Here is a 72,089-nt window from a genome sequence, read left to right on the forward strand (position 1 = left end):
CAGCATATATATTACAATATAGAAGTCACTGTATGACTTCACAGATAATAGCCGACTTGCATTCTGCTTCTTTGTAGCACTCCATACAGCTCCGGGCAGTGCCGACAGGATGCCTTTTGGGACCAAGCAACCCCACGTTTGCTTGGAGGAGCTCTTATGCCCCCGCTATGCTGTGCCCACCATCACCTCCAGCAGCAGAGCAGGTTCTCACGTAACCTGCACCATGGTGCTCCCACAGAGCCCCAGCAGTTTCAGTGGCATTGAGGAGAATTGCTCTCATTTGGTTTTCTCTTTTTGTCCTTTGGTATGTTTGTGTAGTTGTTATTTACTGTCCTGTGGCCTACTGCTTGGATTTAAAATACCGGGAAAATGATCAAGAAACAGGCCCAAGAATTTATGCATGGTGCAGGCTGCTGGTGACATCCCACAAGTTTAAAAAACTTATAGCACATGCATTGTCGCAGAGCATCAGATGACTGATATGGCTGGCTTCCGTACTGCGCTTTGGGATGAAAGCCTCGGCATTATTTTGGAAAAGCTCGGCAGGGTTATTCACAAGTGACTGCTGCTTCTTAAAGGCAGGACATCTTCTCTTTGTTTTCTAACACCATGGACAAGTGGCCCGACCAGCTGAGGCAGTGCCACTGAGCATAGCTAAGAAATTGTTCCCAACCGACCCTTGAGACTGACCCAGCGGTCAACGGCTGGTCATGAAGGCACTGCTGGGCATCCTACAGCAAACTGCCTTTGCTGACACCCTGCACGCACACAAATGTATTAAGACGGTTTTGCCTCTAGGATCTGGCTTATTTTTTAAGAGTAAAGCTCAACTTTCAGAGCAGCAGAAAGCAGGAATCAAGAAAAACTAAGGGAAAGAGTCAGTTTAAACATGCGTTTCTGGATATCCTCTTTCTCACGCGCAAATGCAGTCAGCGCATGACACCATTCAAACATTTCATGCGCTGGTGCACAAGTTTCAGGGCCGTTTCAGAAACACGCTGGGCTTGGCGTATCGACAGCCTTCCCAAATGCGAGACCCGATGTATTTTGGAGTTGACGACGCAAACATTTACGCCGTTTTCCTGACGAGCACGCCGGCCCTGTGATGCGCAGGGAGGACAGGGCTGCTGCCAGCGGACCGGACCTGACCCATCCTCGACACAACGGTGCCGATTTGACCGTCTTTGCCGTGTTTGGGTGCCGGTGCTTTCCGGAGCGGCAGAAGGGTGTTTGGCGTCGTGGGCACCCCTGCCCCGGCCGCCCTCACGGCAGCGCTCCCGGCCCTCAGGCGAGCCGCCCCGCGCCCCAAGGCCTCTGCGACGGCCACAGGGAAAGCGCAAGCCCGTAGATACGCTAGAGGCCAGGAGGGAGTTTTTCATGGGCTCCAACCTCCACTGGCAACTTACGAGGAGCAGTCCGCGCACCAAGGAAGGTGGAAACACCGGTGCGAGGCCGGGAGAGGCCTTGCGGTGCCCGGGCGGCCACCGGGGAGCGACACCGCCGCCGCGGGGAGGCCGGGCCGGGGCGGGCCGGGGGCCGGGACCGCGGAGAAACGCGAGGCGGCCGCCGAGGAGGACGCCGGCGAGGCGGCGGCTCCACGCCCAGGAGCGCCGCTTAAAACGGCCGCCGAAAGGTGTGGCTTCTCCTTTCCTCTGCCGGCGGGGAGGGGAGAGGACGGGACGGGACCTCCGCTCTTGCCGCCGCCGCCAGCAGCCTCCGCCACCGCGCACCGCTTCGCGGCGTCCCTGCCCTCCCCTCACCTGCGGGCCGCGCCGACCCCCGGCGCTCGGCCCTTCCCCGGCCCTCGGTGGGCTGCGAGGGAGAGGCGGCACCGCGGCGGGCCCTCCCGGGGGTGAATGCCTTTCCCCCCGTCGCGTCTGGGTCAGTCTCCCCGTCGCTTCCCCGCTCGTCCCCTCTCCCCCCGGGCGGCGGCCCCCCGCGCTCCCCCGCCGCCATGAGCATCAACGGCGGCTCGCACCCGCGGATCAACACCCTGGGCCGGATGGCGCGGGCCGAGTCCGGCACCGACCTGCGCTACGAGATGAGCTCCCATGTGGTGGGGGGCGGCGGCGGCGGCACCCACACCCACAAGACCTACTACTACCAGAAGACCTACGGGGGGGACTACGCCTCCGACGGATACGGGTACGTGCGGGCCGGGATCGGGGGGCTGGGGGGGAGCGGGCCCCGCCGGCCCCCGGCCCCGCCGCCTCGGGCCCGCCTCGGGAGAGCTGCCGTGAGCCGCTCGCGGCTCGCTTTCCTAGGCGTTCGAGCTTGCAAGTCTTCCTTCTCCTCCCCGAGGAGACCAGCCTCTAAAAGGCTTTTGAAAATGCGAGTAAAGAGCTGGCTTAATTTACTTGAAAGAAAAAAAAAAACCGAAACAACTTTTGGCGGGGACTCTCTGTGGAGAGAGCAGCGGGATGAAAGGCAGAGCGGTAACCTCAGCGTCCCCGCTTCGCACTCTGGGGCGACCGTGCCTCTGTGCCGGCTGTACTGACCCAGCAGTCTCTGCTGATAAAACCCCGCTTTGCTTGGTCGTGGAAAACAAGCTGTACTGAGGTAAATTGCTTTATAGCTCGTGCAGCCAGGCGCAGCTCTCGCTGTCCTCACCAGCAGTTGCATAACTAGGGCTATAGAACGATTCCAACTGGTGGGAATCGTTCTCTTAGTCATTTTTGAGTTTGTTTCTAGCTTGTGCAAGGCCCACGAGTTTAAGGCGGTGGTCTTTTATGCAGCGATCCCTGGTATTTGGCGGCTGGGGAGCAAAGATACAGCCTGCTTCCCCCCCTCTGCCTTCTTAACTGTTTGCCGTGTTGCCGCGAGCGCCATGAAGATCTTGCGGGCAGGGTACTGGCTGTGGATCCTGGCTTGAAGAACACCTGCTTTCATGGATGCAGCTGTACCGGCAATCCACGCAGATCGATTCTGACAAAATAAGTGCAGTGGCCGTGAAGACCTCTCCATTAATCTCTTCGGCTAGGAGTTCACGGGACTGAAAAGCAGGCAGCAGTTAGAGTCGCTGAAGGAAACAGCACTGGTGTATGATAAGGCGACTATACAAAACACTGCTGGTGATTACTCTTTTTTACATGTGGAATGGCTCCATTAAACCTGTTGGCCTAATTATTCATGCCACTGACTTAGGGATTGATTTGGAAGTGCTGTCGTGTAATTTGTGTTAGAATTTAAGCCCTAATTTTACGGATAGTACATCGTGATTAGATTGCAGAAGGATGAGAATTACACATATATATTAAATAAACAGCAGATGAGAACAGGTGGGCTTTATTCTATCAAGCAGATCTATAAATGGGTGTAGAGAATTAGGATTACCCTAGAGAGCACTGAGAGCTCTGTTTAGGTACATCAGACCTGAGGAGCTGAACAAAAGACAAAACTTGCATTCTACCTATTTTTTTGTCTGTTACTCTGCCCAGTTCTTAGTTTTAGTTCTTCATTTGGCTTTCAGTTTGGTATGTGCACAGGTAAGTTAGTTATGATGAATCGCAGCTATAACATGTCTACTTACTATTACGGTAGTATAAGAATACCTATTTATTGCTATATAATTAGAAAGGTTCAGTACTTTACCATGGGAGAGTGCACATACTAGGACTCCAAAATGCCATCGCTGTGTTGTGTTTGTGAGGATCTGTTTTGCTAGTGGTGCTCCACTGCAAATACCTTTACTGTTTGCAAGAGACAGACATGAAAAGTTAATGACAGAACATGTTACTTCCTGGGCTGTTCTCTTTTTCCAGACTTTACTCTGGTGCAACTATATTGGATTCACTAGAGTGACTTCCCTATTATTCCTGACTTTCACTAGAGGAGAAATACCTTCCTTTAATTTAGCATTCCTGGGGTTTCTTACATATTTTAAACAGTCTATAGTTTGTTAGGCTCTTTCTTTAGTATTCTGGGGTGGTGTAGCCAGAGTGCAAAGGACGTGCCTGATCAAGAGGTTAAAAACATATCAACATCCTTTCATTTGCTCTCTATAACATAATATTCATATCTCCTTTTTCAGAAGGCATATCTGGCAATGAGACTGCAATTAAAGTTCACTTTATTGCGAGGCTTCTGCATGGAACTAAAGACCCCTGTTAATGAGATCAAAGTACATATATATACATATTTACATACAGGTTTTTTGTATGAGAAAAGATCTGACCATTCAAAGCACTTTAAATAATTATTTGCAAAACAATATACATGTTTGCACCTTACTGAGTTGCATAGGTTTATTTTTAATCAGTGCTGATTTGAATTAAGATGTCCCCCGCAATATAAAATGAGGGTTTTTGCCAGTTAATGAAAAAAAGCAATCGCCCGATTTTGCACATTCACTGCATGCAGAAAGTCCACTAAATCCTGTGCATGTTGTGCTTGCAGAATCAGGGCCATCATCTATGGAATTGGCTTTAATAATTGCTTTCAGCCTGACATCTTCAGTGCCAAAGTATAGTGGCAGTTACCAAACTCATAAAACTGAGGCTTCTTTTTCCATTGGGGAAGATTACTGTACCTTAATACTAAATGGAGTGGGATTCAACTTAGGGTCTAGTCTTGTAAGTTTTGGGGCGTATTCTGCCAAACAAGTCCGTGCTGAGTATTACATTACTCACAGAGCAATATAAGACGCTCCCTACCCTTAGGGCTCAGTAAGGTGCTTTTACAACATTCCCGGTTTCTTCTGGCTTGGGAACTCAGGATGAGCTTGGCCCCAGTACAGATACTCAGCTTGACGGTGAGTCACACGCTCCTAAACTGCCAATTCATCAGTCAAATATTTATCAATGTTTTTGCTACAGAGAGATAAAATCTGATATGCTGTGAGAGAAAGGAAAGAAGTGGCAAGTTGTGCAGTTTTATTTGTCATTGCTGAGATTAGGGAAAAAAATAGCCTAGGATTCATGATCACTGTGTGATGTGAAAATAAATTAATTTACACCATTCTGCTTAAGAGTTAATGTAACTTCTGTGCTTTAAGTTAGAAAAGGAGTTAGAAATTCACATCCTGTGCCCTGACATTACTTTCAGGGACTGACAGACAAAGTAAACTTGGAGAAAACAGATTCAAAGCCGTGTTTTTGCCCTTCTCATCAATCTCGCAGGGATCTGCAGGGTCCTGGCCAAGCTAAGTGGTGGTAGGGCTGGCGTGGTAAGGTCCCCTTTAAGCTCCTCTGCCACAGTATTGCATGGAGTGGGTAAAAACTGCCCCATGACGAACAAAAACATGGGCAGATGGAGAGGGAGGAATGTGTCTGAATTGCTGCTGAATACCTGCCACACCAGCAGAGCCTGCGCTGTGCTTGAGCTGGCTGAGAAATGGGTTTCAGCAACAGCTGGTGACGCTGCCACGCCATGAGACGAAAACCAGGTTGTACCTATCCCAGCTCACCTTTTCATAGGTACATGCATGAGATTTCAAGCTAGATACCTTTGCAAGTGTGAAAGCCTCTGTCAGGCGAGGGATTTGCTGGCATGTCGAGTGGCTGCTCTCCGGCACAGGTATATTTCCATGGTCCAGGCTGGACCCCGTGTTTGGCACCTCCCTCTCCCAGAGCCAGAGGTGGGAGAGGCAGCGTGTCTGCAGCCTGCAGCACAGGGCAGGTATGGCCTTTAGAAACAGTGCTGTTGCTCCTGGTGATTAATACCAGTGGGAAAAAGTGCGAGGATTTTCTGCAAATAGGTGTGGCGGGATCCCTTGTGAAACCCTGCTTGCTCTGAAGGCACTTGGCCTCAGGGGTCTTATGATTTCACCCACGACTCTTAAGTTTTTGCACATTTCTAATGGTATTTAGAGCCTGGTCGTGCAAGATGCAGGCATCTTTTGAGGTTTCCTGTCATCGTGCCTTAGCCTGTGTGCATACTCCGCAGATGGGACTCGTTTGGCGAGGCCATGGTGTGCCAAAACTGATCCTAGTAAGAGCAGAGACGTATGGGGAGAACCCAGTTACAAAACTTTCGATGATTTCTGACACCGGCATTCACCTTCTTTGAGGCGGGGGGGGAAAGCTGTGTTGAAGTATTTTAATTTCTGGTTATATTCTTACGGATATTGTGATTTGCCACCTTTTGCCAGTGTATGCCTGTGCAGGGGTTTTCAGGGGCACACACGCACAGCTGGCAGGCGGTGGCGGATGGGTGGTGGTTTAGTTGGTGTGTGCAGGCTGTGTGCTGGGAATGGCCGTTCCAGGTCAGGTTTTTCTTCTAACTTGCCTACCCTGGGCATACCAGGTAATCCCTTGATGAATCTATTGCTTGTTCAAACAAGTTTGTGTGGATGGGGTGGGGGGTGGAGGCAGGCAGGGAAGAAAAAGAAGTGCTATTGTTTTGCTCCATCGTTGAGTTATGGGAGTCGCTCAATACTTCGGACCTGCAAAAAGACCTTTTTTTAAAGCTTCCTTTACTTTTTGAATGAAAAAAAAATGCTTCGAATTTTTAAAAGGCTAAATGTTTTGTGGAGGAATCAGAAAATTTAACAAGGATTATTCTAATTTGGTTTAAATTGGTTCTTTGGGCCAAGAGTGTCCCCTTTGTGCTTCAAAAGCTTTAAGGAGCTGTCAGGCTGCTGGAAGGCTCCGCAGAGCTGCTGGAGGTGCTCCTGTGTCTCCTTTGCCCTGCTTCTCTAGACGCTAATCGCCCCCCGGATAACTCAGCGGCTGTATACTAACAAAGGCAGAAACCAGAGCAGCCTCCACGTTGCAGGCGTTTATGCTAGGGGTGTGCAGGTCTTCAGCAGCAGGAGCCAAATGAGAAAGCAGAAGGTAGCTGGCTTTCTTCCTTGCCCCTCAGGTTCTGCAGTAATGACAACTCGGTTGGGCCTGTAAGGGTGCAAGCTGAGTGTTTACAGAGGATATATCATTTATTCAAAACTTATCACTTAGGAAATCTTGCGACTGCTTGAATAAGTCAGTGGCAGCAGTAGTCAGCCCTGCTGTGTTCCTGGGACGTGGGCACTGCTGGGTTTGCCATGTCTGTCTCAACTCTTGTAACTCATCGCATGACCTCAAGTGCATTTCTCAGTCCCGTTTACGAAAAACAGGAGTAGTTATTTCTTGTTTCTGTAGAGCTGGGGGTCTCGTGAGGATCACTGGTACTACTTAACAGTTAAGTACAATCCTAGTTCAGAAATTGAGGATTCGCTGGGAAGGTAACGGCTGAGTTTAGCTCAGGTGGGGTATATTGCAGCAGGGAGATGTTGTCTGAGCTACCGTCCTGCCCAAATCCCAGTGGCAGCAGGGGTTGGGCTGTCCTCTCATCTCTCTGGGAGAGCAAGAGTGCAGTATAGCAAGGGAGAAATGTGTTCTGCCTTGACATGCAGCAAGCAGGGTGGCTCCTGTACAGAATGACGACAGTGTGAAGATGCTGTGCCTTTCCTAGGGTTCTTCTGGCAGTAGAGAGATATAGGGCTACATTTTCAGATCCCAAATAAAAGTGATTCTTCTGTGTTTTGAAGTGTTCTCATAATTTTAAAGCAAAGACGCTACCCCCCTTTGTTTTCCTTTGTTCCTATTAAACTATGTAACTATTAAAGTTAATGACTATTAAAACTAAGTCATTTTAATAAAGAACTCGGCTTAACAGTATCTTTTTGAAATTCATGAATTGCCTTCAAAATAAATGTCATGGTCTAAAATTTTGAATTGTAGGGACAAATAGGTAGTTAAGGTCTGAAGCAGTCCAGGCAGTTTTGCTCAGTGCTGTTCTGCAGGGTTTACAAAACCAAAGTAGTACAGCAAATAGATTATTGCAAATGTGTGTATTTATTAGTAGGAGTCCATGCACTCTCATGTTACAAGTCCTGCTAAAAGACCAAGCTCCAGTTCTTTCCCTTTCTGCTGGAGTGGTTGAAAATGTACGCTTTGTTTACAGGGGTGCAGTAAAACAAGTGAAAAACCTGTCCATATTTTCACTGTGTGGTGTGCCTACAGTGTTTGGTGCAGCAGGATCCTATTCACAGGTTCAAGCTTTAGATGCTGCCAGAGTTAAAATCAAATCAAATTGTTTTCATAGCAGCAGTAGTTGTTACAATGACCAAACATTACTTTAAACTCATTCAGTTTCATGTAAACAAAATCAGAGGAAGCAAGAGAGACATTGACAAAATACCATCTATAGTAATCTGCTTACTCTGTGTCCTGTGAGGATTGTTGGGGTCGTATATCTTTCTGAGGGACAAAAATGTATTTTTATATAGGATCTAGGTTACATGGTTGTACTTTGAAAATCCAGCTTCATTCTTGCCTCCACTTTGTGATGCCATCTAGCACGTTCAGGGGTTAGGGTTTGCCTCAGTTTCTTTGGGCTAGTATTTTTTGTGTTGGATATGATTTTCCTTTGGCTGGCTCTTTCCTTCTGCTTCAAGGTTGGACGTCTGCTTACTCTGCATTGGGGTTTCCGCTTTGATCTACTCATTCCCATTAAAGGCCTGTTGGCTTCAGTAAGAGGAATATTATACTGAGGGCCTTTGAAACTGCTTATGAAATACTCTCCTGTCACATGAGTGAAAAGTACTGAAGATGTGTCCATGTGAGACTGTGCTAGTGCCATCTGATGTATCAAGCAATATATGTTGAGGTATTGTCTTGCTAAGTATTTTTATTTTTTAAGTTCAGAAATTGATTTATGCCCTTCTTGTGTATATTTGTGCAGCTAAATCCTCTTCAGATTTGAAGTCTTTTGAGTCCTGTTGACTTGGTGGAGCTATGCCATCAAACATCAGCTCCTGTATTGGCATCTGTAGTCTCTGGGTATGCCCCATGTAGCTCTATTTGGTCGGCTGACAGATTTGAAAGCTGTTGGCTCGGCTAGTGTCATCAGCTGCCTTTAACAGGCCACTACCTTTTCACCTGTTATCCTAGTATGGATCTTGGTATTTTGACTAGCAAAACAGTTACTTGTTTAAAAACAAAACTGACATCCAAGTTGTTAAAAACAGCATTGATGAAATATTGTGCTCTTTTTTGGTTTCAGTTTGTATTGCTCCAACTTCTGCCATTATTTTGGTTACGTCTTTATCGACTAGATTGGAGAGCCTTAAACACTTGCTGCTTTCTTCTTGTGAAGGTGCCCATGAACTGTAAACAAGTAACTTGTAGAGCTTTATTTTAAGATCTAAATAGGGTGCGTTTAAGCCTCCCACTTTAAGGCATCTGCTCCTGCCTTTGAAACAGTTTTGTGCATGTGTATTAAACCATCTTCAGTTTTCCAACTTTTTTATTATTTGGACAATAATTCTGGATGTGGTATTCAAACATTATTGGGATGAACATAAAATACTTGTAATTCTACTTGTCCTATCTTTTAAATTGTTTTAGTAGTTTGATTTATTTGAAAATAGCTTTTCTTCACAATTTCTGAGTGTGTTAACTGTGACAGCCATTGTTCAGACCTCCTTTCAGTGTAAAGTGAAGTAATGCCTTTGAGGTCAGTGAAGTTACACTGAAGCCAGTGGAGATACACTAATGTATTACAGTAGAAGTCTGGTCCCCATCTATAGTTCTTTTGGCTTTAATGGATATCCAGCATTTATAGCTGTCAGATGACTGAAAAAGAGCTTGAATAAAAACCCACTCTTCTGATGTTCTAAAAAGAGAAAATTGCTTGGAAGGTTCCTCTCTCTTCTTTATTATGTTTCATTCATGAGAATAATTGTGGGTATAATTAAATGTAAATTTCAGATGCAGTCAGATACTTCTAGATCCAAACACAACAGTGATGCCTAAGGAGAAGGAATGATTTAGAAAAGGAAGCTGATGGGAAGCCTGGCACACAATCAGACCCATATGTTATTCTTCACAATTGTTTTCTTTAAGCTGTTTCCAAGATATACAGGGGTGCATAGCACAGTAGGGCGCAGCATTTGTGCAGCCAAAGGATCACAGGGCAAGCCAGGAGTTACATGTGTACAGCTTGTTTTAAGTTACCCAGTGATTCTCCAGTCCTGTCTCTGACAGTCTATTCCCTGGTATTGGGGGAGGCTGGTGAAAAGTTGCTCAAACTTTTTCCACTTGTTCAAGAAGAGCTGATAGGAGAACGGCAGGCTGCTGAAGCACCAACTGCACGCACTGCAGAAGAGCTCTTAAAAATATACTGTTGAACATTTCTCATCACTGCAGTGATTTTCCCAAGGACAGCTCTGACGAGTTTTTCATGTTGTCACAATTCCTTTTGCAAAGGATGGTCAGAGTCTGTTGAAGTCAGTGGAAAGATTTCCATTGAATCCACATGACTTCCTGGCTCTGAGCTGGACAGGTTTGCACCGATAGTCTTTTTGATGTTAGTGTTGTGTGGAAGGTTTGAACCTTCAGTGATTTGTAATGGAAAAGGTTACCTACCGTGAACACAGGAGTTAGAAAACTAGACAAGGCTCGGAAGCATCTTAATTTCTTACTGTCTGTTAGTAGTGGTTTATTTTAGTTTCACTGGCAAGTGCTTGGGTTTGGGAGCCGCCTGGGCTTGCTTGGGAGCTCTGATTCCATCAGCAAGGAATGGTTCTGCGCTTGAAGCACCTCACCCATGTTCAATCAACTAGCAGTGGCTCGCTTTGGTGGCTGAATCCCAAGTGCTGGAAGAGCAACCTTCTGGTGGTATGGATGCAGTAAATTATGTGCAAGACAAAAATAACGACCCTGTTATCAATCTTGGCTTTTTCCCCCACTAGAGTTCTCAGTTCTGGAGTTTTAATTGGAATCCCTGAACTCCCACTTTATTTATCTGTAAGAAAGCATGTCCTCTAACTCCAGGCCATACATCTGTTTTTGTAGTAGCTTGTGCATCTTGCAATTCCTTCTTAAGACACTGCACTAAGCTTCATGCATTTCTGCTTATAAGAGGGCCCTTCGTACGTTTGTATGGACTTGTGTGCTCTTACGGCTCTGTAGCAGAGGATCCTGCTTTCCTTTTATGCTCTGACATTTGATGGCTGCTGTCATAACACGTACAATAACATCACGCAAAGGCTATGTTCTAATGTATTGACTTTAACAAAAGATTGTGAATAATTAATTCTCACTGTAATACTCCCAAAGTTTTGTCTATCAAAGCTACAAATACTTGTACTGGAAGAAAAACTTTCTCCTTTACGGCATGCCAGTTTCCACCTTCTACTCTATCCTGTGGCAAAGTCGGTCAATGCCTGCTGTTAGAGAGTTATAAAGTGGCTCTGCCATCATGGAATCAGCATTAAAACTTCAGAGTACAGTTATGCAGGAGGGCCAGATAAAGCGTGTGTGTCTCTGAAGCTAAATGAGGTGGATTATTCCATGTAACTTCCCTTAGCTCTTCTGAATTTGTATGTCTCATGTCTCTTCAAAATGTGCCATTACTCTGTCCTTACCTCATCTTCTTCTCCCCCACTACAGTCAGAATGGGACCTGTACAGTGTCCAGACGCCAGAACACCATCCAGGAGCTTTTGCAGAACTGTTCAGATTGCCTGATGCGAGCTGAGCTCATAGTACAACCCGTGAGTGCTTCTTGTTGTTCTTATCAAAAGTGATTATGAATATTACAGGGAGTGAATGCTGCGTTGTTATCTGGACTTACAGGCTCTGCTTCTTCATCTCATTTCTCCCCTCTCAGCTGTTTGTGAGAGGCAACTGGGAGCAGAACAGCATACTTCCTTCCTAGGTCTCCCTCTTCTGTCTCCACTCAGTGTTCAGTAAAACTGACTGAAATGCATCCAATTAAGAAAAGGGGGACTTCTCGATTTAAAATAAACCAACCCACCCTCCAAACAGGTTCTGCTCAGTGTAAACAGCTGTTAATAATGTTATGACCACTTATACTCTCTTAGTGTGTCCTGTAGAATATCATCATCATTTTCTGGGCCGTAATGAACCTGAACCACCATAGGAAAAACCTTCATTACCTTTATATTTTATTTTTCCAGGTGATTCCTAAAGAAGTATATGAAAGTAGATTAAAATCTTCTTGACTGTTTCATCCCAAAAGCATACAGATGATCTTTGCTGTATGTTACACTGATATAAACCCATAGTGCCTGGGGGTGGGTTACTCATTGATGCTAGATTCAGTCCTGGTGAACATGACTCTGCCGAAGTCAGAGGAGGTGCAGGGTGGTGAAGGCATCCTGCTGTTGAGGCCACTGAGATGCAAAACCCGTTCACAGTTCTGTCAGTAGATGTGATATAATGCACACTTTTGGACCCTCTGTGGACAGAAAATTCTTTCAGGAATGAACTCTGGGGTTAGCAGTTCATTTCCTTTTCAGAGATACAGCATGTGTGAACATGTTTATATAAAAATCAATGCCAGAGTAAATACTGCCTCTTGTTAAGGATTAATATTATTCCAGTGAAGTTAAAAGAAAGTGATGTTTAGTTCCAGCTTGGTGCCACAACATGCATTGCTTACTTGGGTTTTTTTCTTTTCTTTCTGAGGGACAAAGTAATGAGGTCCAACATTTTATTTGCAAAATCAAATCACAGCTGGGTTATGTTTTGTTCAGCATGGCTGTGTCAGTGTGGGATGAGATCAAAGAGCCATGTTTTCCTGCTTGAAGCACCATGACCATGCTGGTCCACTGCACTGAGGGTGCACAGAGAATTTGCCTAGACTTTGGGGGATAAGGTGGGATGCAAGTGTGACGGGGCATGGAGCTGGTCCCAGGCAAACAGGGTGCAGTCTGTGTTTTTGCAGGGGAGAAAGGTCTTAGAACCTCAGCGAAACTTCTGAAAAATCAGGAGCAATATCCACAAACTCCCACTAGGACAGTGTTTGCTTCTTGTCCTCTAAACACAAAAGCATAAGGTCTTAAAAACTTAGCACACCATGTGAAGCCTTGGCTCCACTGAAATAAACATCAGTCAGGATGTGCTGTTCTTTATGGAAAGATTTGGTTGGTACTATGTTTTAATAATTTTCTTTCGTATTTTATTTGTAATTAGGACTTTCCAATGACTGTGGATCCTCTGTTAATTGGCCTTCTGCCAGTTAAAATTGGCAGAGACCTAGCGGTTGAAACCTATCATGCTTCTTAAAAATAATCAGTCCTCATAACATATCTTTTAAAACAACCAAGCTGAAGCTTAGGTGGTGAATATTTAATTTAATCTCCCTTTTTTTTTTTTGTTTGTTTGTTTTAGGAATTGAAATATGGGGATGGTGTCCAGATTAGAGGGAACAGAGATCTGGAAGAGTGTTTTGCACAGGCAAATGACCAAATGGATATCCTGGATGGGCTGATCAGAGAGATGAGGCAGATGGGCCAGCCCTGTGAGATGTATCAGAAAAGGTATTGCCAGGGAAGGGTTGGGGGAGGGAATGTGGCTGGTAAAAGTGTGTGGTATCTCAAGTGCTCACCTTCCGTGGTGTTGCAGGATGTGACAGAAATCAATAAAGTGGAACTAAATCTGTTTGGGTCATGCTAACATGGAGAAGGGCCTTGCAGTAATGTATTTCTTACACAATTTCACGCCTTGGTTGTCCCCATGAAATTTTAGTCAGTTTATTTTTTTTTCACAGCCTGTGCTTTCAGCACTTTGTTTTGAATACTTGGTGGTCCAGTAGGAGAGATGAATTGCATTGTTTCCATGTTTTCTGGGTGTTTTCCTCATAGATGCTAAGTGGCTTCTTCCCTTTCAGGCTGCTTCAACTTCAAGAGCAAATGCGTGCCCTGTACAAAGCCATCAGTGTTCCCCGTGCCAGGAGGGCCAGCTCCAAAGGTGGTGGTTGCTACTCCTCTCAGAGTGGCTCAGGTTGGGATGAGTACACGAAACGTGTCACAAGTGAATGTTTAAACTGGATGAGGCAGCAGAAGGTAAATCTGGAAAACCAGAGACACTGCTAAGACCTGGTGTTTGTGAATGTCACCTCACATGTAGTAATGTTTTGGGTGCCAGTAGAAAATTAAAAGTACACGAGTGCTCATATATTATTCCAAGTTCATCTTTTTTTTTTCTTCTTTTTTTTTTTTTTTTTTTTTCCCCCCAGTATTGTACATCTAGTGAGTTTCCACTGAAGTATGAACATGGATTTGGGGTCATCTTTTGCAGAGGAAAAAGTGTGGAAGTTAGATTTGAAAGCTAAATGAGACACAGCTGTTAACATAACAAAAGGCATTGGCATGTTTGCCTTAGAGATTATTATGCTTGATATTTCCTTCCTTCCTTCCACAGGTTTCCTTTATGATTCATATTTATTTAACCCTTTACACCGATAGGACTAGCTTCACAGATTTAACCATTGTGCATATTTTACAGTTGTTCTCCCCCTCTAATCTATCCTTATCACAGTGGGAACCAGAAGGTAGAGCTGATTGCCACAGGACTAGACTTTCGGAAGTCGCTGCCAAAATCCACGTGAAAATGCTGAAGTTGTGATCTGTTGCATTCCCAGAATAAATTTGCCTATGCACAGCCGTTGATGGTGTAACCTGGAGTAGAAAACACATGTTGAGAGCTCATAGTCTGTTTTTGTGCTGCTGAAGTGAAAGTTGGGTGTTTGTGGTTGACAGCCCTTTCTGAGAGGCAGGTAGGGAGGATGGAACAAGGTGGCTGAAGTTATACTTTTCAGACTCCTTGTAAATTGAAATTGCGTTATTTTTATCTCTCTTTATTAGGTGGTTGCTTAGTGATCCTGTCACAGTTATCTGCATATGGTGTTTGCCAGGTGGTTGCTGTGTAAACCAGATGAGGAGGGGAGAGCTCTGTACAGTTCCCATACTTTTATGTGAGTGCTAGTCATAGTCTAGTCTTTCAGTGCCCTCCCATAGCGTGGCATGTTTTAGAGGAAGAAGGGGAAGTGGAGATACACTCCTTTAGTGGTAACGTGTATAAGCATTGTGCCTGGACAGTAACAGCAGATATAATTGCTCTGCACCCACTGTGGGAGAGTAGGCTAATTGTCAGACCTGCCATGGTTTGAGGAGTGATGTTGAACAGACACTGGGCACGCTTCCAGCGATGAAGGACAGTGAACAAGCTGCACCTCCCAAAGACGCCACGTGACACCCTGCTCAGACACCCCTCGCTAAGCACAGGGAGCATAAGCAAGTGCTTTATAGCTGTGTTCCCACACAAAACCTCCTGTGAAAGTAAAAGTCTCTCTCTCTCTCCCTTTTTCAGTCCCTAAGGCAAAGCTGAGGTGGGGCCAGTAAGCACTTAGCTCCCTGTTGGGCTTTTGAGATATTTTTTTTTTAGGGAAAATTTATTTTTAACTTTCCATCATGCCTCTTCTTTCCATTGTGCCTCGCTGTGTCTCATTACCTGCTCACATTGGGACTATGATAATGTTTCCCCTAGTAACATGGTGAGATGTGGGAAGAAGGTCTGAGCAGCTGTGGTTTTCTGCCGGTGTTTTTCTGTTTTCTGTCTGGATGGTTTGCTGACAGGAGAATCAGGTGGTAGGAGGGTTGGTCAAATTTCCAGTACAGAATTAGGGAAAATGCAGTGAAATCCAGACGGCCTTTGTTCGCATACTGGCAGCCAGCCAGGACTGCCACTGTTGCTACAGTCTCTTTAGACTGCTTAAATATAATGAGGAGGGTCAAAGTCCTGTAACTTTTAAATGGCTGAATGCAAAATGGTTTTGTTTCTTGGATCATTTTCAACAGTGCCTTTGAACCCCTACGCTTGAGTGTGGTTCAGGCTTTATTGTCATCTGTTGACTCTTAGAGGTTTAGCTCCAGGCTCGTAATTACTAAATTCAGTCCCAACCCAAGATTAAGATACCTGTTTCTTTACTGTGTGCGTGCGCAGACAGGCATTCAGACAGAAACGGAGTGTGTCTTTAGAGCGTAAAAGAGGATTTGGAGTTTGAGGAGCTGAATTGTGAATTCCGTGGCTTTTAATATTTAAAAATAATGAAACAAAGAACTGCAGTCAGGTAGTTTTTGAGTTAGTAATTATCCAGGTGTATTACTGTTTTTCAAAGGCTGTTTCTAGAGGTTTTCACTTGGCAACCTACAATAAATGTTGCCAAAATGCAAGACAACGTATTCTATAATAATTTCAGTTTATCTTCTGTTTTTTCATTTAGTTTGACTGCATTTAACTGAAGTTATTGGAGTTTATGTGAGCGTAATTAAGATGGAAATGTAGTATACTGGGCTACAGAACTTGGGTCTGGGTATTTTCACATTAATTGCATGAATAGCATTGTTTGGTAAAGTAATAATTTGTTTTCAGAGTGATAAGAATGTAACTATACTGTAGAACATAAATGAACAGTTTGGTCCAAAGAAAACAGATTAAAATACACTACTGAGTGTGCTTCATCTAGTCTAATTTTAAGCAACTTAACTATTTTTCCCTACTTTGTTTCTTCTACTTTGGAAGCCTGTCACACAGTTTAAGTGATGACAATTTTAAGAAATTGTAACCCCCTATTCTGAACTTCCCTTTGTTCAGTTTTACTCTCTACTGCATAGTTGTGTTTCCTTCAGTTCAATTCCTTTATGCTCTGATTTAGATAATAAAGTTGGAAATGAAAGTACAAATACTGTCTCTTTCTCCTAGGCTGAAATGGAGCTAGTGAAATGGGGGTTTGATGCAGCATCCATTGAGCAACAAATTGGTGACCACAGAAGAACTCACAATGCCATTGGAGACTATCGCTGGCACCTGGACAAAGTCAAAACAGATCTGGTAATTACTGTCTTCCCTTACAGGTTGCTTGGTGTAAATTTATATCATTGACTTGCTACTGTTCCACTACAAAAAAGAATGCTGAATAGCTCAGCTTCTTTTCAGAAAGCACTGGTGTCATGACAGCAACCACTTTCAACCCTAATATTTATTATTTCATGATTATTTTGTGTTCCACTTCTTTCCCTAGAATTTTAAAATGAAACTTTAGTAGGTATTTAACACTTTGTTGTAGTGTACCAAGGCTGGCAAATAAATATTGCAACATTCTTTGTGAGAAGAATGGCTAAGAATGATTATTCTCGCTTTCTGTCTAGGTACGTTAAAACAAGAAAGTGAAAGGATAAGGTGGGTGCTTAGTACAGCCTTGAGTAATGAGGCAATTTCTGTGAAAAATGCCCAAATTCTGGGCTAAGCTTAGAGCTTTTCTTAGGTGTGGATTTTTTGTTTTCTTTTTGGTTTTTTTTCCCCTCTGAGGCTTCTGTTTCCCTCTGGATTTTGTGATTGGAATAAAGAAGTTGCTGGAATAAAAAAGTCATTGAAAATGCAGTGGTTAACTTCCTCTCCTATCAGCCCAGCAGCTAGGTATAGGAGAGAGAAGGCTTACTTCATTCCCATTCTTCTTTTCTGTTAGTTGCTCACACAGACAGGAGGAGAGAGAGTTGGATCTAAAGAAAAGGCACTCCGTTCTGGAGCTCTGATCTCTCAGCCAAGCTGAAGAGTAGAAGGGGTGTTACTCTCTTTTTCCTTCTTCAAATAGGAAAGGTGATAGTCTGGCCCTATGGAATACCAGTTCCAAGGTTGTGCAGGTTCCCAGTCATAGGAACAGGAAAAAAAATTGGAGCCTCCTGCTCACATCGTAGCTTATACTACTTCATAATCTCCAAAGCTAGCTCTAGGACTAGCTGGTTCCCCACAGCTGTCTAGGAGTTTGGTACAGAAAGAGATCCAGTTTGGGGAGCTGTGTTGGTATTATGGGGGTTATGTGCAATCTTGCTTATGTACTAAGCATCCCTGAGGGAAGTAAGTTTGTCCAAGCCTTGGTTTTATACTTCTTGTGGTTCTCCAGTGGTGCAGATCTGCTACTCACCTATGTCTCTTGCAGGCATTTGCAGGTTACCACCTGTAGTTACAACGTTATGATACTGACACTGTAAAGGAAATATCAGCAAATAGGCAACTTGTAAAAGGCTCACTAAATATTTGCTGTCTCTGTTTCAGCGGGAGAAGGCTGCAGTTCATCAGCTGGAGGAAGAATATGAAGGACTGCTGGTGAGCATGAGATGTGTTCAGTTCTGATACCCTCTATGATGAATGCTCTTTTTGCTTTATTAACACTGGTGTTACAGTCAAGGGACACTTCAGGTTTCAGCAGAGTGACAGATGCATATTTAAATAATTCTGTTCAGCAGTAAACTGTCAGTGCTTTGTAGTTTCTGTAAGGTTCAGTTTGAGTCATGAACTTGAGATTAATTCATTACCTCGTGTATAATTGACTTACCCTCACGAGGAGGTTTCTAGTTTGCACCTGGTGAAGGGAATTGGTCACTAAGCTGGTGAAGAATAGAGCTCTGCCTCCTTAATGGGAGTAAATGTAGCAATGAAGTTAGTCTATATATGAAGCTTAAAAAGTTACTCAAAGGTGGGATTACAATCAAATTTAGTGTAGGGCTGTGCACCTTCCCTGTTTTGGATCTTCATGTAAAATACAGTGAGAATCTTGTGGAAATGGTAGATTTAACCCTTGGGATTGGAAGCTGATTCCTGTACACATTCAAGCAACAGGATGTGTATTATGATGTGAGGGTGGAGAAGGAATCTTTTCATCAAGTGTCATCTGTGCAAAAGGTGCTACAAACATCAAGGATGTACTATGAGCAGCAAATGCAAGTAGAAATGATGTTAAATGTTCGGGTGTTTTTTGTATTTTCCCTCATGCCTTTTTGCTTGCCTGCCTACATGTCTGCTACACTTGTGTTTGGAATAACTTTCAGAAGCTGCTGACTTCAGGTTCCTATTGTTCTATAAATCCAGATACATTGTCCACTGTCCATTGCCAGCAGGTTTCATGCCTCTATAAACGCAGGCACATTATCTGCTGTCCATTGCCAACAGGTTTTATAGATGTGTGATTTTTACCGTTATTTTAGTTTTCAAAAAAAAGAAAGGACACGCTGTGCTCTTGGCTTCCCCTTCTCCACCCAGCAAAGGCATTTCTGTGTTTATGGCTTCTAATTTCTGGAATTCCTTGCAGAAATACTCCTTTGAGAGAATGGATCAGCTCCGTCAATTCCAGAACCTCATCCAAGCCACCAGCAGAGAAATCATGTGGATTAATGACTGTGAGGAAGAAGAGCTTCTCTATGATTGGAGTGACAGGAACACTGACATTGCCAGGAAGCAGGAGGCCTTCTCTGTAAGACAGCTCAACCTCCCCATGCTTTCCATGGGTCCTCTTTTGGGATAGTGAGGGAGGAACAGCCTAGCTCTGAGAGACTGATCACAGGATGGGCGTTTCTTCACTCTTTTGAAGTTTCTGGGGATTTTTATCCACACTTTCGGATTAAGTACTGTGTGACAACCTTTTGAGTCAAGATTGGACATCTATTGGAAGATTGTGGTCCCATTCAACCAGTTGTCATGGTTTCTTCTGACCTTGGAAGCTGGCCTTATCAGTGCAGTCCACTGTGGACTATTAGTGACATATAGGTTGTGCACGCTGTTGGCATGCTAAACTAAGGGACTTGAATCAAGTGGTTTAATTCTCCCTATTAGGACTATGTAGGGGTTAGAGGGTCCCCATATTTGGCCCCAGTGTCTGTCACCAGGAAGTAAAGCTATACCAGAGGGAACTGGTCTCTTCCTCTGATGGTTTTGCCAGCAGCATGTTGAGCACATGGCCAGAGGTGGTTTGCACTGCTCCTTGTCTTCTGCGGGTACGTAGGGAAATTGAGCACGTGCATTTCTTTAACCAATATTGGTGCTGATCTCCAAATTGAAAAATGAATGAAAGTTCACACTACTAAGGAGGTACCTTTTTTTTTTTTAGTTCAGCTGTTCTGGATGTTGCAAGATGCAGTCATTTTTGCTTCCATCATTCCTAGGAAAGGCAGAACTTTGGCCGCTTTGCTATGTGAAGCGGTAAGCCTAGAGACTAGAACTGAGATGACTGTACCTTCTTTGATTCTGCTGTCTTCATAATTAACTTCAGTACACTGAACAGAAATACGTAGTGTTAGCAGGATAATTTTACATTATCACAACTATCTGGAAAATTTTAAGTAAATCATCCTGTGCAGCGTACGTTTGGGGGCTTGTTTAATGCTGTGTTTTGGTTGTTTAGAAACGCATGAGTGAACTGGAGCTTAAAGAAAAAGAACTCAATAAGCTAAAGCAAGAAAGCGACCAGCTAGTGCTCAACCAGCACCCTGCTTCAGACAAAATTGAGGTGAGTTAGACTTCGTGTGATTTCACTTGCTCCTTTCGTTGCTATGTGGCAAAAGTTCTCAGTGAAAGTCTGCAAATGAAATGCTGCGTTTGGACCTGAGAAAGTTTTGCTTGCCAAAAAGTATGTCCGTTTTTATACAGCTATATGAGATGCTCTAATAAATGTTACTACCTTCCTCTACAAACCTGGCCACAACAACTGCAGGCTTCTTAAGAGCTATTGAGAGAGCTCTCATTGCTATCAAATTTGATGATAGATGCCTGTAAAAATTAATGTGAGGCTTAGGGAGTTGTCTGAGTGTATTGAAATTGCTGTTATCTTGTTTGAGTCGCCTACAGTATAGCAGAATCTATGGTAGGAAGGCATGTCATTGCTCTTCTGCTATTTTAGTAGGCATGTTTTGAAGAAAGCCACACCCTTTATTGAGGTTTTATATTTAATCCAGGTGCAAATACTTTCTGCAGCTGAAATTCGTAGTGCATTTCTACAGCTTAGCCAAGACATTTTTGCTTTCACAGCTTGGTGTACATTTACCTTTCAATTACAAAGGCTGCAACAATTTGGAAAATCTCATTTTATTAGGAAATGCTGTAGTTCTTATAGTTTTAAGAGTGCATAAGAACCCTGAAACTAAAAGAAGCTAATAGGAAAACAGAGTCCTTTCTGCTTTTCAGTGTATTTACTTTGTTAACCGTTACCATGTTGTGTGAAATCACCATTCATATTTCTTCTATGGTCAGTTTCTGCCTTAAAGGAAAGATCCTTTTAAGCTCCAGCAGTGAAGTAAAAGTTGTGTGTAATTTTCTAAAGAATATACATGAGGACTACTTGAGAAGTGTTTGAATTTAAAAATAGCCATCATAAAAAATCATGCTTGACAATGTTCCTTGGAAGGAGAACATGACAATTTGCAATTGAAATATTTTATTTGCACTACTGTTTGTGCTTTTCACCCCTTTTTGTTCATGCACTTCAGGCTTTATGCTGATCAAACAAAATTCAAGTCATGAACAAATTTCTCTCTGCATCCCACAAGCAGTTATTTAACTCATTTCAGTTAGGTAGATGCTTAGAAGTTGGGGAACTATTTGCATGAGTTACATTATTCTGGTGTGCATGAAATTGTTTCAGCAGATTTTTTTATTTGCATTTATGTGGAGCATAAATAGTTTTGCTTGAGTGTAGATATGGGAGAGATCAGTGTGGTGGTTTGAGTTCTGTATATTACTATTTTTGTTAGGCCTACATGGATACATTACAAACTCAGTGGAGCTGGATTCTTCAGATTACCAAATGCATTGATGTTCATCTGAAAGAGAATGCAGCTTACTTTCAGGTGAGTAGTGATGTGGAAAGTTCATGCTACTTTTGTTAAAAGTGTGAATCCCATCACAGATATTTTTTTTTTCCCTGTACCAAAATCTTTCTAAATCCATACACAGTTGTGCATAACACACTGTCACCGTATTGTAAATGGTACCATTCTGCTAGATGTGAACTGGGATTTCTCATGACAGGAACCCACTGATTTTTAGCAGACATTTCTAAGAGCTGTGTACAACTGAAATCACAACTTTTCTCCTGTAGTTCTTTGAAGAGGCCCAAGCCACAGAGTGCTACCTGAAAAACTTACAAGACTCCATCAGAAAGAAGTTCATCTGTGATAAAAGCATGTCACTGCAATCTTTGCTGGAGCAGATCAAAGAGCTGGAGGTACTGTCACACCCACCTAACAGGTTATGTTCTGCTTTCCCTGGAAATCAGTTGCCATTTTCAGATACCAAATGTAAAGCCAGGTGTACTGCAATGTTTATAAACAGTACTGTATGAACTTGAAACCATAATGGTATATTCCTGCCCATTTCTTAGGAAAGCTTACAAATGGATCAGTGTTATTTTAATTTGTGTAATACTGTTTGTGAACTCTGATTTCTTTTTAAATCTGGAATGAGCCCAACATATTCCCGAGTTTCTGACATGCTAACAAATTAAAAAAAAAAAAAGAAAGACTTTCATTCATAGGTGGTAGAATAGATTTTGCCTCAAAGGATAAGTGCATTTAGTAAATGATTCATCAAGTTGCTATATCACTGTAGTCTCTTTGAAAGGCCTTAGTTAGACAAAAAAGCTGAGTTATTTGTTCATCATGAATTAGGTACTACAATTCCAAATTGAATATACTGGAGAAAAAAATGTTGGTGATGTAAAAGGGCAATTGCTGAAGTCAGGTTTGAGAGTGTAGTTACTACTTTTTTCAGTTAGCATTCATGTTGTAATAGATTCTTTCCGTTTATTGCTGTGTTTCTTAGACATCACTTTAACCACATTGCAGATCCGTATGAAAAACCTGCTTTGCAAGTTTTGCAAACTTTGCAGCTTGCCAGAGTTGCAAAGATACTTTGATGTTTCTTTTCTCTTTTTTTAAAACTCCAGTTTTACATGGTAGGCCAAAGACTCATCCCACTGGAGCTAAAGGAAGCTTTGCCTGCTGTGGGCTCCAGATGTATCCCTCTCTTAATAAAACAGTGGGAACTAGATGTGGTTTCTTTTTAGAATTAATTTTTAACATACAATTAATCTTTGCAGAATGAACGAGAGAGAATTCTTGAATACAAGAGGCAAGTGCAGAGTTTGGTGAATAAATCCAAGAAGATCGTGCAGCTGAAGCCACGTAACCCAGACTACCGGAGTAATAAGCCCATTATTCTCAAGGCTCTGTGTGACTACAAACAGGATCTGGTATTGTATCCCTTTTTGGCTGAGAATTAACATCATGTAAACTAGAATGTGGCAAATGATTTAGTAAACAAACTGTTGCGCTGATAGGTGTAGCCCCTTTGTCTGCTTTTGGTCAGCATTTAAATTTCTTTGACAAAAAAGCTCTGACTTGCTTGCAATTATGAATAAACAAGCTAGGTTCTGGTTGGTTAGTAAGTCTAGTAAAAATTATTAATATTAGCCCATTAAATAGTATTAATACTCATAGTTCAAATTAGCACAGAAAAGTCTCATTGGTAATAGGGTTAAAATTGTTATACAGATGCTTCCCAGCATCTACACCTTTTTTTTGGTGATTGCTTACCCTTCCAGTGTCCCTCTGGGTCCTTAGGTCAACACTTCATCTAACAAAAGGTGAGGAATGTACAGCGAGTCATTGGTATACCCAGTTTTTTGCTGGATGGAGTATGAAATTGATGGTGGTGGTTTTTCTTCCTCCTCAGTACTGGGGCTGCTTGGGTTTATTTCTATATTTTTTCTTAACACTAGGCTTAGATGTGTTTTCTGCTTACGTGCTCTTTCTCTTCACTGGTTCCCAATTACCCAATTATTTTGATCTGTTATCTGTAAAACTTGTTTTACCTGATTCACTAGGTTGTACTCCTGTAGTGACCAGTAATTGACCACTGTGATTTGTGTTTACGATCTGGGGTTTCTGCTATCTACTCTGTGTCTGTGTTCTTCCATACCACATTTTATTCCAGAGTCACAGAAGTTCAGCCCACACAGAGCAACTACTTGTTGTTACTGTAAGCAAAACTAAACAAATTTAGGCAATGGTCCTGACTGCTTGGCAATTGCTCTTACTTTAAGCAAGCTAAATTCTGCTCAGATGAAGGTAAGCCCAGACAAGTCTGGAGCCCCTGCATGCTCAGATCAATGCAAAGTCCGTGGCCTTTTACTAGTTATGTCAAAAACCATATTTGCTGGCTGCAGAGGTGTGACGCAGATAGAGTCCTGTCAGGATAAATGATAGGAAGAACCTCCCCTCTTGGATGTGAGTGGGTTGTAACCTGCACCATGGCCACATCCATGGCCATATCGTGTCAGGATTTCTGGCAGCTGGGGCTGGTGGATCTAGCTCTGCTGTGCTCGCTCCCAGTCCTTTTGCAAATATGGATGCAGCACTAAGCATCCTTAGGCCTCCAGCTCACATACATACAGGAATATGTATGCAGCTTTACAGCCACACATGGTTGCATAGCTTACTGTGGCCATGTGTCATGCTCAGTCTTTGATATTTGTCATGGCAATCCCCAAGTCTGATGATCAACTGGACTGGCAACTGCTCAGAGTGTTCTGTGGCTCCCACTTCGTTTTCTTGGGTTTTCTTCACATGGAAACCGGATTCAGCGAGAAGGGGTTGATCTGTACTGATTTCTTGTCCCAGTGTGAAGCCAAGATGCAGACCTAGACCTGGCAGCTGGGAAGCACTCCCACTTCTGTGATCTAGATGCATCTTCCTTGTCTGTCTCTCCTAGAAGCCCCATCTTACTTAACTAAAGAAAAAAATGTTGTTCTGCGTTCCTTACAGAAAACGGTGCGCAAAGGAGATGAGTGTATCCTGAAGGACAATAATGAGCGCAGCAAGTGGCTGGTGACTGGCCCTGGAGGAGTAGATATGCTGGTGCCATCTGTTAGTCTTATCATCCCACCTCCCAATCCGTTAGCAGTGGATCTTGCTACCAAGTGAGTTGCTGCCTGGGTTTGGACACCTACCACTGGGAGTAGATAGAATAGTTTACTCAAAATAGCAACCAATCACAAAATCTGGTCTGTGCCTTGATCAGAGTGCCCCCTCACCCTATAAGGGTGGGGGATTAAGGACTAGACCCTTGATTTGAGGAAATTCCCTGCAGTGAAGCTTCCTGGGATCTGGGTTGGGATCTAAAAATATTTAAAATTTAACTTCTACAAGGTTTTTCCTCATTTCTAATAACGAAAGTCATGGATAAATTAATTTCCAAGATTTTTTTTCAAGTAGAGAACAAGCCTTAACACACTCCACATCTGGTGGATGTTTCTTTGAATGTTTTGTAGCTATGCTGCAAGGACAGGCACGTTTTGACCATGTAATTTATTTTCTCATCTCAGAATTGAGCAATACTATGAAGCTATTTTAGCTTTGTGGAACCAGCTGTATATCAACATGAAGAGCCTGGTATCTTGGCATTATTGCATGATCGACATTGAGAAAATCAGGGCAATGACTATTGCCAAGGTAAGAATCCAGCTGGCCTTACCTGTAGACCAGGGACATCCATGACCTGCCCTCTGCTGTCCCAAACAGTGCTTGCTGTGTCCTGTACAGATGTATGTTCTGCAAAATCATGGGCCTTCCTTTTGCTGGGTTGCACAAACGCTTATATGTGGAAGTTGTGGTTTTATTAAAGGAGAGGCAACATGCTTTCCCATTCAAATATGTTATGGATAAACAGGAAGATTAGTTGAGGGGTTTTATTACATACTTGCTGTACTTGTTCCCACTATGCAAGGGAATGGGTAGACAGAGTAAGATGTATAATTTCTTAAGTTATGAAATTATTATAACAAGAACAGATTAGCTCAAATCCCACTTTTAGCACCGTACTTTTAGAGGCAGCCCGGTTAGGTTTTATTCTAAAATGTGATTCCTTTGTTTTTTTTTTTTAATATAGTTGTATTAGTTTGTTCCTTAATGACTAACTAGTCATAAACCTTCCTCAATTGCTGCTTCTTTCAAAATTTTCTTCTTCCTCAATTCAGCTGAAAACAATGCGTAAGGAAGACTATCAGAAAATAATAACTGACCTGGAGATCCATTATCAAGAATTCCTCAGGAACAGCCAAGGCTCAGAGATGTTTGGCGATGAAGACAAACGAAAGATCCAGACTCAGTTCACTGATGCTCAGAAGCACTACCAAACCTTGATTATACAACTGCCCAGTCAGTCACGGCAGCCACAAACAGGTTTGTCGTCCTCCTGTTTTTTGTAGAGATTGGACTGCTGGAGTTTCGTTGTTCAGATGGTGGTGTATTCTTTCCATGTGAAAATGTTCTCCTAAACTTATGAATGGAAACCTTTTTGAGAATTGTACTGCTGTCTCCCAACATAACAAAACTGGCCGTGCACGGGGAAGAGTATATTTTGTTCTTCCTTCCTTTGATGTGAACCTGGGAATAGTCCTCCGAAGTTCATGGAACTTGCTGGGAAAATGAGAGGGATTTAGTCCATCTGATATGTTTTCAGTTATTAGGAAGCAAAATCTCACTGCTGCATTTGAGGAAGCAGGTTTGTCTTTTTGTGAAGGAGATATTTCATTCCTTGAAACAGCTGCGTAAGGGCCCAAATCTTCCTGTTCTCAGTTCTGCAGATCAATTCAGTGCTTAGGTCACTTGGGCGCTACATTGGCTTTCTGTATGTAGTGCTCAGTTCTCTGGCAGTTGACGTCTACCCAATTCGTTTTACAGTTGTCCCAACTGAGAGCTGTCCTGTGGGTTCCTCAAGCACCATTATTGTTAATGAGAGAAACCGAGAACATGAGAAGCAGGAGGCCTGGCTGCTGATGGAGCTTCAGAAGCTTCGGCGTCAGATCGAAGCTTCTGAGATTCAGATGGTTCAAAGAGCTCCTCTTGGAGTGGATCAAGGGGCTGTGCATGACTTTTCAGTCAGAATAAAGGATTTAGAGGTAACTGTGGATGTTTTTCTTTGAGCATCTCAAGTTCAGTATGACTCTGCTGCAGAGCATACTGCAGTTGTGTTTCTGATCAGCTGGGCAAGACACACATCCTGTGCAGAAAATTCTCAGTTGGAAGCTAACCATGATGATTTGGATTGGAGTGTAGCTCCTAAGTAGAAGAATTTGACTGTTGGGTTTTAGAAGTTACATTCTGTCAGACAAAGAATACAGAAAGCGTGATGTCAAGCGGACATTAAGATTTGAAGGAGACTGGAGAGAGAAGATTAGTAAGAAAAGAGAACAAGTTCAGCATATGAGAAATTCCCCTGAGGCAATGAGGTTGCAAAGGTCTTAAGAGCAGAAGGACCTTGGCACGTCTACTGAGTGCAGTAGGCAGCTGGCAGTAAAGTGCTTTGCTTTCAACAGAGCTGAGTTTCAGAGTGGACGAGGTGCTCAAAAAGAGGTATTACCTGTTGTGGACTGTGCTAAAAAGAAACTGCCCAATGTTAACCTTGAAGAAAGCAAGTTCAGGCACTGCTTCAGTCCTCAGTCAAGCTGGTTAGATAGCAGCAGACTATTTGGATAAGGAGACCAATTGCATATGTGCTGTAGAATGTTCATTCAGCCACCAAAAATGTGTAAATCAGGCATTCTCTTTCCTTAGGGTGTGCAGAATGACTCTCAAATAATGGCTGAAACCCTCAATAAGCATAAGGACTTGCTGCCTAACTTCAGAGGCTGTGAAAAGTATGTGTACTTGCAGTCAGAGATAAATGCCCTATTTCAAAAACTGGAAAATATTAATGGTGTTTCTGCTGGCTACTTAGACAGGTAAGAAAGTTGATGTTATAGCAATAAATATAGCAATAAATCATTCACTTTCTTCCATAATTCTTGGTCCAGAAGCCTGCCTTTTGTTAACCAGCAATGTAAAATTACATCTTCTTTCCTACAAATGGCTGTACATGTGGGTAGAAACAGATACTTATGTGAATTTTTCTCTTTTCTGAAAGACTTTAAAAAAAAAAAAAAAGCGAGAATCATGGGTATTGCTGAAATTTCTTCCGTATTGTCTATTCTCTTTAACTAATGATCCACAATTAATTAGAAATAATCACCTTTCCTGCCCCAGTCCATTATGGATTTGTCTTGTATTATTTATTATAGCTTGAATGCACTGAGGTGTCTGCTCCAGATTATTCTACAAACAGAAGATGTGATCAGAGTTTTTGAAATCAGACTGTCTGAAGAGGAGACTGTTCCTTTGGATCTTGATAAAGTGGAGGCTTACCGGGCTTGTCTGAAGGTGAGAGGCCAAGACCCACGGACACAGCAAGGCAAAATTTGTAGCTGCCAGCACTGGCCTATTGAGCTGGTTGAAACCCTTCTGAAACCACAGGAGATGGAAATGCTGATCCTGTTGTATTTTATGACATAGACATACAATGCTTTTTCAAATTATTTCAAGGAATGTATGGGTTACTACTTCTTCCATCCCCTGGTTGTTGCTGCCCCCACAGCAAAGCCAGTGGCATGGAAGGTCTCCATAATCCATTTTTGTACAAAATTATATGTGTTTATTTGTATCATATATGAAGCTAGATTTGAAGGCAATACCTCCTTTCTTACAAAAAGGCTTGTTAATTGCCCTTGCTGTCATCTGGTTGTAACAAGTAAATCTGAGTATTATTGTGTGTCCTGGTTTTGCCATAGAGTCAGTTTCAAATCTTAGTGAGAACTATCCATCCTGTACAAGGGGAGAAGGCAAAGAGTAACTGCTTTGCTGAGCACAAAGTTGGCTCGCAGAACCAGTACTTTATCTGGTGTTGAACTGGTGCTTTTGTGCACTGAAAGCCTTTGGGAGAATAGGGACTCTTCCATTCTTTCCTGTTCTCAGGTGTAATAGGGAAAAGTGTGTAGGTGGCACGAATGGAGCACAACCAGGTTACTTTTTTATCATGTTACATGAGAGATGCAGTTCAGTTGCTGGGTGTTGTTCTTAGCTGGTGTAAATTTGAGCTACACAAAAAAAAAAAATGCTTGGGCATATTATTGAAGAATGCAGTCATCCCTGTGACTCGGGCCTGCACGGTATATGCCATTTGGTGATACCCTACAGTATGCGAGTATATGCACACAAACAAGTGTGTGTGTGAAGAAACATCTTCATGGAAGATGTTTATAAACATGTAAACAGGAAAAAACCCCACAAACTGTGCAGTTTTTTAGATAACATTTAAAAACTGGATATGCCAATCCTGAGGCTTGATTCTACAGCTGTTGCAAGTGCAAGAATCTTTTACACTTCAGTGAAATTTTCTAGTCAATTGTTTTGAGGAACAAACAAGGCAGGCTCTTCCTGGGTTTTTTGGGGGGTTTGGTTTTTTTTTTTTTTGGTAACTGCTCTACATAGTTCTGAGAAACTGAAATGTTAGCTACAGAATATGACAGCAGAGGGCTTTGGTTTAGCAAATTATTTAAGAGTGAGTCTAACTTTAAACACATTCTTAAGTCAAGCTTTTTACCAAAGTAGGTGTTTCACTTTAAATATATTAAGTCCAGCTGACATCAGTGTACATACCTTACTGAATTAGAAACAAAATCTTTAGATCCCAACACATTGTGCATGCTGTTGAAGGTTGAATTTGAGTATCCTCCCAAGGATAAAATGTATGACAGCATTTTGTTTTTCCTCCAGAAAATGAAAGCAGACCTAAACATGAAAAAGTCACTACTGAATACCCTGGAAAATGAGCTGCAGAAAGCACTTCAGATTCACTCACAGTCTTGCCAGTCATATACCCTGTATGACATGGACATTGGAAAGTTCTGTGACAAAGTTACCCAGCTAATAGACCGCTGGCAGAGAGCTGATAAGCAGATAGATAACAGGTTTGCTTATATTTCCTAATAGCTTCTTCCTTACTGCTATTGCTACTAAGATCATCTTAACAGTGAGTCTAAAAGAACTGATGTGCACTAATCATCTCTCCAGAGGACAAATGATGACTTTTAGGGCAATAAGACTAGAGCAACTGTGAACAGGTTGGACATACTTTAAAAGGGATTGTGTAAGACCAAGCAGGAAAATGTAGTCATGTAAATGTCTAACCTATGTGCTAAGGAGTTGTTCTAATAATTTTTTTTTATTCTTGCTAATGTTCCTGGATTAAGTACTTGCAGTGTCAGCATTTTCCCCTCTCAAACAAAGCAACCATGCTTATTCCTGAATACCCTATACCTGACGGTTAAAAAATTAACACTAAAAATTAAGTAAAAAAAAAAAATCCCAACAATTTTTTTCTAATGCTTCATTGAACTGAAGGCATATTCTGATTGTGGTTTTTTTGGGGGTGTGGTTTGTTTTGGTTTTACTTGAGGCCAAAATCTAGTCCTATTAATAAAAATTGACTGTTGCTGGTTGTTTTGGTGAAAACTGAGAACGAGTACTGAAGTCAGTGAACTTGATTCTTATCACTGCAAGGTTTTATCCATCCCTCAGTTGACAGAAAGTGCCAGCCTCTGTGTATTGCAGTTACTAAAAAGTGAGGCACTAAAAACCCATGTTGGGTGACTTAAAACCAGTACAATTCTCATTTATTTGAAATTTTTGTTCAGAATGTCCTTTTAGAGCTTCCCATAGTTTTACCTAATTTATTACTGTCTTATTTCTGAAAAATATTTAAAGAGAGAGGAGAATGCATCTTCCATTTTGACAGTTTTCCCTCTTTTTTTTCTAGATCATGGGATTTAGAAAGGCAGATCAAACAGCTGAAAACTTACCGAGATCTCTACCAGGCTCTGTGCAAATGGATCTGTGATGCCAAGCGCAGGCAGGATTCTATCGAGTCCATGAAGCTGTGCGATTGCAACACTATCATGAGATACCTACATGATCAGAAGGTATGCGGCACCTGAATGAGTCTTCTTCAATTATCTGGATTTTAAATTGTTTTGCTATTCAGAAAATAACAGTATCAATGCAGTCTGCAATACAGTGGCCTGTTTTGAATTATAAAGTATGCGCGCTACCAAGAAACACTGCATGTGTAGAAGGCAGGAGAGAGGAAGTATTATCCTTATTACTTTCTGTCAGCACTGCTACAGATTATGAACAAGACCAGTTTTGGCTTCTACATGATCAGTGACACCTTTACACATCAGCTTTGAATTAATTCAAGGGATTGCATGATGGGGCAAATTATGGGACAAATTATAGCACAAAAATAAAAAGCGAGGAAATACATCTAAGCTGAAGTCAAGGAACTCTCCGTCCCGAGTTCTGGGGGTTGTTCAGTTGCTAGGTGTTCTTTCTGAGAACAACCTTCTCATGCACAGAGAGCTTGCTGTTGTAAAAACTGCATGGCTACAGGTCATTTCAGGTCTCAGCCTCTGGGGTCCCAGTGGTCTCATACTGCTCGTGCCTTCTGATGGAGGCAGTGTGTACAGGAGGAAATAACTGGTAAATCTTGAGGGAGTGTTTCACAGCTCACTTTTTTTCTTGACAGAACTTGCACAGTGAAATCTGTGGGAAGCGAGACAAAGTTGAGGAGCTTCTCAAGCATGCAGATCAGTGTTCAGCTGCAATTAAGGTACTTGGATTTCAGCATTTTTATAGGGTGTGGTTTTTCACGGTCAGGCGCATCCCATTGTCTCTGCTCTGCTGGCAGGTGAAATGTCGGCTCCCTGATGTGTGTGTGCAGAAATTGCTGGGGTGAAGCACTTGTTTGTACAAAATATAATGAAAGCAATTTGTGTACTTGCCACCTGAAGACTACAGGATGATGCAGGAGATACCAGTGAGAGCTTCTCTTCAGAAGAATCAAAGCCTATTTCTAGCTAGACCAAACTTTCCAGTTCACATGTTAAAAAAATAAGGGACTAGAGAACAGATTGGTAGTTTAGGAATTAGGTCTGATTAGGATCTGGTCTAGGAGGCAAGACAAATGCAGATTAGCAGGAGGAATGGTGTGCAATAGCCATGAAAACCAAGAAGATATACAGGGAATGGTTTTGTGGTCTTTGTATTTTTATGTCATCCTTGTATCTGTGCTTTCTCCAGCTCAACCTAGCTTTCTGTGACAAAGATCTTGCTATATACATGATGTGGCTTACGTGATATGAAAGAGATGCAGAGACAGTTATTTCTGATGAAGTTTTGGTTGATAAGAGTACCTAGACCAGTTGCTCCCATCAATCTTTTTCACCTCTGGGTAGCCCTCAACTAACGGAAACATGTATCTTCCCTTTTTTGTAAAATGTTTTTTCTCTTTTTCCCTTTGTCATTCTCCTCCATGAGTCTTCACAGTGGTACTTGAACTGATGGACTTCTGTTTATGATAGAGGATCATCTATACGTGGCCAGAGATACAAACAAGGGAAAATGTAGCTTTTTATTAAAAAAAAACCCACCACAGAACAACCCCAAAATTTTATTTGCGTTTTGGGAAATCCAGATTCCCAGACTTCCTTGGCAGTTGCTAAATAGGTCTTACCTTTCCCTGTTGTTTTACAGGATTATGAACTACAGGTTGCTTCGTACAGTTCTGGATTAGAAACATTGCTCAATATACCTATCAAGAAGAGTGTGGTTCAGTCTCCTGCAGTGCTGATTCTACAAGAGGTATCTTTCTTTCCTCCCCATCAGTCTTTTGAATACATTTGTTTGTCCGTATGAGTCATTGTGAGTTATATCCAGCTGTATTCTAATAATTAGTGCTGTCATTGGTAATGTGTACTAAGCACATAAGCACAAGAAATTAGTGCAGAATAGTCACTGTGCTGTAAAATCATACTTGGGCTCATTTAGACAGTAGATTAGCCCTCAGAAATTTACCTCATTCCTATTCAATGTCCATTGCATACATATTGTGAGAAAGTAAGATTCATGCTCCCGGTGGTTTAGTCACTTCCAACCTGGGAATTAACCACTATTAAAAGTTTAACCTGTGTTACTTGTGACTGTCAGACAGGAAGAGCATGATGAACCAGGGGATGAAGCCTTGGATTTAATATCACATCAGCCGCAGGGGAAAATAATCTTGAAAAGGAAGGTGTGGGTTTATCAGAAGGAAGAATTTATACATTTGGGGTCCCCAGAAAGTCATGTGAATTTGTGAGGAGGAGAATTTGCTTTTTACTTTGTCAAGTGATAATGTTTTCTCAAGTGGATTGGAATCCTTTAAATGATCTGAGACATAGGTGTGTTCATATCTAACTCTGTAGTACAAGCTGTTAACAATTCTCTTTCTTTTCAAGGCTAGTGAGGCTCAGTCTCGCTACATAGAGCTTCTTACAAGATCAGGAGATTATTACAGATTCTTAAGTGAAATGTTAAAGAACATGGAGGAATTGAAGGTAATCTGACTCTTTTATTTTCTTTACCTTCTATTTTTATCAGAGGTTAGCAAGCTATCACTGATGAAAGACTTTCTGCTTAAGTACAGTGCAAAACAGTCCAGAAAACTAAACACTGAGCTCAGGGGTGTCCCACGAAGGAGGCATATAAGCAGTTTCATGCATCTTTTGTCAAAGAGTACAGTATCTTGCAAAGTTACCTCCAAGGTCACATGTGAGGTGGAGAACACTAGCCTTCTTGGTAAATAGGAGCTGTGCATCCAAGCACACAAGAGGTCCTTCTCTGCCCATCACAGCCTTGACCTCAGTGAGAGTACAGTTATCTTAGTGCTGAAAACTTGCTCTTTGTGGTTGAGGGGCCCCACTCATTTCAGGCCATGATCTAAAGTGTTTCAAATGGAGTAATTCCTGATTTGATACAGCTCAGTGGAAACAGAGAGGCTCATTTAAGAGGTCACGTATATGGAATGTGAATCACCTATTTGAAAATGATGCAGGTTCTAAAGAAGGCTATTTAGTACTTTGCTGGTGAACTCTTGGTACATCAGATTTTACTATCTGTATTGCATCTCCCTCCCCCCATCAAGTACCATTTCCCCTCTGAAAGTCATGATGCTGACTTCTGAATAAGGTTTGACTGATTAAATAAGGATTCCAGAATTTGTCTTCATGACATTAGGTAAAAAAGGACTTTGAGCTCTCACTGAAGCAGAGAAAAAAATGCTTTGTAAGTTGTCAGTGTTACAAATGTATATTGTCTTGCATGTGATGATTTTGAAACAGTTGTCACAAGTGTTTATGTGGGTTTGTTTGTTTTTCTGCTATCATTTTGCAGATGAAAAACACCAAAATTGAACTCCTGGAAGAAGAACTCAGGCTTGCCAGGGATTCAAATTCAGAGACAAACAACAAACACAAATTCCTGGAGCAAAATCTGCAGAAGTACCAGATGGACATTTCTCAGCTGAAGGCAAAGCTGATGAGTTTGGAGGAGATGAAAAGACAAGCTGAAATGGATGGAAATTCTGCTAAGCAAAACCTGGACAAATGCTATGCCCAAATAAAGGATCTAAATGACAGAATAACCAGACTGACTTATGAGACTGAAGATGAGAAAAGGAAAAGGAAGTTGCTGGAGGATAGATACGAGCAGCAGAAGAATGACTATGACCAGCTGCAGAAAACAAGACAAAACGAGAAAGACAGCCTTGGTTGGCAAAAGTTAGAGTCTGAGAAGGTCATCAAGGAGAAGGAGTACGAGATAGAAAGATTAAGGGTTCTTCTTCAGGACGAAGGCACACGGAAGAGGGAATATGAAAATGAGCTGGCTAAGGTAAGAAACCAGTTTAGTGAGGAGATGAGTAATTTAAAGAACAAGTATGAAACAGAAATTAATATCAAGAAGACTACAATCCAGCAGATAGCTGCACAGAAAGATGATGATGCAAAAGGCCTCAGAGCCCAGGTTGACAGACTGACAAGAGAAAATAGAGACCTTAAGGATGAGATTGTGAGGTTGAACGATGCCATTCTGCAAACCACAGATCAACGGAGGCGGGCAGAAGAAGATGCTCTTCAGCACAAGGCTTGCAGTTCTGAGGTGTCGCAGCAAAAGCATCAGTTAGAGCTGGAGCTGAAACAGATCATTCAGCTTCGTGGCGAAGACAACTCAAGATACAAGCAGGCTCTTGAGGAGGCTGCCTCAACTATTCAGGATAAAACTAAGGAGCTGGAAAGGCTAAAGGTTCAGCTTCAGGAAGAGGCTAAAAGCCGATGGGAACTTGAAAATGAATTGGCTAAGGTAAGGAACAGTTATGATGAGGAAATTATTAGTTTAAAGAACAAATATGAAACTGAAATTAATATCACAAAGACCACAATTCACCAAGTCACCATGCAAAAGGAAGAGGACACAAATAATTATAGAACACAGCTTGATAATGCCATGAGAGAAAATAGGAATTTGTGTGAGGAAATTAGGAGACTGAAGAATACAATAAGTCAAACAACAGATAATCTCCGGAAAATAGAAGAGAATGCTCAGCAGCAGAAGGCAGCTGGCTCAGAGCTTTCTCAGAAGAAACAGCAGCTGGAGATTGAGCTAAAACAAGTTATTCAGAGGCACTCTGAAGAAAGCATGCGGTACAAACAGTCACTTGATGATGCTTCTAAGACCATTAAGGAAAGAAACAAAGAGATTGAAAGGCTGAGAAAGTTGTTGGATGTAGAAACAAGTCAGAGAAAAGAACTAGAGGATGAGAACAGTCAGTTAAAGAGAGTCCAGTTTGACCTGCAGAAAGCAAACACGAGTGCTACTGAGACAATTAACAAGCTGAGGATCCAAGAGCAGGAACTGGCCAGACTGAAAATTGACTATGAAAGAGTTTCACAAGAGAAAAAAGGCAGGGATCAAGAAAGTGCAAAGTTCCAGAGCACTGTAAAAGACTTGCAGATCCAGAAGCATAAGCTGGAGGAGGAACTTTGCAGGCAGAATAAAAATGTAATGGAGGAGACGTCCAGGAGGAAGAAACTGGAGGAGGAAATAGAAGGCATGAGGAGATCTCTCAGAGAGCAGTCGGTTAAAATAACTAATCTCACACAGCAGATAGAGGAAGTGTCTATTGTAAAGAAGAGGAATGAAGATGACCTTAGGCACCAAAGAGAAGTATTAGATGGCCATGTGAGAGAGAAGCAGAGATACATGGAGGAGATAAGAAAATACACATCTGATATTGAGACTTTACGCCGCCAGTTGGTCCAAGAACAGGAGCAATTAAAACAGGCTCATCTACGATACGAGCACTTACAGAAAACCTCTGAGGAAAAAAGCAAAAACTTGAATGAGTGCAAAATAGAAATTGAAAGGCTTCAGTCTCTCACTGAGAACCTAACCAAGGAACACTTGTTACTGGAGGAAGAGCTGCGAAATGTTAGATTGGAGTACGATGACCTCAGAATGGTCAGAAGTGAAGTTGATGAGAAAAATACTGCCATTGCTGAACTAAAGAATCAGCTTCAGACAAGCAGCAAGCAAACCCTGGAACTTCAGGGGTTGATTAATGATTTACAGAAAGAAAGGGAAAAATTGAGACAGGAAATTGAAAAATTCCAAAAGCAAGCTCTAGAGGTATTCACACATATTTTGATCCCGGCTTTACTGTCTCTCAGATACATAGTTAATTGCAGTGCCCATTTGAATCAACTTAATTCACACTTTGCTGTTTAAGTTCACTGTACTTGTGACTAATAACCCCTTTATGGCACTTCCCCTTGTTCATTTTTAAACAAAAATGGCAGGATTTGGCCACTTCCTTAGCCTCTTTACTCCCTGGGAGCTGTGCTAGGGAGCCGTAAGCTGTCTTACTGTCTAGCTGAGCCTTGCCCTCAGCCCTTGCCCCAGGAGAAACCCTGGGTCTGTGCCAGTCTCCACCAAACCATCCTAGGGAGAGATGAGAGTACGTGGAGTACCACTGTGTTTTAGCTGTACCGTGCTGGCTGTGTGCTTCCCCAGGCTGTTTCAGCCAGGATGGGTTAAAGCAGTCCTTTGAGGCTGACCTGAGTGCTATCACAGACTAAACCAGCTAAAAATCCCAGAACCAACAAGCTGTCAAAGTGCTGCTTAGCTGGGTAAGGTGTTGACTACAAGTGAGGATTAAAGATCATGTTGTCAGCTGTACGTAAGGTACTTAAAGCCTGCATTTCATTAACTGTTTGAGGGATTTATGTTCCTAAGTCACTAAGGGCATTTGCAAATTTTTCTCTTGGCCCTTATTTCTTAAACTTGAGGTGACAGCATAAACAAGTTAAAGAAAACACTTTTTCATATTTCATTCTTCTGCCTGTTTTCTTGTCCAAAAAGCTACTGTTTAAATATCCACAAGTGAGCACTTGTCAAAATGTTTCTTTGCTTTTTCCTATACTTGCCCTTTATATTTTTCTCTCATTCCCATTCTCAACTATTCTTTCCCTTATTCAGTTTTTCTTTATTTTAAAAATCTTAATACTGATTTTTTAAAACTACTAACATTTAGGATTATCTGACATCTGTGCATATATATATACATATATATATGCATGTATTACAAATATATAAAATTGTGTTCTGTTTAATATGGACTGCATACAAATGTGCATGCTTGTAGGTGTTTGTTTATGTTTATATATATATGGAGGCATTAAGTGAATTAAAATGTAAAGCAACACAGGTAAAATTGTTTGGAGTAACATGAAACTAATAGGAAAGCAAAAATTAAGTGATATATTTCCTTTTTATCCATGTATGACCAGTCCTTAGCTGATACAAATTCACCCAGGTTAGTAGGACTATGCCAGGGTACATCTGCTGAGTGTCAGACTCTTAATGAGTCTTGAATGCTCTGTGTATGTGTAGGTGTACTATGAGAAGTATTAAAAAGTTATAAAGAGCTAACTAAATCAGCAGAAAATCAAGGTTATGGGTAACAGAATGGAATCTCCGGCAGTACTAGAGATGTTGTCAGTGAAGGGACAATGTATCTTCACTGGTTTATGTGTATCCATGGTCTTGGGTAAGGCAGTGCTGCAACTAGAATGTTTTTCAGTGGCAGCTTGCTGCAGGCTAAATGACAGGCTGAAGAGCATTATAAGTGGAGAGCATAACTCTAACCAGCATAAACTCTAACCATCCTCTCTTGGTTTATTTCTTCTTTAAAATTGTAGGCATCCAATAGGATTCAAGAATCCAAAAATCAGTATAGTCATATTATGCAAGAAAGAGAAACCTTGCTGATAAAAATGAGTGCTTTGGAGCAAGACAAAGCCAGGCTGCAGAGATTAGAAGAGGAGCTGAACCGTTTGAAAGTTACCCTGGAATCAGAGTCTCGTTTGAAGCAACGCCTGGAAAGTGAGAAGCAGCAAATCCTGAATGACCTCAATCAATGGAAGAGCCAGCACTCCCGGACAGAGGAATCCATAAGGAAGATCCAGTGTGAGAGAGAGAAGAGTGAGAGGGAGAAGAACACCCTGAGGAGTGAGATTGAAAGGCTGCAGATGGAGATCAAACGCATCGAGGAGAGATACCGGTGCAGACTGGAAGAGACCGCTGTCAAAAACCAGTCAGAGTTGGAGTCTGAGCGTCTCAGGCTGCAAAGAGAGATTGAAAAACTCAAGCAACGCCCATATGGGTCCCATAGATCTACGCAGACTGAGGAAGACTTTTGTATTGATGCCTCCAAGTTGCTGTTCAGTGGTCTGCGGAAGAAGATTACAGCAATGCAGCTGTATGAGTGTCAACTGATAGATAAACTCACACTGGATAAACTGCTGAAGGGGCAGAGGTCAGTGGAAGAAGTCGCGGCTGACATTGAACCCTACCTCAAAGGGGCAGGTGCTATTGCAGGGGTGTCTCTTTCACCCAGACAGAAGTACTCCTTTGTTGAGGCCAAACGGAATCAGCTGCTTACAGCAGAAAACGCAGTCCTGCTCTTAGAAGCCCAGGCAGCAACAGGAGGCGTGATAGACCCACATCGAAATGAGATGTTAACTGTGGACAGTGCTATTGCCAGAGATCTGATTGACTTTGATGACAGAGAACAAATCTATACAGCAGAAAAGGCTATTACAGGATTTAAAGATCCTTTCTCGGGCAAAACTGTGCCAGTATCTGAAGCCATCAAGAAAAACTTGGTTGACAGAGAAACTGGGATTCGTCTGCTTGAAGCCCAGCTGGCTGTAGGAGGGATTGTTGATCCTGTCAACAGTGTCTTCCTACCCAAAGATATAGCTTTATCTCGTGGGTTGATTGACAAAGACCTGTACAGGATCCTAAACAACTGCCAAGGCACTACAAAGAACTTCATTGATCCTACCACCAAAAAGGCAGTCACTTACATGCAGTTGAAGGAAAAATGTAGAATTGAACCACACACTGGTCTGCTCCTCCTCCCAGTGCAGAAGAGGAGTATGTCATTCCAAGGAATCAGGCAGCCTGTCTCAGCAGATGCACTGCTCGAGGCTGGAATTATTAAGGAATCAACAAGGAATGATTTGGAAAGAGGTGCAATTACAGTGGAAGAAGTGAGTGCGAGAATTATTGATTTCCTTCAGGGCTCTAGCTGTATTGCTGGTATCTATAATGAGGCTACTAAAGAGAAGCTTGGCATTTACCAGGCTATGAAAATAGGTTTGGTTAGACCAGGGACAGCCCTTGAACTCCTGGAAGCACAGGCAGCCACAGGGTTCATAGTGGATCCTGTCAGCAATGTGAGGCTGCCTGTTGAGGAAGCTTACAAAAGAGGTCTTGTTGGAATTGAGTTTAAAGAGAAACTTCTCTCTGCTGAAAGAGCTGTCACTGGGTACAAAGACCCAGAAACTGGAAACATCATTTCTCTGTTTCAAGCAATGAACAAAGAGCTCATAGAGAGGGGCCACGGCATTCGTTTGCTGGAGGCCCAGATTGCTACCGGAGGAATCATTGACCCCAAAGAGAGCTACCGCTTGCCAGTGGAGACGGCCTACAAGCGTGGCTACTTCAATGAAGAGCTGAACCAGATCCTTAGTGATCCAAGTGATGACACCAAAGGGTTCTTTGATCCCAACACAGAGGAGAACTTGACATACTTGCAGCTGAAAGATAGATGCATAAAGGATGAAGCAACAGGGCTCTGCCTTCTGCCCCTGAGAGAGAAGAAGAAGGTGGTGCACACCTCACAGAAGAACACCCTTAGGAAACGCCGGGTTGTCATTGTAGATCCAGAAACAAACAGGGAAATGTCCGTACAGGAGGCATACAGCAAAGGCCTCATAGATTATGACACCTATACAGAACTAGCTGAACAGGAGTGTGAGTGGGAAGAAATAACTATTACAGGATCAGATGGTAGCAGTAGAGTAGTCCTTGTCGACAGAAAAACTGGTAGCCAGTATGACATCCAAGACGCTATTGATAAAGGTCTGGTTGAGAGGAAGTTTTTTGACCAGTACCGTTCTGGCAGTTTAAGCCTGACGCAGTTTGCAGACATGATTTCCTGCCGTAATGGCACTGATGAGGTGTTTCGGCATGAGTCGGTGACTCGGTCTCCCACAGTGCTGAGCGTCAGGAGTTCTTCTTCACTGATCAGGAGCGGTTCTTTTTCAGAGACCCCAGAAGAGTGCAGTCCTATTGCAGCCATATTTGACACCGAAAACTTGGAGAAAATCTCCATTTCAGAAGCTATACAGCGGGGCATCGTGGATAGCATCACTGGGCAACGGTTACTTGAAGCCCAGGCCTGCACAGGGGGCATAATATGTCCTACCACAGGCCAGAGGCTTTCGCTTCAGGAAGCCACTAGTCAAGGCATCATTGATCAGGATATGGCCACGCGTCTCAAACCAGCCCAGAAGGCCTTCATAGGGTTTGAAGGCATAAAGGGCGGACGCAAGAGGATGTCAGCTGCTGAAGCAGTGAAGGAAAAATGGTTGCCTTACGAGGCTGGGCAGCGATTCCTTGAATTCCAGTACCTCACTGGAGGTCTCGTGGACCCAGAAGTGCGTGGAAGAATAAGTACTGAAGAAGCCATTAGGAATGGATTGATCGATGGTCGCGCTGCCCAGAAATTGCAAGACACGAACAGCTATCCCAAAATTCTGACCTGCCCCAAGACCAAACTGAAAATATCCTACAAAGATGCAATGAATCGGTCAATGGTGGAAGACATCACCGGGCTTAAACTCTTGGAAGCAGCCTCCGTTTCATCTAAAGGCATATCCAGTCCCTACAATGTCTCCTCAGCACCCGGCTCGCGCTCTGGCTCTCGCTCTGGCTCACGTTCAGGCTCACGCAGTGGGTCTAGGAGGGGAAGTTTTGATGCATCAGCAAGTTCTTCATATTCTTACTCATACTTGACCTTCAGCAGCGGGTCTATTGGGCGCTAGTAACAACTGAGGGAATGTGTCTGCATTTTAATATCATTTAGATGATTCTATATCCCCTCTCCTTAGAAAAACCCAAAACAACCCAACAAAGCAACCCAAAGCAAAACCCTTAAGTCTTTTCTGGGTGTGTTCAATTTCTCTTCTGAAAAAGCTGTAAAATGCTTGAATGCAAGTTTATGGAATATAGATTAGGGGATGCAAAAAGTCATGTTTGTGAATTTTGAGTTTTGGTTCCCATTTCCTTTTAGTGTTTGGATTTTAATTGGTCTCTGTATATTTTAAACACTGTCATGTGCCTTCTCCTGTTATCTGTAACTGTCAACCCATAAGCTGATAACTGAGGTTTGAAAGTCTTGCAGTAGTTAATTTTTTTCCACATAGACCTTTTTCAATTTGCTGTTATGAAGAAAAAACTACTAACAATGTGGACAGAAAATGCCTTTAATATTGGTTTAGAATCTATACTATAACACGAAAAGCTCTGTCTTCCAGATACTCTACTTCTCTATGTTTGGCTAGCAATTTTCTTAAGTATAACTTGGTGATATAAAGGGCTTATTACTAGGCTGGGCTTTTGTTTTACTGTTACCCATATGTATTTTCTACTGTTTTGCTTTATTTCCATGTAACAACAACAAAAAATACCTAACTGCACCAAGTGAGCTATCCTGGGCAATAAACTTTTGAAGTTTTAAAGTATTTGTTGTGTGCTTATTAAATTTAGCTATGGACTTTCTTGGAGGCACAGATTAGAGAAGGAAACATTTTAAAAAGTAACAAGTACTAGCTTTGTCACAAAAATAGTGTACAGGCACATTATTTTTCATTATGCTGATCCACGATTTTTATGAAATTGGAATTCTGATTCTGCATTTTCAGTAGGAAAATGAAGATAGTACCAATAATGGAAACTATGCCTCTAGAAGCAGAAAGCCCGTTTCTGCAGTTGGTTATAGACTTGATGATGGCCAGAAGCATATTTCTTCTGCTCGTGATCCAGCCTATTGTCTCTGCAGCTACAATCGATTGAGTCAGTTCTCCCTTACGCATCTAGGTAACTTTGGACAAAGAGCAGAACAAAGATAGAGTGATGGGGCTTAGCCAGCCAGCATGGTGGCACAGGAGGATCTTTCAAAACCTGAACAATCCTCTTGTAATGTCCTCCCACCTGTTCTGCTGAGTCCTGGAAGCTTAGGTTGAGAAAATAGTAAGAGTCTGTAAGCGTTTGCATGATGCCTTGCTGGTGGCAGCCTGCTGACTCCTTTTATAGGAGCTGAGAAACCAGAACAGGACTAAGTGACCACAGGATTAGAGGACATAATGTGGTTTGAAACCGCTTCAGCTGCCATGAATGTTCTTCAGCCAGTGCAGAAGATTATTTGTACACATCAAGACTGTCCTGTCCTCTCCCATTTGCCACGCAGTGCAGTTGCCTCTGGGTAGGCATTATGTTCTTGGCAGGAAAGAATCACTGACAAGAATTTAGTATGGTTTTAGACAACTGCTAGTACAGAGCTTTAATGAAAAAACTTGAAATAAATTCTTCCCATAAGTAGTTGAAAGTGTTGCCTGAAGCACATACCTGCTTTTAGCCATGTACCATGTAGGATCACCACCTGTCTATGAATTTTACCAGTTGCTACGGATAGAAAGAAGCTGATAGGCACAAATGCTAATCGCTGTTAATGATGCTGCCTGATTTTTGTAGCATGTTCCTTTTCTGGAGTAAGGAATAACATTGGCTGACTTGGCTGCTATGGCTGGGGAGGATTCAGTCATTAGTAGGGTCAACTCCCTAGAGAATTGGGCTTTGCTCTAACAGGATTGGAATTTATTTCTGAGAGTTTTATTGACTGAGTTAATGGTCTTGATGTTGTGAATTTGCTGTCCTTTGGCTCAAGGCTGGGAAATGATGGCTGCTTAGGACCCAAGGATATGAGGCACCATGTGGTTTGCGCGATGCAGCAGTGCTCAAGCCAGAGTTTTGCCTGTCTTCTGCTGTTTGGAAATGCACATGTGCAGCAGTTAACTAATACTCTAGTCATGTGAATATGAAAGAGGAATGGGGAGATTTACAGAATAGCAATGATGTGACGGTGTAAAACTGTCTGAATTATTATTAAATTATAAGTATTTATGCAAAGGGTGGGTTTTGGGGTGGTGTGGTTTTTGTTTTGGTTTTTTTTTAGTATTTGTTCCGATTTCTACACATTTTTATGATATAAATCTGGAGGAGTCATTTACTTTGAAGTTTCTGTGAACCTAGGCTGTTCTGAGATGAACAGAATTTACTTGTCACGTGTTACTTTATCAGAATAATGCTATACTTGAAAATACCTTTTTTTACACGCCCAAACAATGTGAGACCAATTCCTGGGCCCCTCAAGGCAGGCTGTGCATAGGCTCTCTGCTTCTTTCTGACCTGTGTTCGCTAGCTTGGTGTTTAATGATTATGCACCTGTGACTTGATGTTAATTTTTTTTTTGTCCTCAATTACATCAAATGCACAGTTGATACATGTATAACTGTATCCTATAATAAAGAAAAAGTGATGTTTGGGGCTCCATTCATTATCTTTCAGAGCCAGTTTCAGCTTTAGTAGTTTATCAGCAAAATATTTTATGGTAGCATTAATCCAGTGGTCGGCTCCATTAGGAGAGTTGAACATCTGTCAGTTAATACATCAGATGTTTAAGTAGCTGATTCCTCTGTAGTTTCCTATTCTGTTGGCAGGCTGGGGATGTATGTAATGCAATCCTTTGCTTCACAAGGCCCAGGTGAACCAGGGAGTGATGGGGTGCCCAGGGTGGCCACTGTGTCTGGGGGGATGTGTTTTGCCTGGCTGCCTATCTCGGGCAGCCACAGGATATCCAGGGGACCATGAAAAGGGAAAATGAGTCTGTATAAAGAAAATATGCTGAAAGAGTTGACTCCCCACCAAATACCACAAAGTCATCTGCTCACGCTGCATTGACTGGGAGTGACTCCATGAGAAGTGGTGGAAATGTACTAGTGTAAAATTTGAGGAGGATCTGAGTCCAGCACATGCTTCAGAGAAAAATTGGTAACGCCAGCAAATGGTGAGGATTAGGAGGTCAATGGGAATTCAGCAGCAAAGTGCTGGGGAGGGACATGCCTTCTCTTAAATTCTCCAGCATGTGCTGCACCTGGGCTAGGGGGTCCTCGTTGCTTACTCAGCCTGTGGCAGATACTTAAATGAGGGTGCCTGAGTTACCTGGCACTGGAAAGGCTGCTCGGAGACAAAGCAGATTTCTTTCCCTTTCCTTCAACATGCCAACAGACATGCTCATGCCATTTATCTCACCAAGGCCCTAGGGATACATCCCGTTATCTGCCTATATGGTGGCAACTGTTGGACAAACTCAGTTTCTTACAGAGGTCGAATGAGTACTGTGATTCCAACGCAGCTAAAACAGTAAATATATAGGAGCTGCTGCTGAGTACTGTTATCTGATTAAAAATAAGCCCTTTACTATAGAAAAAGCTTTCCCACTCCTATGATGTTGTGTTTAATGGCTGAATCAATGGTAAACAGAGGACAAAACTATTCAATAAAAGGTGGCTGTCACTCAACGTGTACATTACCTCCAAGACCTTGGCATCCATCTAAGCCAGGGAGACCTCTGCCCAAATTGCCCTTCTGCCCTTTACAGCCTTTGTCTCCTGCATGACACAACATAAGAGGAGAAGCATGTCTAGTCACCGTGTGACTGCTTTATGAACTGACCCTAGGGGCTTCTGGAGTCCCACCTGGTTTCCCAGCTGCTCCCTTCACTCCAGGAAATCCCATAGGTCCTCTGGGGCCAGGCACACTGTTAAGTCCAGGCAGACCAGGTTTTCCCTTTTTTAAAATGTTGCAGATTTTCTTTTTGTTAAATTAGGCCAAGAGTAATGTGTTTGTTTTCGTAGGAGGAAAAAAATAAAACTAAGAACAAAGTACTGGAAAGGGGTTTTTTTTTTTTTTGGGGGGGGGGGGTGTTTTTTTTTTTACAAGCAACCAAGGATAGAACTGGGATAGTACTTGGTTCCTTGGCTGAGCTAAGGAGCTTAAAAACATAATTCGATGTTTCATTTTCATATGGTTTTATTTTTAAAACTTTATTATTAAACTTAGTTCAATTCTAAAATGTTGCTATAAACATTTGCATTTAGGAAATATCAGGAAAATCTTTAAACCTCTCTAGCTCTCTTTTATTTGTAAAACTGCTCATGGCATTTAGCACAAGTTTCAAAATAGTTGTAACTGATCTGGTGGTGTTTGGTTTTTCTGGCAAATAATTTGGCAGGGGGTAGGGAGTAGGAGGAAGGCACTTATCTGTAGCCTGGGAACTTTAGAGTCTCCATTTCTTTCAGGTTGCTATTAGAGCTTCTGATGCAATGTTTTCCATTTTACTCACTTATCTGTGGACCCTCTGCTGTGCAAGTTGGAGGAGGAAGAGTGTGGGTTTCACCACTGTTTGACAAATATAGCAACCTTGGTGTTTGCAGATGACTTGGTTCTATTAAGTGAATCCTGGGATGGAATGCAGAAAAATATTGAATTTGTAGAGGTCTTTTGTAATCTGACAGGCCTCAAAACACAAGGGGAGAAGTGCCATGGCTTTTCATCCAGCCTACAAAGGACTTTTATACAATCAGTGACTGTCTGGCATGGACAATAAGCGGCACACCCCTCAATATGACTGTCTCAAGTTCCTGGCAAGAGAAGGTTACCTGTCGTCTTTTGAATCAGGCTCTGTCCACGTCTGTGGACATAGTACATATACTTGTGAGTCAAGCAAAAACTACTGTAAAACCTTAATTGACTGCAAATGAACTGATTTCTCTTTTTTTTTCCTAAGGTGGGAGCTGGACCCCAATGAGGAGTGAAGGAGAGAGGTGGGAGAGGCCTGATGGTATGTAGGGATGAAAAGGGACTCTGTATCGTGATGCATCATCTTTCCTGCAGATACCAATCACCAGCCTTACTTAGATGGATGGGCTGCCTTTACTGAACCCAGAAAAGGAACGTGTATAAGTTTTATATATGTTTGATAAATAGCCTGGGAACTTTAGAGCCTCCGTTTCTTTCAGGCTGCTATTAGAGCTTCCAGATTCAATAAGGAACATGCTTATACCCATTGCGAGCTCCTGGTGGGGAGTGTTTGAAGACAGGGTGCAAAATCATCTCCAGCGGTTGCCACCTCCTCTTACTGCTGGCTCTCCAAGGCGGTACGTGTGAGCGCTGGTCACACCCAATATCCAGTTCCACAAGAGTATACTGGACACTTACCTGCTGTGTGTGACGTGGAAGTGAGAGTACTTGCTATGGTATGTTTGTGGGGAGTCAGCATGGACCATCGCTGTTCTGGGTTGAGCTCTGGTCCTTGTGACTGAGCTGTCGCTGGAGCCAGGCCTGTGTCTTGGTCTATGCCGCGTTACGCTGGCACAGCTCTTACCTTTTTTCCCAGGTGGCCCTGGGGAACTAATTAGTGCCACTTTGGTAGGGGGACAGGCACTGGTATGTGTGTATTGGATACTGGCTGTGTACTTGACTATCCAAGCTTTGACCATGCTCTGACAAAGTTCGTACACTTGGACCAGAAGGCTTGTTAGGTGCTGCAAGCGTGGCTGTGTGTGCGAGTCCTAAATTAATCAGAAATGACACTTGTTCTAGAGGATATAAAATGGCAGGCTGTATGTAGAATTTGCCACTAATGTGCACAGAGGCTGCTTAAAAGGTCAGTTATATATCTGCTTGATTTTGCTTAACATTAATAATACATTACCTTACTTGGGTTATTTTTACATGTGTGCTTGGTAAGAGGTTTGTAAGTTTGATTTTTTTTTTTTAAATATTTTTTTCCACACTTGGAAGATTTGGCTTATCTTTCCTCTAGAGATCATTTTTGGGCAGATTTTCTCTTTTACAGATTTACCTGCTTTACAGTTCTCCAATTTCAATATTTGAAATATCTGTATCCTTAAGTCAAATTCAGACTTGGATCTTGAATTCTCCCAAAGTTTTGGTGGGCAGGTCTCCAGAAATATTCAAGATGACTTTTTTTTTTTTCCTTTTTCTCTCTGGAAACAAAAGCAGCTCCTACAAATAAGGCTTTCCCCTGCTGCTGGCAACCTTGGAAGCACCTTCAGATGACCGTTTTCTCATCACACCTTGTTGAGCTGCCACTGCTGCACAGTGCCATGCACATCTGCCCCAGGGATCAGTAGGAGTCTGCTTATAGCAGGGAGGTGATGCTTCCCTTAGTCCTAGCTACACCTCAGATATCCACATCATTCACAAGAAGATTGTAGTTGTGTGTTTGCCTGAGAAGGTGCAGTTAGACCTTAGCACCGTGGCATCCTCCTGCCACCCACCAGCTTCTCTCCAGACTGCTGTCTTTCCTGCTCAGGTTTGCAGCAGCCTGGAAATGGTATGTGAAGCAGTAAAAAAAAAAAAAAAAAAAAAAAAAAAAAGGAAATCGCTGCTTCCTACTCTCCTGGCACATGGACAGGCAGGTACTGCCACATATGTATTTGTACTACATTGGGTCCTAAAACTGGTACCCAAGCTCCACCAGTGAAGAAGTGGATTGTGCTGTGTAGCACAATAAAGCCTGGTCTTCCTGGGGAGCATCCTTGACCTTGCTCACCCTTAGGTCCTGCCAAGGCAGTTGAAAACATCTGGGATCATTCACTTCTGGAAAAGGGCAGTTAATGATAATAGACTTTGATCCAAGCTTGCTATGCAGTTAAGGTGAATCTTAAGAGAGTTATTAAGCCGGACTTAGTCATCATGGCTTATGGAACTTGTATTTATTTTTTTAGTTTTGGAGGAGCAATAAAATCTCTATTTCTAGCTCATTTTTACAGCAACCCTGACTAGCAGGAAAGGAGAAGCTTAGAAGGCAGCAACAATAGCCAAGCATATTATTGGATTACATGGCAAGCCTCTTGGTGTAATCATAGTAAATATTAGGCTGTAGGAATCATCTGGAGTTCCTTAGCCACTCTTAGATTTTTTGGCAAGGCTTATAGCTCTAAAGTCAGTCATGTACTGTTGGAAGGTAAAGCCCTGGAAGATGCTACTTTCTGCTATAGTTTTGATGCTTTTTTTACTGTTTCCCAGTTACTGAGAGTGCTAAAACTGATTTCATGCACTAGCCACACTGTATTGCCTCGTGGTCCTGGGGATCCTGTCTTGCCCCCCTATCCTTGCGATCTCCAAGGGACCCTTAGGAAACAACGAAATCTTTGTCAGGGTATGCTTTTAGTGCCTGAAAACTGCCTTTGTTAGCATTTTGAATTGAACCCTAACTCACATGCTTTCCTGGACTGCTATCCACTCCTGAGATCCCACATACCCTTCACCCTGGAAATAACAAAGCGCTCCAAATAAAGCTCCCCATCTTGCTTGTTATTTCTCAGTGTTGCAGAGGATGTTTTTGCTTTTGTTTGTATATCTAAGTGAATTTAATGCTCTCCAATAATCTGCTTTGATACCACTAGACAATTATTTCCAGCATAGAACAGGAACTGCTTGAAAGCTGGAAGTTTACACATCATGTTTCACTTACATGCTTTTAGTTAGCCATCCTCGGGCAGAAAAGAACTTTGATTTTAGGCCAGCTGAACAACGTATGGAACAGTTTGGTTTTTTCTGTTTTCCAGCTCACCCCCCAAGAGAAAATCCTGTTAGCCTTTCAGCAAACCAGAGAAATGGCATTTTCTGCACAATATTATGCAGTGAAGCCAAAGCATTGCAGTGAAGTCCTTTTAGAAGTAAGAACAAGGTGCTGTTCCACAGCAAGGATGCTGGCAATTTCCAAAAAGGGAAAAAATAGGATAAAATGTTTTCATTATGGATTCCTAAAAATCACTTTTTAAAAAGTACATTTGCTTTTGCAGAAACTTCTGGCACCATTGATATTGATGATATAGGACCAAACTCAAGATAGACTTTGTTTTATATCATATGCTCATCTTCTCCAGTCTCTCCCGTACCTCCTGTATAACCTTAGGTAAAGCAAAATTAAAGGAATGGTGCTGTAATTGAGTTGCCTGAAAGTGTGTGGTATGCTGTGTATGACATCAAAAAGATTGTGATCCTTTGAATAACAAGCATCAGAAAATCACCTTTTATAAGCTTTTATCAGTGTCATGGTTTAACCCCAGCCAGCAACTAAGCCCCACGCAGCTGCTTGCTCACTCCCTTCAGTGGGATGGGGGAGAGAATCAGAAGGGTAAAAGTGAGAAAACTCATGAGTTCAGATAAAGACAGTTTAATAGGGAAAGCAAAAGCCATGCGTGCAAGCAAATCAAAACAAGGAATTCATTCACCGCTTCCCAGCGGCAGGCAGGTGTTCAGCCATCTCCAGGAAAGCAGGGCTTCGCGCCTAACGGTGACTTGGGAAGACAAATGCCATAACTCCAAATGTCCCCCCCTTCCTTCTTCTTTCCCCAACTTTATATGCTGAGCATGACGTCATATGGTCTGGAATATCCCTTTGGCCAGTTGGGGTCAGCTGTCCCAGCTGTGTCCCCTCCCAACTGCTTGTGCCCCCCCCAGTCTGCTCACTGGTGGGGTGGGGTGAGAAGCAGAAAAGGCCTTGATGCTGTGTAAGCACTGCTCAGCAAGAAGAAAAACATCTCGGCATTATCAATGCTATTTTCAGCACAAATCCAAAACATAGCCCCATATTAGCTACTATGAAGAAAATTAACTCCATCCCAGCCAAAACCAGCACAATCAGTCTTCAATCTCAGAATGGCTGTTTTGCAAAGACCACAGTCAGGACTAATCACCCTGTATAATAATAATAATTTAATAATTATAATTTAATGTAATAATAATTTCCTTAATTTTTATAGTAATGAATAAAATATCCTCAAGGCTACAGAGTATCTGTCAACCATGTAGCTGTATATTTGAATCCTGTCCTTTGGTTGATGAAGCGAGATTGCTCAAGTGCTTTGTGCCCTTCTTAAGTAACTTGTGCAGAAATAGCAACCTTAAAGAGTAGACAGCTCTTGGTAGTCCTATTCCTTCAGCTAAGCCCGCTGAAAGTCACCAGATCTTTCCTTAAGCCTGATTTTTCCAGTCTTCTAGGTCCTTGAGCGCTCAGTCCTGCTGGAGTCAGGAGGGCTCATTCTGGGGAAAGATATTTCCATGAGTGAGCAGGAATAGTGACCTGGTCCCTGTAAAGGCATTTTTGTTACAGTGGTGGGGGCTAGGATGTGTAGGGCCTGTCTGGGCCTCTTGGGAGCACCAGCACTGGGATAAACCCTGCCTCATTGCTAATGATCCTACTGGTTTCATTAATGACAACTTGAGTGAGCACACACCAAAGCAAATAATAGTTCTGTATAGAGTAGGTCTATAGTGCCTAAATCTGCTGTGACTTAGTTCTGCAAGATTTCTGTGAACTTATTTGGCCATGAACACGTGAAGGATTTGCATGTTCAGGATGTCCATTCTCAGCATCGATGAAGGCACAACTCACGGTTTGTCCTGCTGTAGACTTACCGTGTCTCCAGGTAGACAGTTAGGTCCATTAGCACCAGGAAAGCCCTGGGATGAAGACTGGAGATCTGTTATTCCAATTGTTTATTCCTCACTAAATTATACTTGTACTCCTTCAGCTTCCACAGCCAGCTCTCTGTGAATTCACTAAAAATTCTGTGCCATGATGCGTTCTCAAAACAATACCATTTTCAATATGATAAAGGAGTAGGGCAAGTTCAGTTCAAGTTGGGCTCAGGTGCCCCTCTCCTTGCCCCCATTTCACTCTAGTTTCACTCTAGATTCATCTGAAGCCAGTCAGTGACACCAAGTTTAGCAAAATCTTTCTCTTCCTTTAAAATGTTATTTGAAGTTAATTCTATTGACATCTAGCTGGATTTGGTCGGCTGGTTCTGCAGTGATGCATTCAACCAATTACCTTGGATCCATCAATTCCTGGAGATCAGTGTTTTCTCAGTGTTATTCCAGGACCCTAGTCCAAAATACAAACCCAAACCAGTATTTTATTATTTTAGTCTGTTTACATCTAATAAAATTTCTTGTGAAGGTCTTACTGTAAATCCAGGCCAAATTTTCTGGCTTTAGCCAGTGCTCTCAGGCACTTGATGTCTCTGAGCAAAGTGACGTTTTTCAGCTAATGTATGCCTGCTCCCTGAGATTATCTGAGGATGTAGTTTCACATGCAAGTTATGCTGTTCTATGTGTGGGCTGTGATTGAAAGGGAAATCCTGCATTCATCCTGCTTTTGCTGACTTTTCTTATATAGCCTGATCAGAGAACAGATGCAGCTGGAAACCAATGCATTAAAAAAAAAAAAAAGCATAGAAAAAGTAAGGTATAGCTGCTCAGGAATGGTGTGGATTGAGGATTGGCTTCTGCTGGCTCTTAAGCCACACCTGAAGAGAATATCTAGGAACTGTGGTGGGCTCCAGCAGCTGTTTTAGCTACTTTATGAGCAGTGATGTGTCTCAGCACACTCAATTGGTGGGAGCTGGTAAACATGAAGAATATGTCGTTTGCATTGAGAAGACACACGGATGTTTGAACTAAAATCTGTCTTAAGGATAACATTGCCAGAAGTATCATGATTAAATGTCTACTTGCAGTGAAATGTTACTATTGAGAGTACTCATTTTTTTGGACTTCTGCTTCTTACAAACACAGCAACAAGATCAAATGTCATAAATGCAAATTGTAATTAGGCTGGTATTTCATACCTTCTCTCTAGCACATGAGCAACCATCTCCCTCGCTCCTATCAATACTGTCCTGGAATGCAAAACCAGCTATTACTTTTGGGTTTTGAATGAGCAGTATGATTACAGTGATTCTTACCTAGCTGCTTCCAGCAAACAATGTAAAAATACAAGGTATTAATTGTGTATCCTGTCCTCTTTTGGTTTAGATATACTGTGTGGACCTGGCAAACTAGGATATCCCTAGTTGGAGATACTCAGTTAAAAATAGATACCTTGAATCAGTTGTTTCTTCATTTCTCAGCATCACAATACACATGGTTAGATGTTATTCCTTACTGAGTATGAATTCATCAAAACTAACTTTGGAAAAGGTCAAAAAAACTACCAGAGCCCTGCGCTGCTTGGCTTCATCAAAACAACTAACAAAAGATAGTCTTGGACTGGGAGATACCACAATCTAAATATAGGACAGGAATTTGCACGTGAACAAGATGGGTAAAAAAGGGTGATATGGTTATGTACTAATTAAATAAGTGAAGCTTAGGATTAAAGATGAGAGATGAAGCAATGTAAAATATTGGCTTCCCCACCTTGAGAACAAACCTCACCTTTTTATTCAGAAAACTCAACAGTTATTCATGTGATTTTTATACAAGGAAGAAGTTTCAAACCCATGTACTGTGTGGTAGAACGTCTCTCTTTTTGGAACCACACAAAAACAAAGCTATTGAGTCCTGCTAACTGATTTGCCTAATCCCTGGTACCTGGCATCTGATAACAAAAAAAAGATAATATTTAATGAAGGGAACAAAAGAACACAGCAACTGGTATGTGTTTTGAAACTACATGGATTGTAATTACTTGTGGTGTTTAAGGTTTTTGATCATTTACCAGAGTTCCTGAGTAGCCAGAGGGTCTTTCAGAGCCTACTGGGTCTGAGCCAACCTGTCAACTATAAAGCAAGTACTAATTGGTAACTCTGGAGCAGGGACATCACAGATAAGATGAAATAGTTTTCAAGCTGACGATCTGGTAACATGAATAGTCCTGAAAGATGGAGAAAGGATGAAAGTGCTCCTCTAAAGGGTAGTTATACAACACTTGGTGCCCAATGGTGATACGGTCTGCAATAATTCATACATACCCTATGCCTTATGATTTTATGTATATGCATATATTAGACTTGTCTGAAAGCAGGTTGTTGGGGAGGGAAAGAAATAGGAAAAGAAAGTATCTGTCTTAAACCATAATGATCCTGTAGTGTTTCATTGAGAGGCTGTGTAGGAATCATACCTGACGTGTTAGTTGTGGATGTTGCTGGTGCTCAGCCAAGCTACCAGGCTTTCCTTTTTAGTACTACCAGCCAGAAGATAAGGATTATAATGTTATTTATAGAAAGCATTTGCTACCTAAACACAGAAGGAATTTTGGATGAAAAGCTGTCCAGATAAAAATCAATGCAGGTGTTAGAGACTTGTGGGGACATGGGCTAGAGAAGCAGGCAGCAGTGTCAAAAAAGTAATCCACACTGAAATCACTGATTTCTTGTAATTTCTGTTTTCTTATAGCAATTCTTGGCATTTCACACATTTCATATTATTAAGAGACTATCACTTTTTGTTAGCTGCAGTTCAAATGCAAGATACTGGCTTTCATAGTGGGAATAAAGTTATAGCATGAAAAAAATTATTTCTAAACATCTGACACATAAGTATTATTTGCTATTCCTAGGTGTGACCACATGGTTGTCCTCCCTATGGTCACAGAATCACAGAATGGTTGAGGTGGGAAGGGACCTCTGGAGGTCATCTGGTCCAACCCCCCTGCTCAAGCAGGGCCACCTACAGCAAGCTGCCCAGGACCATGTCTGGATGGGGTTTTGAGTATCTCCAAGGATGGAGACTCCACAACCGTTCTGGGCAACCTGTGCCATGGCTTGGTCACCCTCACACTGAAGAAGTGTTTCTGTATGTTTAGACAGCACCTCCTCTCTTTCAGTTTGTGCCCACTGCCTCTGGGCACCACTGAAATGAGCATGGCTCTGTCTTCAGATTTTTGTACAAATTGATGAGATTCCCCTGAACCTTCTCTTCTCTGGGCTGAACAGTTCCAGCTCTCTCAGCCTTTCCTCATACGTGAGCTGCTCCAGTTTCCCTACAGTATCTAGATGCCTTTCATTTTCATCCCTTGGATGAAAAGCACAAAAACATTTCTGGAGGGTAAGACATGATTGTGAGAACATTTGGTCAATCTTCACTTCTACTGACTTCCCTTGGACACAATGTGCTTCAGACTATGCTGCATGAGTCCCCTGTGAAGGAACAGTTCCCAAAGTCATACTTAAGCACAAAGAATATAAATCAGTAATGGCCTGGGATACTATACATCAGTGCTTCTGATGGATCATTGCAATATGATAATGTACCATACATCACAGAGACAGGAGAGTGGGGTTGAGACTTCAGGCCAGAAATATTTAAGGGAGTTCTGTGAATGGGCTTCAGCTTACTAATATTTTACTGCCTTTGTTTATGAATCCTTCCCCCAACCCAGCGTGCATCACTATTGGTAAAAGCTAGTGTGCCTGTAAAGAGTTAAGAAAGGAAAATATCCAGAGACTAGAAAAAGCCTCTCTTCAAAACTTAAATCTGTAGCGGCCCTAGAGCTGAAATTTACACTTGGATTCAAATACAGGTCCCAATCAGAGTTACCACACCTGTTTGTAATCTTAAGTAAATTAAGGAGAATTAGAAGTACTTTGATTTGCAGCTAGAAGGAGAGAGGCTTTGCCTCCTGGAGATCTAGGGTGAAGTTCTGGCTCTACAAAAAGAACAGGGAACTGACTACTGATTCCAGTGGGACCAGTTTTTCACCTTAGTCCTTTAATATTTTCAGACAAACTCAATCCTTTAAGCAAATGAGTACTACATTTTTGCAACCCCCTAATGCTTCATGTGCTGTTAGAGGCTTTACTTTAATCAGTAAATGTTTGTCCTCCTTACCAGGCGGACCGGCATGACCTGGCTCTCTAAAAACACTGCTGCAATCTGTTGGAGTTTCCACATATCCCAAACTAGCACTCTTGCAGGGAAGAAACATGCAACAAGAAAAAAAAAAATTAGTAGAGCATAGCTAGGCTAAACTTGGCACATTTAAGCAGTACTTGACATACACTTCCCTTGTGTGTTCCAAGGGGGAGAAAATACATACTTCTAATTTCCATATTTACAAATCCACAAAGTAAGAAACTCACCTCCTAATCTTCCTGTAAGGAAGAGAAGACGTGAAGGAAAGAACAACAGGGAAAACTAGGCAAATTAATTTAATTAAAATCTCAGGGAAAAGCAACCACAAGGATGTGTTATTTGCAGTCAGTCAGTTCACCACCCCAGGAACTTCACAGCAGGTTTCCTCTGCTGCCAAGTTATGATCTACATGAAGTTCAAGCTGTTGCATATCAACCTATGGGATAAGTCAATAGGAAGACAGGTTTTAAAATTCCTGAACAGTTGCAATCTAACTCCTGTCTGTCTGCTTATCCGTATAGACACCTTGACTAGTGTATATGAGCATTTCCCAAACATAGGACTAAGTGTAATAATTCCCAGGTTGTGGGAGAAGGAGCTTGGTAGGTTTGTGGATTTGCCTGCATGGAGTGGAGAGGACTTCTAGTGCTGTGGTGCTTGCATCTGAAGAACTAATTGTGGAAATATTAAATCTCAAGGAAGTATTTTGTGCATTTAGTTTGCAGAGTGTTAAGGTCTGGAGTGATCTCAGCTGGGAGTGAGTTTCTAGAATTTTTTTATCTGTGAAATCCTGTGTTACTTTTCCAAGGTTGGGCGGCCCTGTATTGTTCCAGTGGTGGCTTTCTATAGCAAGTCAGGGCCATGGAGAGAGGACAAATGCTATGACTGCTGTTTTGAGTCTCCAGGGTTATTTTGTCTATGGGACAGAAACTTGTTCTCTATTTTGGAGGAACAAAAGCAAATGGCAGAGCACACTCATCAGTCTCTTTTGTTAAACAGAAGTGTTGAAGAATTTTGAGCCAGTCACTTCTAGTTACTGTGGAACACATCCTTTGCACCTGAAATAAAACAAACGCTGTTCCCAGACCCTAAATTCAGACCGCTAACCGCAGATCCACTCGTAGCAGACAGTAATCCTAAAGGTAAACATTAATGAAGTCATGAATTCCTGCTATTACAATACATAACCAAAGTTGTGCCTAGGGTAACTCTCGGCAGCCGAGGTCAAGAGGAGCTCTATGTATGCAGTAAGGCCCTGATGATCACCCAGGGAGTAACATTGTCCTGGGCTCACCTTGCCAGGGCACCGTCTCCATCGGCCCTCCTTGCCCTGTAGTGACTGATCGGGGCTGTGCCTGCCGGCTGGCAGTATGCAAACACAGTGAGCTGGCTTTCCCTAGCACGCAGGGCAAGTTTGTGCCAGTCTCCATCAAAAACCTTCCCCGTGTTCTCAAAGATGGTACTCTTGCTGCCACACCCTTCTCCAGCTGCATTGTAGATACTAATTGCCTTGCTCTCCCCATGGAGACATAGCCTGAACTGGTCAGCCCCATCTCTGTCCTTTTTCTCCCAGATGTCCCATGCCATCTTAGAAGCGTCCTCTCTTATTCTGAAAGGTGGAGACAATGGAGTATTCCTCAGGAAGAACAAATCTAGAAACAAACCACAGGACAATTTTAGAAATATTTATTCTTTGTTGTCACTGCAACAATATGAAGCCCCCTTGAAATATATATATATTTTTTTTTTCCATTAATGATACCTGGCATGGGGAATTATGGTTGTCAGTAGAAAGGGAATAAATTTACTAAACAGGGTTTTAAATGTATTGTAATAGTCTTGAGGAAGGAGAAATACCCAGAGAAATGAGTAAAATAAAATATTATCATTCTCATGTTATCATCATATATTTTAAATCTGAATCAATAGGAAGCGGGCCTCCAGGTTACACTAAACCTGGTGTAGATATACTGATTTTCAGGAGATATGCATACAGTGTGTTGTTTTTAGTACCTAGTTTGGCAGTTGGTTATGCTTGGGTTCACTGCTGACAAAGGTCATAGAAGGAGGAAGGGCTTGTATAATGTCTGTGTAAAAGCCCAAGAGTTTACCAACGTCACTTTGCGTACCTGATTTTTATTCTGATTTGCACACTTGGCCCAAGCCGATCAGGTCACTCTGTGATCCTGGAACAATGTAGACTCCAAAATCATTGGCTACATTGAATTGTTCCAACAGATCAATGACTAAAGTAGACAAGAAATAATAATAATAAAAATTTGAAAACATACTTGAAAGAGATTTTTTAAAAGAAAGGAAAACAGATATGTTATTTGAAAAGTTTGATGAAAAGCCACCTCCAAGACAGGAAGTGTTCTTAGAGATAAATAGCAGAATAGCCCAGTTAGTTTCAACTATAGAAGAGTGAGACATCAGAACTTTAAAATCAAGCCCCACAAAATATGCCCAACAACAAACAAACTTGGAATGCTATCTGAAAATAAATGGACCTGAGAGTACAGATTTATGGAGCAGAAGTATAATAATCCTTCACTGTGAAATGTAATTACATAAGAAAGCTGACAGTTTTTTTCTTTACGTTTCCAAATAGTCTTGCTTGTATTAGATGTCTAATATCAGAGAGATAAACAATGAGCCTGAAATACTACCTGAATAAAATGTTTTTTGCCTTATCAGCCATACATATTCTCAGCCCATGAAAACTTGCATTTAGATGTTCTGTCACATGGATATTGTATTTAACTGTCACAACATACTGCAGAATAGGAATAAATATGCCACACACCTTGTTCCTTTGTGACTTCTTCCTTCCTGTTGAGCGGTGTGGAGGCCGTGACACCTCTGGCATTGCTGTAGGTCTCTGTTGGAATGGGATAAGTACAGCTTGCTTTCTGTGGGTCATATCCAGCAGATGTGGACTCACGATAGGCACGAGTGGTTTCCTCCACATAGTATGTGTCAGAATAGTCTGTGATGTGAGGCATGTTTGTGGTGGTCATCTTTTGCTTATTCCCTGACTCATAGCTACTGAAGGGTGTACTTCCAGGTTCAGGAGCAGCTGGGAAGGATTCTGAGGCTGTTTGCCTATAGGTCCCATCATAACCTAATATGCATGTGAGAGATTGGTAACAATGACGACGAATGTCTCTTGCTCTTCTTTTAGCCCATTAGCCCAGTGTTCCTGGGTTTTCATCCTACAGTACATACCTCTGTAGAAATCCCATTGGACTTCAAGGTCTACAGGCATGTATAACTGACTTTATGGCACACCAAAGGCAGGGTTAATCCCACCTAGCTTTAGTCATCTAAACGTTAAATGGCTACATTAAGCTAGTTAGCTAAGCATCCTCTATATTCAGGGGAAAAAATGAGAGGCAATATCTAAATAAGCTTGCTGAATCACACAGTGTGTATCAGCAGTGCCTGTCTCTTTCTTTTTACCCATTGGAGGTCAGTTAGGTGATTGGCTTAGACTAGGCACCCACCTTTTGGGGAGTTAAAGTCAGATCTCGGCCTTGCAAGCTATGAGTGTCAGTTCCATCCTGCCTTCATTTCTGCTATAGCCTACCAATAGTTGTTGTCGTACACTTGCATCTTCATCTACTGGCATTTCACTGCTTGGATTCACTGTGTGACTACTTAGAGTAGGCTCTAAGTTTAACACTGGGAAACCTACTGAAAATATCAGTAAACTAACTGGAAATTGTAAAAATAGAAGTACTTTCTGTTTATTTTTGCCTTTAGCCAAGCTAAGTTAATTGATTTAATATCATGTACCTGAACTGTGTGGTGACAGCTCTTCTCCTTTGATGTGGAATGATTCCACAGTGAGACAGACTTGAGTCCAGGTCCCCACTGTTATCCATGTCACAGAGGAAACCTGCTGGTACAGCCAAAGACACTCAGGACCTGTGTGATTAGAAAGACAAGCTTTTCCAGCTTGTGGCAAAACTACAGTGTCTTTGTGGACTCTTCAGAAGTTATACAGTTCTGAGTTCATACTGTTGCCTTGCATTTGATCAGGCAGTTGGACTAGATGACCTCCTGAGGTCCCCTCCAATCTGAACGGTCCCAGGATCCTGTGATGATACACTAACCCGAGACAACAACATAATAACCTGCAGAGTGAAAGAAAGAAGAGCAGTTACTCTTCAGGAAGACTTACCACCTCCATTAAGGTATATTGTTTGGTATTTGTTGCTAGGCAAAATACTGCAGTATATTTGGTATGCAGATGCAATACAATGCTGCATTGCAGGATAAAGAAAAAGCATTTTTATAAACCATGTAGATTCTTTTCTTGGTGAGTTTCAATGGCTTCCTGCAAATGTTGGAAGTGTGTTGTTTCTCAGAGAAACTATGCAAAACTCTTTTATAAAAGTAAATTCTGGGCAACTGTAATTCAGATGCTGGACAACAGCAAAAGAAATTTAACTAGCATGTGCTTGTGTTTTCAGTGACCTATTACATACCAGCAAAAGTTGACATGGGTTGTATTTTTAGGGGAGAGAAACTGGAATGTCTGTGACAACTCAAAAATGAATTTGTAATAGAGGTGTGACACATCTTTACCACGGTGGTTACGGCACAGAGGCTTACTTAGCTGAAACCAATGTCAACTCTTTGCTAGGAATCACTTAGGATCCATGTGCTTCTTGTAGACATCTCATTCTCAGAATTGGTGGTGCAATGCAGAGAGCGCAGCGTTTTCAGACAGCTCTTTTCTAGGGAGGACTTAGTCTTTTGATCTTTTACAAAAACACCTCTAGCAGCTTGAGTCACAGCCCTCAGGGAGAGCTTAAAACGCTCACTCACAGTATAAGAATATGTTTCCCCCAGAGATGGAAATCTTTTTACCATCTTAGTTATAGTATCTGGAATATGCAGAGCTGGGTGCGTGCCTAATGGTAAGTACTAGGCTTAGGCACTTATCTGAATTGCAATTCTTTTTAAAATCTGTGGTAAAACCTGAAGATAGCTTACATAAAGTGTAATAGTTCAGTAAACTACTGAGTTTAAAAAAAAGTATCTCAGAGACTGGAGGGTTTCTGTAACTGAATAAGCTTAGGAAAAAAATTAAAACATTGCCCCTCTTACACCCCTTTATTTTTTTAACAATGTATCTAATAATAAAGTTTTAGGGTTTGGGTTGGGTTTTTTTTAAGGTAAGCTTGAAAATAAATTAAGGAAAACCATGTTAGCCTAATTTTCTTCATGTCTTATTTTTGTGCTTGCCTACCTAATTTTTGGTCCCATACTAAAAATAACATCATTGAAGATACTTCTTAAATTCTGAGTTGAATGATGGAATTGAGTTACAATTTTCCTCAGTGTTTAGGAACTATTAATTACTGAATCTGGTCAGGAATGTGAGTAACCAAGATCAACTGGCAGCAAGACTAGACATTCCTGTCCAGTGGAGAAGGTTACACAGAGCTTTTTATGAACACAGAGGAAGAGGTCCTGATTTTGAACATTGCTGAAATATATTGGTTCTTTGAGTTTGTGAAATCAACAGGCAAAATCTTAATGTTAGTTTTGCTTTTGATCCAACACCTTTACTGAATAGAGTGGTTTTATCTGTATACAGAGATACAGATAAAGATTGAATTTAACAAAATGTCAACATTTTAAAAAAGCAAAGCATAACAGAAAATGGTTTCAGCTAAAGTGTGATTTAAGGTGTCTTGGTCTGTGACACATAGTAATTTTCACTGCCCTCCTTTTCTGTCTAGTGGTTTCTCACTTGGCTAATGCACCCAGAAATCTTGATGAAAATCCCTTTAACTGTAGTATTTACAAATGAGTGCAGGTTAAGTTCAATCACTAACATTCATTTAATGACGTAGATTAACAGAGTAGTTGAGGTTGGAAAGGATCTCTGGAGGTCATCTGGTCCAGCCCCCCCTACTCAAGCAGGGCCACCTACAGCAAGATGCCCAGGACCATGTCTGGATGGGGTTTTGAGTATCTCCAAGGATGGACACTCCACAATCTTTCTGGGCAATCTGTGCCAGGGCTTGGTCACCCTCACAATGGAAAAGTCTTTCCTGATGTTCAGACAGCACCTCCTCTCTTTCAGTTTGTGCCCACTGCCTCTGGTCCTGTCACTGGGCACCACTGAAAAGAGCCTGGCTCTGTCTTCTTTGCACACTCCTTTCAGGTATTTATAGACACCGATGAGATCCCCCCAATCCTTCTCTCCTCCAGGCTGAACAGTCCCAACTCTCCCAGCCTCTCCTCATATGTGAGATTCTCCAGTCCCTCTATCATCTTAGTAACTATTTACTGAACTCTCTCCAGTAGCTCCATGTCTCTCTTGTACTGAGGAGCCCAGGGCTGGACACTAGAGGCACTAGACATGATAACTTGCAATGACTTATGAGACAAAACTCAATGCAAAAATATTTGATAATACATTTTAAAAAATCAATTTTAATGTGATTTCAGTGGAAACTAGACTTACGTGAATGACCAGCTCTTTCTCTAGATGGCTATAGGCACCTAGTGATTCCTGCATGTTATTTCTCCTGATGTGCCTTATCTCACACTTTATCAACACTGAATTATAACAGCCCTGGTGCCTCCTGATCTTTAAGAATGACCCCTGAAGTTTCCATTAATCTCTCTAGTTCTTATTGCTCTAAATGATTTTGTGTCATCTGGACACTTTGCCTCTTCAGTGTTAATCCCCATCTGCAAAATCAGTCCTCCTTTATGGACTTTGGGATTCCTTCTGCTGTTTCATTAAGTCGCAAGTGACTTTCTCTTTGGGAGGTTTCTTAACTGTAGCACTACTTTGCCTCTTATTGGATGGTCACTTACTTTAATATCCTTCTGAGGTGTAAGAAGGGTGGCCTTGTTTTCTTCTTAAAAGGCTGGGAGGGAGAAAGGAGTTGTGACTTATTGGAAGCACTGATTTAGTGCACCACTTCCAGGTTGAATTTTGAATTAAGATGCTGTGGAGCTTGAAGACGTTTAAAATGATGTACCTGATTAAGTGCTTTGTTGCCTTTGAGCATGAATGAATACAGATCAACACAGTGATGAAAACAGGCAACGTTAATGATTCAGTGATTCCCTGAAAAAATTTTCTTTAGAAGTGGAACAAAACTTGCCATAACAAATTATTTCAGTCACAGTGCCTTAAAATTCTGAAATGGCAGCAACTTATTCCCATTACCTTGATGTGTCAGAAAGTCAGGGGGTTTGTTACAATTTTAAGCAGCAACTTTCTGTCTCCCAGTTTCTGTTTCAGGCTGAAAATGTTCTTGACTCTGTAACTATTTGGTAACATGTTACTCTCTTAGGCTAGAAGTCCTAAAATCCAACAGTTTACAGCTTTTTGTAGAAGTTACTTGATTTGTGCAATCTCTTCAGATTGATAAAAGAAAGTTATTTTTTCATTGTACTATATGTCTTCATGAGATATATGCATGTGTATTTATATAATATATAAAGATATATGTACATATATATATATGCTTTTGTAATATATGAGGAGCAACTGCTTGCCCAAGTAGGCCACCAAAGTTAGCAGCGTGTAGTAATCTGTAGTGTGTCTCAGATGTGTGTGTCACCGCAATAACTTTTAAGGTACGGTTTTGCCTTGCAGATTATCAATCTGTCTGAGCATTTTCCCTTGGGACATGAAAATATTTCCATTTCATTTCCATTTAATTTTCAGTGGGATGTTTGGTAGAAGGTTATTCAAATCAGGCTGTTAAACTCAGCACTTTGCATTGATGTGGGAACTGCTGAAATGGAAGTTAAAGGAGCCGATCTCGGGTGAACAGAAGGAGGTCCAGTGCAGTTGCTCCAGTGGAAAAGGGTGGCTGAATTAATTTTTAGTTTATTTCTTACTTGCCCAGAGAGTGAAGCGTTAAACAGAGAATCAAAATACTGAGCTAGAGGTACTGGATTCATTTCTTAGAGGAGTTTTGTTTCATGGTTCACACCATTGCCCATTTGCAGTCTCAGAGCAAGGCTGCGGCAAATATAGCCCTGATGCGTTAAAGTAATACTGGAAAGGATACGTGTATTTCCAACTGCCCTTCCATGAAAGGGAAGGAGCCAGAACCATGGTTCTCAGTGACACCAACTCTTGAACAGTCCCTCTAGCTTCAGCTGGACTGATCAAAAATACGGCCTGCACGTGCCCAGGTGCAAACCTCAGTGAGGCTGCTCACGCGCTGACAGTTCAGCAGCTATTCTATACATTGTCGTACCATTGCCAGAGTGTCTAGAAAGCCAAGAGTTATGACTCCATCTAGCTTCCACTGGAGTGGCAGGATGAGAGTGTGTCCCTCACAGGTCACTGTGCAGGCGAGCCCACCTTTAATTATAGGTGACTACCGGCCAGTAGGATGAGTGTATTTGCACCTTTTTTTCCTCTTCCTTTTTCTCTTCCCAGCCCGAAGTTAGAAGACCGGGCGCAGAGCCCGGCGGGGCGCGGGCGCTGTCCCCGGTGCTGAACGGCGGGGCGGGGGCAGCCTGCCTGCGCCCACCCGGCGCGGGGTCGGGACCTGCGGTCGTGTCCCCCCCCACGGAGGCTGTGGGGGCACACGGGACTCCTGCCACCCGCAAACTGGGCGCTCTCGTTTGTGGGATGGGATGCTGGCGTCCTCATGATTAATAGCAGCCTGATGTACCGCATACGTCAGGTCTACCGTGAGAAGTCCTCACCCTTGCTTTTATGTTGTTTACTGGACGATTTGTCCCTTGGAAATGGTTGTGGCAATTCCTTTTGTCATGTGCGAAATGAATAAAGAGGGATATCCAGAGAAGGAACAGGAGATACACTGAAACATGTAAGCCACGTACTCCAGAGCTTTGTGTCCTCCAACAACCTGATGATATAAACAAAACTTGAACCGAAATAGCCTGTTCCTTAGCAGATGCAAACCAGTTTCACTGAATTTGCCTTTTGTTTCTCAGTCAGACTCTGATTAGTCAGACTGTGAGTCACAGCTATTCACTCTAAGATAATAACCTTTCATCTACAATGAAACAATTTTGCATACCAAAGTGTTTTCTGTAAGACATACTAGTCATATGCTTTACATAGTATTTTTTTAACAGTGGTTTGTTCAAATTCTGTGCTTGAATAAGCAGAAATTTTCAGTACCTAGAGTACTGATCTCACTGCAGTGAGTAGAATTTCAGAGACAATCATTCAGTCTGGAAAAGCATTTTTGGAACTTGGCCCCTTATGCTAGTTTCTAACTGACATGGGAGTTCTTTTAAAAAAAAAACAACAACCAAGAAAACACCTAATTTTCACTCTTCCAGAGGGGGAAAAAAACCCAACAAAAGCCAAAAACCAAACCATAAATTGATTCTTTGTGCCATCTTTATTTAATGTCTTAATCTCATTATTGGAACCATATGACAGGAGAGACAAAGTATGTACTGAGTGTTGTAATTTATGTCTTGTATAAAATGCTTCCTTGGTCCTTGCTCCTTAGTTTTTTGTCTTTCCTGCATTATTCTGTATCACCTCCTATTCTCGTTGATTATCCTAGGTCTTATTCACTAGCCAAATTGCACAATAGCTGGCTTAACAGCAAAAATAATGGATCATAAGAGAGAGTATGAGTGGATGGGCTGATTTTATAGACATTGCTCTGGGTTTGATGACTTCCACAGAGAAAATTCTAAAATAGAGAAAATATACAGTAATATTAGTAGCTTTGCATGAAAATGCTGCAGAAGGAAAATATGCATTGACTGAGAGAACACCCCCCCCCCACGCACATATAAATGATGTCTCTGAACCCTTTGTACCTTCTCTTTGCAGTTAGGTGGTGTGTGTCTTATTTGTATCATATCCTATTCAGGGTGTAAAAAGGTCAAGAGTTAAGCTAGTGAAAGATGCAAAGTGGTAAGATGACTCAAAGGCAGCAGCTCATTCTGCGTTCAAGGATTCCTCTCCTAAGGTCTCCTTTACACAAAAGGACAGTCAGGATAGTTGATATAAATTAATGACGAATGTGAATTTCAAGTTCAGAACACTAAATTAAAGCATCCTTATTCTCATAAAAATAATCTACACATGTAGAATATAGTTTAACTAAAAAGTAACGCTTTAAAAGGTACAATAGACCAACTGTCCCAAGTTACAGGATCTACCTGGCAAATCCTAAAATAATGTTTCTCTTTTACACATACTTTAGAGGAAGATTTCCCCAGAGAAATCCAGGGAAGGATACAAATAAATGCATTACAAAGGCAAAGTTGCTGAGATTAAACAAGCCTGGAGTTGGAGACTTAGACTGGGAGTCACTGGTAGGGGTAGTAGCAGGCAGCTTGAATGAAGAAGTAGGAACAGCAAACTTGGGTGTTTGGGCAAAGAAACTAAGAAGGGAGATAGAAAGGTGATGAAGGAGACTCTGACTCAAGCTTAGCAGGGAAAAGACAAGGAGATTGGAGCCAATATGAAAAGTCAAAAGCAAGCTTAGTAGGTAAGGAGACTAGAACTAAGGAGAAGATGGCAAAGATGAATAAGGACAAGGGCATGATATGGACTGTGAATGAAACTGGTCCTTTTTGAATGGGTAAAGGAATCTGTGGCTGCCAGAGTACGCTCTCTTCACCAAAAAGGTCATTCCAGAGGTTTGCCATTTTTCAGGCAAAGTACTATGTTGCAGTTCCCTGTAGGGCTGATTCAGAAAGAAAATGCCAGCTTTGCTACTGTGACATTTTTACTGTTAAGGCCATGTAATGGTTTTGTGTCTGGATTTGTCTCTTTCTTCACACGTGTTGGACAATGCACATTAGGAAATCAAGCAGAAGGTTGCAAAAAGAGGAGAGACGTCATATGGTTAAGACATTTATGCTTCTCCACTGAACATGTTTGCTGCTTTTAGTCTTGATGCTAATGCGTCTCTCAGAATTAATGAAAAAATAGTTTCTATTTCATTTACTGCATGAGCACCAGTAGAGTTCTGCCTGACTATGTAAACTGACATATAATGGTAAATATGCAGAAAGTCATGTTGTAGGAATTGCCAGCTAAGCAGCCAAGCGGAATGTTTTTAACCTTAATCTCTCTGCCTCCTTTCCCATCTGTAAGATCTCTTGTCTCATTTACCCTCTATTTACATGGGTGTTATGGAAATAAATGGTTTATGAAGCACTTAGCTATTCAAGAGATGAATGCTTTAGAAAAGTTAATGAGAACATTATTAGAAGGGTTTAAATAATGTGCAGCAAATAACGATCATACATCAAATGACAGCAGACAAAATGTGTATTGATAACAAAATAACATGACAATCAGTTATATGTTCTCAATAAAACAGGGTTGGCATGGAAAGAAACACCACAAACCTATTATAACAAAATTAGACTAACAGAACTTGTAGACTCAAAGGAACCAAATTAATGGTCCATAAGTAACCTTAATTCTGGTATTTCTTGATTCTGATATGCTCAACTTTGCACCTTAAAGAGGTTCTTTTAGTATTTTTTGTGTATGTGGCATATATATTTTCATAATATATTTTCATTTTCATAAAACCTGTCTTTCCTCATGTTTGCACAAGAAATTACCCTGGAAAACACTTAAAATGCTTCCTTGTTAACAAAAATTCCAAATCCTTGCAGACTAAGCAGACTGCCACAGTTAATGAGATTTCCATATGCCATCCGAAATGCTAGCTTAGTGGAACAAAGCCTTGTCTGGTTCATGAACGCAGCTATCTTCTGCCTCTTTTCTTGACCATGAAGTCTGGAACTGTGAGAACTTTCCCCCCAGAGCTTTATGCTTGTAGTATCTCTTGAACTCCATAATATCCAAATAATTCCATGGTTTATCCATTTTACTCCATCCACAGAAAATCCTTCAAGAGTTGAGGTCATATAGATTTTATCAGGGCAATCTTTCTACTGACATGAAAACGATGACACCCAGAGCCATTAAACCCCAGCTAATCCCATGTGTTATGCATCCAGAGCTCTAAAAAATAACAAGATTCAAGGACTGAAAGTGTCTGCTGACTTGTTGTTGGTAAATATTATAGACAGGAGGAGGCAATGAGTGAAAAGTGAAAAAGTGAAAACAAAACTAGAAAATTTCAATCCATGGCGATGAATTCTGAATAGCAGCACACAGCCTAGCAGTTTCTGTATTTCAGGTGTTGCAAGGTTATCTTGATTTGAAACCCTCTTACGAAGAGGCTAAACAGATTGTGGCCCTCTGTTGCACTGGTAACATGTTTCCATCTTTTCTGCCCTAGGGTACAAGATGTAGTCATTATACTTCTAATGGTTAATTAGCAACATCTTGTGTTATATGATGGGATTATTTTTAATGTAATCGTCTACACTGCAGGATAGTTTTGAGACCTCACTCAGTGTGCACTGTCATGGTGCTGAGCACTAGAGAAACATAAAGAGACAGACAGCCCTGCCCTGAAGAACTTACTGCCCAAAGTAAGACTTTTCATTTTCTGTTTTTAAAACCAAGTTCCTTCATCAATATTATCTCTTGCATGAGTGGTGGAGAAGGGATAAAACAGGAAAGAAGCATACAAAATATACTCAAAATTCAATAGATTTGGTAGTCTCATGGCTGGAAAATCTGGTGTCTCAGTTTCCATACTAGAAAGGAGACTGCTGCTCCCACTATGTCATGTATCTCATCTGTCGTGAAGTTCCTCTCCCTGCAGATGCTATAAGGGTTATTGGATGTCATACTAAGCATGCCCATGGTTATATACTGATGGTGTTGCATTTCAGAGAGGACGATGCTATGGAGGAAGGCAGGAGAAATTATGTCTTTGGTAAAAAAGAGGTTTTGATTTGTCAACCTTTTGAATATGTCTATTGTTCAGGGGAATCAGCGTACGTTTCAGAGAACAGCGTTTATTATATAGGTTTACAGCGCACGTTGTGATTCAGACCCACATCCATAGCTAGCTGGACAGAATATGCAAAACCATGTTTTGAAAGTGCCATCTAGTGGCTCCAGAGGTTTTTTTTTTGTGTGTCGGAAAGTGAAGTTCCATCTCCCCGAAATTCGGGGTCAGACCAAAAGCCATACTGGCTTCAGAGTCAAGGTGGTCAGTGGTGAGACCTCGGTAGCTATTCGCAGCCTGCAAAAAGCAGTGCAAAATGCTGTAACCTGGCCCAGCTAGAAGACGTGACTGGAACAGGGAAACCTGTGCAAATGTCCCCAGGAATGGAGATGTGAATCTAGCTGCTGCACCTGGGTGTGAAAATGGAAGCGTGTGCAGAGATATACAAATAAAAGGCACATAGAAATAACTGGGTTTTAGTTTTCTGTTGGCAGAACCTCTCTTTCTTCCAGGAAGACAACAGCCCCTAAATCCCCAGCTTAAGCTGATTAGTAATAGAGATGCTTTTCTGAATTGCTCTTCTTAAATACCTTTGAATTTGACTCCAGACCTTCAGATGCAGAGTGAAAATCACTGATGCACTTTATTTTCTTAGAAATACAGGGACAAAATAACTGGGTCAATCTGTTGGGGCAGATTTTTAGCAAACCAGTGGCAGTTTTGTTCAGATGCAGTGCATGGCTTCATGACTGGAAAACTGGAGAAAGGAAGCCAAATTTTGTTTTCAACCAGATTTTATTGACACAAACCCAAAAGCTGTGTAGCTCTGTGTAACAACTTCAAACTGAATTCATTGTTTCCCAAAAGTCGCTGAATTCTATACGGGCTTTTGGTAGCTTTATTACTGTATAGTTTAGAGTTCTTAGTTTGGCACTAGTTCCTTGTAGAAATCATCACTTTGACTACTGATCCTTTTCTGCAACTGACAAAGGCGTTGTAAGCCAATATAAATCAATGTACTATTTAATCTTTTTACAGTTTCAGAAGACCATAAATAATTTTCAGAAGTTATAATTTTAATTCACTTGCCACTAATTCAAGCCTCAAATTTTCTTCCGGATTGTTCTCTTGTGGCTGGAATAAATGGACCGTTCAATCCTGGTTCCATTTACACGTATCCGTCAGAATAAATGAAGTTCTGCAGAAAGATACTAACTCTGCAAGAAGGAGTTAGATAAGCAGAAATTTTATACTCATTTGTAACTTACAGGCAATGTATAACTCCTGAAACTGGTCCTGTATTATATTTTATTCAATAGCAAGTGGGTTTTTCTGCAGTTGTTCTTTCTTGTGGCCCTGGTAGTTGAATATACAATGAAATATATTATTCACGGAAATACCTTGTTTAGCTCCAGTTGTGCACTTAAATCTTGCCACTTCCATGTGGTTCATACAAATGTTTAGTTAAACATATGTTGATTTTTAATTTTTTTTCTGGATATACATCCTTTTCTGAATTGGGGTCAGAGTACTAACGATTACACTATACATAAAAATAGATGTTCATGTTGTTGCTATATCTGTTTTTAATAATTTAGGAGACAGTCAGGCACCGTGGTGTTGAGGCCTAGACATACTTCTTAATCTTCTAAGACCCAAATAAATGATATAACATATGATAAAAATCCAAAAAGAAAGGAAAAGAACCCACAAAGAACCATCAGCACAGGAATCTTAAAGTCCCATGGAAATAATTCTGTTAATTTAGTTCAAGATTACACATTCCTGATCTTTACAGTTGAAATTAGTTACATCTGGAATGTTAAGAGGGAACACCAATTTTTTGGTTTTGATGGATATTTTGGTATTAAAACCAATGATGTCCCTTGAAATGAGGAATATGTGAGTGATAAGGAGGCATAAGGCTAGAGAGGGAGGCTGTTTTTTTCCTAATTCTACTGATGCATAAAATCATGCTAAAAAATTGATGTATTCCTGCCTCTCCCACACAAATATTTTGGGTATTCATTCTCTAATCAAAAGCATTATCAAATGAAAGAAACTCTTCCCAGAAAACATTTTCAAAAAGCAAAGTTTTTTCCAGAAAGTTTGCAAAAAAAGTCTTCACCTCACCACAGAACATTTGCAAAAGCAAACTGCAGATGCTTCCTCAAGTTCTAGTCATATGACCCTTAATTTAAAACGTGTTTCTTTTTAAAACGTGGCCTATAAACATGCTTGGGGGGAGCTCAACACAGTCATTTAGGAAACAGAAACTTGAGACATGTGGTTGAAATATGGCGGGGAGAAAAATAGAATGCATCACATTCATGACATTGAGAGTAATTTCAAATGCAATTTTCTAACTAGTTTTCTCTTTGAATGGGATGCTGGAAAGCCAGGGGACAAAGGCAACAAGGTACATGGCCAACAAGCTAATTGACCTTGCAGTTTGTCATTTATTGTTTGTACTTAGCTTTGAGTTTGTAAACCAAAACCTTCTGAAGTAAAGCACTCAAGCGAACAACTGTCAAACTGTTTATCTGGTGTTCTGATCTTCAGGATGACCAAGGAAATGCTGCTTTTCCTGTATATGCCTACTGCCTGTAGGTGATCAATTAGTGAACTGATAGAGTTTGTTATATTAGTTGTGTATCTCACAAAAAGGAAAAAAAAGTGTAACCAGTAAAAATCTTATACTGAGATATTGCAGTCTGAGTCCTTTTTAATTGTTACATTAATTGTCAGCCTCCGTAGAGGGAGGACTGAAGGGATGATAAGGCAGGACACCAGAGTTGAGTCTCTTGTTGCTCAAGAACTTGTGTTTAGGGATCTGCCTCTGACTCTGTCGGTCTCAAAAAAAAAAAAAAAAATGGTTTGCCGTCAGGAGCCTACTTTTTACTGCCAGCATACCCCACACTGAGAAATAAGAGAAGGAAATCAGTGTATTACAACATAGTTTCACCTTCAGGTTTTGGACAATTCATAGTGGCTAGCCTGGTAGAGGAAGAGAAGTTCCAGATCAAGCTGATATTTAAAACTTGCTAGCCAAAATGATATCCAGGCGTTGCTCCTTTCTTTTCCATAGCCAAGGTGCATTTGTGCCTTCTGTCTAGTCATACACACACACTGCCTTGACTGGAGCTAGCAGGACTTCTCACTTAGCCATGATGGGGTGTAAGGACATGTTACTTCAGGAGGGAGACAATTCCTTGGTGGACTATGCCACAACAGAGTGACTGGCAGGTCTCGCCAGGAGATGTAACGTACCCTCGGGCACTGCCTGCCTGCTCTGCTTCCACAGAGTGGGAGAGGGATCTCTGGGCAAAATTCATGCTCTTTCCCAACTCATTTGTTTCCAAAGGGAAGGTACCTGATGAGCAGACTCCAATTTCCTCCATGCTGAGGCTCTTGCATCTTCTAGCCATAGCAAGGGGGAACAAGTAAAATATACTCACTCCAGGTCCCCTCTGTAGCCACGTTAGCCAGCCACAGCCTTGCCCTGGGGAGCCTTAGCTGATGGATTTTCCCTCGTGATGCTGCAGAGTGAGAGACAACCTCTACCATCATGCAACACTGCAGTGCACCATGCATTGGATTGCCATTTGAAAAATAGCAGCATTAGTATTTCTGGACAAAAGTCCAAGCTTCTGTCTCATTTGCTTAGGAGGGGGAAGTTTTCAGGGCTTCTATGTCAAAAATTGTTCACAGCCTTTTAAAATACCACACTACTGTACACATCTTTCTTAAATCACTTCCCCAAGGTCCAGGTATTAGTCCAAGTTCGATATGCAGTTGGCTCCTTGCTTTCAGAGCTCTGCTCTGGGTCGTGGCCAAGCCCCTCGCAAATAAATTTTTGAAGGTTTTCTACAGGCAGTAAAGAGAGGCTACCGTAACCACCTCTGTTACTCATAAGCTAATTTACTGGAAACTTGGAGACTTCTGCAACTGGCCAAATATTCTTTCTGGAGAGACACAGTGTTCCCTAACATGAAATAATTAAAAAGGCGTTACTATTTGCCAAATGATGTATCCAGATTGATAGCAGTGTAAAGAACAGTCTTTTTATCTTTTGCCATTATAGAAGACTATGAATGCTTCTAAAAAGTTATTAAAGGCAGTAGGTGTATATGGGAATGGGACTAATTATTTTGTCATCCTGAAGATCAGAACTCTGGATGACATCTTCCCTTCCCTCATCTTCTTGTTTTGTTTACAGGAGAATGTAGAATCAATAAAAATTCAGAAGGTGAAGGTCAATTTAATAAAGCGGATATAATGAGTTCTAGGGGATTTTCTCCAAAACTTTCCTCATATATTGACAGAACAGAAGGGCACAGACTGATTGTAACAAGTATTTGGTGTGTTGAGGACTAAAAATGTACTCGGGTTGAGAATAAGAAAAGTACATGTTTTAGAGCAGATATTGGGATGGTACCTGGAAGTGATATTTCAAATCTAGTTCAGACTTGCTGCAGAGTGCTTATGGATTGCAGACTCTATAAGGAAGAACACTCACTGAAAAAGCAAACAGGAAACCACATTTTAAAAATGATAGCTGAACATATGGAAGTTTTCACATGCATGATGTGAAGTGAGGAGTGTATGTGTTACTAACAGGCAGTGCTATAGCTGATTCTGTATCACAACAGGCCAGTATTGTAACAGACTCCAAAGCACTATTCTAGTCTAAGCTGTAGTAAAGAGCCCATGTCTCAAGTCAGAGCTGGGTTACAAGAGCTGGGGAGCCACTCTGTAATGATGTGC

The 72,089-nt window shown here is 41.7% G+C and overlaps 1 protein-coding gene across 3 annotated transcripts; it reads left to right on the plus strand.

The window, feature by feature from the left end:
• Positions 1-1,641: 1,641 nt before the first annotated feature.
• LOC115353040 (desmoplakin) lies at positions 1,642-41,444 on the plus strand. Of its 3 annotated transcripts, none has more exons than XM_030041976.2 (24): positions 1,642-2,145; positions 11,373-11,475; positions 13,118-13,266; positions 13,617-13,791; positions 16,490-16,618; positions 17,840-17,890; positions 18,873-19,034; positions 19,962-20,066; positions 21,307-21,402; positions 21,654-21,779; positions 22,653-22,805; positions 24,379-24,533; positions 24,939-25,065; positions 25,590-25,794; positions 26,296-26,513; positions 27,169-27,335; positions 27,672-27,810; positions 29,203-29,396; positions 30,245-30,407; positions 31,013-31,096; positions 32,020-32,127; positions 32,763-32,861; positions 33,697-35,988; positions 37,560-41,444. In XM_030041976.2, exons 1-24 carry the CDS (start codon positions 1,955-1,957, stop codon positions 40,752-40,754), a joined length of 8,586 nt encoding a protein of 2,861 aa, XP_029897836.1. In that variant the 5' UTR covers positions 1,642-1,954; the 3' UTR covers positions 40,755-41,444. The 3 variants fall into 3 exon arrangements, with proteins under 3 accessions (XP_029897836.1, XP_029897838.1, XP_029897837.1); XM_030041978.2 differs by having other exon boundaries at positions 33,697-34,194; XM_030041977.2 differs by having other exon boundaries at positions 1,825-2,145; positions 33,697-34,662.
• Positions 41,445-72,089: the final 30,645 nt, after the last annotated feature.

This window comes from Aquila chrysaetos, chromosome 18, assembly GCF_900496995.4.
Source record: "Aquila chrysaetos chrysaetos chromosome 18, bAquChr1.4, whole genome shotgun sequence".
Classification (NCBI taxonomy): Eukaryota; Metazoa; Chordata; class Aves; order Accipitriformes; family Accipitridae; genus Aquila; species Aquila chrysaetos.

Excerpts from the sequence above, each read along its gene's own strand:
- LOC115353040 (XM_030041976.2), top strand. The coding sequence starts at position 1,955 with ATGAGCATCAACGGCGGCTCGCACCCGCGGATCAACACCCTGGGCCGG. Across the intron at positions 17,891-18,872 it reads AAGAATATGAAGGACTGCTG|AAATACTCCTTTGAGAGAAT; the intron begins GTGAGCATGAGA and ends AATTCCTTGCAG. Across the intron at positions 26,514-27,168 it reads TCAGAATAAAGGATTTAGAG|GGTGTGCAGAATGACTCTCA; the intron begins GTAACTGTGGAT and ends CTCTTTCCTTAG.